This window comes from Nicotiana tabacum, chromosome 11 (assembly GCF_000715075.1).
Source record: "Nicotiana tabacum cultivar K326 chromosome 11, ASM71507v2, whole genome shotgun sequence".
NCBI lineage: Eukaryota > Viridiplantae > Streptophyta > Magnoliopsida > Solanales > Solanaceae > Nicotiana > Nicotiana tabacum.
Genome location: NC_134090.1, coordinates 66,890,349 through 66,962,437, shown reverse-complemented (window position 1 = coordinate 66,962,437; position 72,089 = coordinate 66,890,349). Strand labels below are relative to the sequence as shown.

At 39.4% G+C, this 72,089-nt stretch overlaps 2 protein-coding genes across 2 annotated transcripts; both read right to left on the bottom strand.

Moving 5' to 3' along the window:
* Positions 1–38,595: 38,595 nt before the first annotated feature.
* On the bottom strand, positions 38,596–41,267 carry LOC107785953 (uncharacterized). The gene is made up of 3 exons (XM_016607379.2): positions 40,854–41,267; positions 39,879–40,221; positions 38,596–38,929 (listed from the first exon to the last, which is right to left on the bottom strand). Exons 1-3 carry the CDS (start codon positions 41,231–41,233, stop codon positions 38,864–38,866), a joined length of 789 nt encoding a protein of 262 aa, XP_016462865.1. The 5' UTR covers positions 41,234–41,267; the 3' UTR covers positions 38,596–38,863.
* A 3,091-nt stretch (positions 41,268–44,358) lies between these two features.
* LOC142165880 (uncharacterized) lies at positions 44,359–45,643 on the bottom strand. The gene is made up of 3 exons (XM_075224265.1): positions 45,152–45,643; positions 45,037–45,092; positions 44,359–44,764 (listed from the first exon to the last, which is right to left on the bottom strand). The coding sequence occupies exons 1-3, from the start codon at positions 45,641–45,643 to the stop codon at positions 44,359–44,361; spliced, it is 954 nt and encodes a 317-aa protein (XP_075080366.1).
* Positions 45,644–72,089: the final 26,446 nt, after the last annotated feature.

Here is a 72,089-nt window from a genome sequence, read left to right as displayed (position 1 = left end):
TTTTCATTACTTTTCCTGCTTGGACCAGAGTGTTATCCTGATATGAATCACCTCTATTTGCTCAACTTGGCATCTCTCGAAGACTGATCGGAAGGTCTTTCTTTGGACCGTAATGTGGGCTTTTGGATGGGGTTAGAAAGAAAGGGTATCAAAGGCTCAAAACAATTTGACATGGGTTTAAAATTACAACTCTTGGAATCACATTTCTTATTACAAGTACAACTTCTGCCCCAGTTTCTTGCTTGGGGATCTTTTGATATTTTATTTTACTATGACCGAGCCGTGAGACTTCCTACGTATCCTTAACAGGAATCAAGTCAAACATAGTTCACACTTGAATTTCCTTGTTGTTATACTTTCTCTTTTCACTTCTTTTCTTTTCTCTTTTCTCTTTTCTTCTCTCTCTTTTTCATTATTGATTCCAAAAGAGGGGTATGAAATAAATAAATAAAGATCAAAAGGGGGAACAAAGGGTTAAGTGTTTAGATAGCAGAACGAATTGCCTTCGTCATTTCAATCTTCGAAACAATGCCCGGTACAAACAATCAACAATTATAACAAAGAAATCATACATAATATCTCTTGACTGCATCAGAATTGATGGCCATGTCTATGCATTTTCCTTCGATATCTGTTAAACATAGAGCACCATTGGACAATACTCTAGTTACAATAAATGGCTCTTGCCAATTCAGGGCGAACTTGCCTTTTGCTTCAACCTGATGTGGAAGGATACGTTTCAACACTTGCTGACCCACTTCAAACTTTCGAGGACGCACCCTTTTGTTGTACGCTCTTGCCATTCTCTTTTGATATAACTGGCCATGACATACTGCTGCCAATCTTTTTTCATCAATCAAGTTCAACTGCTCCAAACGGGTTTTGACCCACTAATCATCATCAATCTTAGCCTCAGCGACAATCCGAAGGGAAGGGATTTCAACTTCTGCAGGTATTACTGCTTCAGTGCCATATACTAACAAATAAGGAGTTGCACCTACCGAAGTACTAACAGTAGTGCGATATCCCAACAACGCAAATGGTAATTTTTCGTGCCATTGCCTCGAACCTTCTACCATTTTCCGAAGTATCTTCTTTATGTTTTTGTTGGCTGCCTCGACTGCTCCATTCGCCTTGGGACGATATGGGGTAGAATTGCGATGTGTATTCTTAAACTGTTGACATACCTCTTCCATCAAGTTACTATTAAGATTAGTACCATTATCTGTGATGATCACCTTTGGGATTCCGAATCGACAGATGATATTTAAGTGAACAAAATCGACCACTGCTTTCTTGGTCACCGATTTGAAAGTTTTGGCCTCAACCCACTTAGTGAAATAATCAATGGCTACAGAATGAACTTGTGCCCGTTGGATGCTGCTGGCTCAATTGGTCTAATGACATCCTGCCCCAAGCAACGAAGGGCCATGGTGCTGACATTGTGTGCAATTCCGATGGTGGAGAATGAATCAAATCTCCGTGTATCTGGCACTGATGACATTTGCACACAAAATTGATACAATCTCGCTCCATGGTAAGCCAATAATAGCCTGCTCGGGGAATTTTCTTTGCCAACACATATCCGCTCATATGTGGTCCGCAAAATCCCGAATGTACTTCGGATATGACAGCCGTAGCTTGTCTAGCATCTATGCATCTTAATAATCCAAGGTCTGTTGTTCTCTTATACAAAACTCCTCCACTTAAGAAGAATCCATTTGCCAACCATCGAATTGTTCTTTTTTGATCCCCGTGGCTTACACTGGATATATCCCCATTCTAATGTACTCCTTGATATCGTGGAACCATGGTTCGCCATCAAGTTCTTCTTCAATCATGTTACAATAAACATGCCGATCTCGAACTTGAATATGCAGAGGATCGACATAAGCTTTGTCTAGATAGTGCAACATTGATGCCAGGGTAGCCAAAACATCGGCGACCTCATTATGGACCCTTGGAATATTCCTGAACTCCACTGATCGAAACTGTTGACAAAGATCATGCAAACATTGTCGATACGGTATGAGCTTCAAATCTCGCATTTCCCATTCTCCTTGAATTTGATGTACCAGAAGATCCGAGTCTCCCAAGACCAAGACTTCCTGGATATTCATGTCTGCAGCTAGCCTTAGGTCCAAAATACAGGCTTCATACTCAGCCATATTGTTGGTGCAATAAAACCGAAGCTAAGTCGTAACAGGATAGTGATGCCCTGTTTCAGAAATAAGCACAGCTCCTATTCCAACTCCTTTCATGTTGGCAGCCCCATCAAAGAAAAGTTTCCAGCCTGGTTTTTCAATTTGCTCCAGTTTATCGATATGCATCACTTCTTCATCGGGAAAATAAGTTCTCAATGGCTCGTAATCTTCATCGACCGGGTTTTCGGCTAAATGATCGGCCAATGCTTGGGCTTTCATCGCAGTCCGAGTCACACAAATGATGTCAAACTCTATGAGCAATATCTTCCACTTCGCAAGTCTCCCTGTCGGCTTAGGCTTTTAAAAGATATACTTCAACGGATCCAAGCGCGAAATGAGGTAAGTAGTGTAGGATGACAAATAATGTTTCAATTTCTGAGCCACCCAAGTTAGGGCGCAACATGTCCTTTCCAGATGAGTGTACTTAACCTCATAAGACGTGAACTTCTTGCCAAGATAGTAGATAGCCTGTTCCTTTCTGCCAGTAATGTCATGCTGCCCCAGTACACAGCCAAATGAATTTTCCAAGACTGTCAAGTAAAGAATCAAAGGTCTCTCTGGTTCTGGCGGAACCAACACAGGTGGGTTTGACAAGTATCCTTTTATCTTATCAAATGCTTCTTGACACTCATTAGTCCATTTGACCGCAACATCCTTCTTCAGCAATTTGAAAATAGACTCACAAGTTGTTGTGAGCTGAGCAATAAACCTGCTGATGTAGTTCAACCTCCCTAACATACTCATCACTTTAGTCTGATTCCTCGGAGGTGGCAATTCTTGGATGGCTAACAGCTTTCCGGATGGAACACCAAATGCGCACTTGGCAGGGTTAAGCTTGAGGTTGTACCTGCGAAGTCTCAGGAAGAATTTCCTCAAATCCTCAACGTGGTCGGCTTGACGCTTTGACTTTATGATCACATAATCCACGTATACCTCAATCTCCTTATGTATCATATCATGAAACACCGTAGTCATTGCTCTCATGTAAGTTGCCCCGGCGTTCTTCAAACCAAATGGCATTACTCGGTAGCAATAAGTTCCCCATGGCGTGATGAATGCCGTCTTTTCTGCATCTTCTTCATCCATTAGAATCTGATGATACCCAGCATAGCAATCCACAAAAGATCCTATCTCATGCTTGGCACAATTATCGATCAAAATATGGATATTGGGTAGTGGGAAGTTGTCCTTCGGACTTGCTTTGTTGAGATTGCGGTAATCGACGCATACTTTGATCTTGCCGTCTTTCTTTGGCACATGCATAACATTAGCCAACCAAACAGGATATCGAGTGACACGAATGACCTTTGCATCCAACTGTTTGTTGATTTCTCCTTTAATTTTCACACTCATATCAGTTTTGAATTTCCTCAACTTTTGCTTGACGGGAGGAAATACTGGATCAGTGGGCAATTTGTGGACCACTAAATCAGTGCTCAAACCCGGCATGTCGGCATACGACCATACAAAAACATCTTTGTATTCGATGAGTGCTTTGATTAACTCTTCCCGGATCTTTGGCTCGAGATGGACACTTATTTTAGTCTCTCTGACATTATCTGTGTCCCCTAAATTGACGATTTCTGTTTCATTCAGGTTGGGTTTGGGTTTTTCTTCGAAGTGAATTAACTTCTTACTGATCTCTTCGAAGGCTTCATCTTCATTGTATTCTGATTCGTAGTCACACTCTACTTCTTGAACTATTATTTCTGAATCAGATTGATTTTTAAGACTGGGCCGAGGATTCCTCATGCATGTCATGTCATTAGAACTAGAGTAAAAAGAATTGTACAGAAAGAAAAGAAAAACAAATGAAAAACTGTTAGGAATGATAAAGAAAGGGAAACCACATTTCATTAAATGATGAAAAATAACAAGGTTTGCACACTTTAAACAGACTGAAAGATAAAAAAATTGGATTACAACCCTGGAATAACCCAGACAAACTGAAGGAAACTCAAAATAAACTACCAAGACTCCTTCCGAGTGGGGAGAGGAGTAGCCTTTCAATTGTTAAGATTTGTTTTTGGCCCGACAAATTGCACTTCCACGTTGCTAGAACCCTCTCCAATTTCCACCATGTTCACACTGTCGAACAACTTCTCAAATCTTTCAATTAACTCCTTATCAGGATCAATCACAGAAATGGGAATTGCTGTTATTGGGCGACTTCTGGTACCCAACTTGACAAATGATTTGGAAAGACGTGGGACTGGCTTTGAAAGGACCCATGCCTTCTGTTTTTGCTTTCTGGCCTTTCTTATGTCTGCAGCAGTGGGCTTAAATCCCAAACCAAATGTTCCCAAGTTTTCAGGAAGAGACACCAACTGTATGATGCCTTGCAAAGATGAGCCCAAACCTTTACCGAGTACAAAACCATTCTTTAACATCTCATAGGCTACCATGATTGATGCGGCGGTTATCTTTGGATTTGGAATGTATTTCCCCTCCAGAACTTTCTCTACCAACATCATTCAGAAACCTGGTAGACCCATGGTCCCTGGTCATCTTCCACTTCAATGACTGGTACAATGGCATTGCTGTGAGCACATAAACTGTCTTCCCCATGCACAACTATTTCTTGTCTATCCCATTCAAATTTGACTACCTGGTGTAGTATTGATGGGACTGCTTTAGCGGCGTGGATCCATGGTCGACCCAACAGTAAATTATAGGAAACAGCTATATCTAGCACCTGAAACTCCATTGTAAACTCAACTTGCCCAATCGTCAGTTCCAACACTATGTCCCTAACTGAATCTTTACCTCCGTCGTCAAATCCCCGCATGCAAATACTGTTCTTATGGATCCTCTCATCTTCTATTTTCAACTTGCTTAGAGTGGAGAGAGGACAGTTGTTTGCGCTTGACCCGCTGTCAACTAATGCCCAGGTCACCACAGAGTTCTCACATTTTAATGTGAGGTAAAGAGCTCTGTTGTGCTCAGTACCTTCTATAGGCAATTCATCATCGAAAAATGTGACTCTGTTTACTTCGAAGATTTTGTTGGCTATTTTTTCTAAGTGATTCACGGAGATCTTATCGGGAACGTGTGACTCATTCAAGATCTTCATTAAAGCTTGACGGTGCTCATCCGAATGGATCAATAATGACAATAGGGAAATTTGAGCAGGCGTATTTCTTAATTGTTCCATGATAGAGTAGTCCTGTAACTTCACCTTCCTCAAGAATTCTTCTGCTTCTTCTTCAGTTACGGCTTTCTTTACTAGCGCTGGATTATCTTTAGCTCTTCTTAACTCCTCGGGAGTAAAACACCTTCTCGAGCGAGTCAAACCCTGTACTTCATAGATTTCTTCTTTGACTTCCTTCCCTTTGTACATCACCGTTACCCGTTCGTAATTCCATGGAATAACCTTGCTGTTGATTATTGGTAACTGGGTTACTGACTTGATAATAACCCGATCTGCGCGGGCTCCTTCCACGATTATGATGGGTTTGCTGGCTGCTCCCGGTACAATCACCTTCACCCCTTCCTATTTCGTTGCAACTTTGCTTAAAGATCCCTTCTCAACTGCCACAGATGGCTCAACACTCTTTTTGCTCTGCTTGAGCACCAACTTCTTATCTACTGATTTTTCAAGTGCCAACACTTTTCTGTATCATGACCCGGAGTACCAGAACAATACTCACAGCTGATAGTATAGTCAAGATTCTTTGGAGGAGGATTTGGCAGTTTGGACTGTATCGGCCTTAGCATATCTAGTTGTTTTAGCCTGTGGAACAGACTAGTGTATGATTCTTCCAACGGAGTAAAGGTTTTCTTTTTCTGCAACCTTTCACCCTTGAATGCTTGACTAGGCCTGAAACTTGGTCCGGGAGTGTTTTGGTAGGCTCGTGGATGCGGATAAGTTTGGTAGGACAGGAGCACGCCATTGAGTGTGGGCAGGAGGTTGGTTGTATGCTTGTGCATGGTGGACGGAAAAATGAGGTTCTGGTGGGGGATAGTAGTGTTGGGGTGGATTGTGGTGATAAGTTTGTTGGTGGGGTCGAGGTTGATTGTAGTGGTAAGGTGAACCTTTGGATCCGGACCAAGTTCCTGAATCAACCATTGCTGCTTCCTCTCTTTTCTTCTTCCCAATCCCTCCTATGCCGCCCTGAATAGCCTGAGTAGTCGTTTTGATAGCCGACTCATGATTTTATTCAACTTGAGGCCTTCTTCTACCATGCCCCCCATCTTTACTACTTCGTTGAATGACTTTCCCACAGCTGAGACCAAATGGCCATAGTAAGTAGGTTCCAAAGCATGTAGAAAGTAATCTACCATCTCACTTTCCTTCATTGGGGGATCTACTCTTGCTGCTTGCTCCCTCCATCTGAAACCATATTCTCTGAAGCTTTCACTATGATTCTTCTCAAGTTTAGTCAAGGACAGTCGATCTGGAATGATCTCAAGATTGTATTGGAAGTGACAAGCAAATGCTTGCGCCAGATCATCCCATATGTACCATCTCCCATGGTCTTGGCGGGTATACCATTCCAATGCTGATCCACTCAAACTTTGACTAAAGTAAGCCATTAACAATTCATCTTTTCCACTAGCTCCTCTCATCTTGTTGCAAAAACCCCTCAAGTGGGCTACTGGATCGCCGTGCCCGTTGTATAGATTGAACTTGGGCATCTTGAAACCTACCGGTAATTACACATTCATGAACAGACATAGGTCCTTGTAGGCCACGCTGACTTGCCCTCCCAACCCTCGTATGTCTCTGAATGATTGTTCTAAGCTTTTAACTTTCCTGAACATCTCCTCCTGTTCGGTATTTTGACTGGTTTATCAGCTTCTATCGGTCAAAGTGAGGAGTATAGGAAAGGGTTTCTGGAGCTTTGAAAGTGGGCTCCAAGGGGTAGTATTGGTTGTCCTGGGCCTGGAACATAGGCTCGCTAGGAGATTTGTGGAGTGTAGCTGGTGGAGATGCTACGAAGACAGGAGTTACTGGTAGAGGGGGGTATGGAATCAGTTTAGGGGGTGGAGATTGTGGTGTATAAGAAGTGGTGCCCCGGTAGTGTTGGTAAATGGGAAAGCTCGGGGATAGATCGGTGGCAAGATGATCCTGAGTTTGAGCTGGTGGTGGAGTGAAGGTAGGGTTAGCCGGGTAGGCGGACGACAGTTGTCCTTTAGCCCAGGCCTGATACATTTCGGCCATTTGTTGTTTTAATTTGTACATCTCTTCTTTTATGGCGTTAACGTCCAACTCTTCTCCTTCAATGACACTGGTGTCTACATCTGGGATAGACATGATTATTTATCCTTTGGATCTAGTTTGGTAGGGGTGGGTTGCCAGTATGCTTAGGTGTACTAATTGCTTGAATTCTGATAACAACTACCAAACTTGTTAGTGATTAGAGTTTTAACAAATAAACAACCATACATAGGGATGCAATGCACCTAGGCAATTAGTCATTTCTACCATGTATTTGCTCGGTTACTTGTGTCATCCCAGCTTTTCCTGCCCTTTCCCTTTTATTGTCACTCACGCCTATCTTTTATTCCTCTCCCCCTTTATTCATTTTATTCTTTTCTTTTGGTTGTGGTCGAATCCTATGGAGATTGCCTACGTATCATGACCCCGCATGAATCAGACCGAGCGTAGTTCTGGCGGAAACAATTATTATTACTTTTATTTATTTTAACAAACGAAACAGTACAAAGATAGAAATGACATTACATTTGGACAATACTTTAAAAAAATGGTTTAAAAGACTCAACATGGACTTAAACTGAAACATAACTATTATACGAAAAGTTCCAACAACTATGACCACGCTTCACTCCACAATCTTTTGCTTTTAATCACTGGAACATCTGCTCACGGTGGGGCTTGACCCGGCTGACCTCCTAGTGTACGGTACATCCTCTCTAACTCCATTGCAAGATGACGGGCAAAAGTAGGTGCATGCTCTAGAAACCTCTCATAATCCATCCCTTGGCAGTTCACATAACTTTGAGAGGTGTAAACAGCCAAATCATGGATTTGTGCTCTGAAGTCCTGGAGATTCTGGTCTTGGTTTTGTAACTGCTGTTGGCGAGTGGTGGCTATATCTCTTATGTGGCCTTCGCGATCTAAAGCCGACTCCAATTGACCCGAAGTCTGGCCTGATCGAGTCTTGCCTGTGCTCTCTCCCTATCAATATCTGCGTGCTGATGTTCTTTATTGTACCTTCTCATTTCTTCCAATTGTGCATGGAGTTGAGCTTCTGAATGTATCCAATGGACCTTCTCTCTCTTGAATTGAGCCATTTCTTCTTCACATCTCATTACTTGGCGTTCCTTACTAGATTTGGCCTCCTCATTTAACTGTATGATTTTTTCCTTAGCTTTGTCTAACGCTTTTTCAGTCTTTGTCAAAATGGAGTCATAATCTTGCATTTTTTCCATCAGATTGGCAATGATTTTCTGATCTTTCCAACTTCTCACGGCGCTTCAGAGGCTTTCTTCATCTGTTGAAAATGAGCGTGGAGAGTCTTATTCTCGCTAATCAAACTCTTCTTTTCACCTTCTGCTTCTTGTGCTTGTAAGTCTTTCTCCAAATTGAGGTTCCTCAGGCTTTCTTCTAAGGCATGAATAGTTGCTTTGTACCCCTTTTCCTTTTCACCCCAAGACAACCGTTCTTGGATTTTGTCATCAAAGGCTTGAACATGCGGTCTTTTTATGGGCCTTCTAGGATCAGGTTCTGGTGCATCATCCACACGGGATCTTTTCTCAAACCACCTAGCATAACCCTGATTTATCTCACCTTTCGCAGGATCTGGAACTTGGGTATCATCTTTCAAGTATCGACAACCATTCCAAATCCGCTGGATTAAAGCCTCAGGGAGAGTGGCTTCGGGGTGTAGCTCAATCACTTGCACACTCAAATCTTCATCATCAGGCACCGCTTGGTATCTCCCTAGCTGTCTTAGAACTCTCTGTGGCGCATACGGCTGGACACTTCTTAAACCCAACAACAGCAAATAACTCTTTAAGGTTGATATGTGTATCACCTCTCTTACCGGGAGTCATCCCAAAGTCCACTCAATTTGACTTGCCATTAAAGATCTTAAATGGGATACCAGGCTTCCACCCCTTCTGGAGATTTAAAATCTTTTATTCTTTCTTCATAACTCTCAATAAAATTGTCCTTGCTCGGACCATACTGCATGAACTTGGGGTGATGTCGGAGATGTTCAGTCAACCACATTTGCAACAAAATATTGCACCCTTCGAAGAATTTTGCCCCGGATTTACACATAGTCAACGCCCGATAAATGTCTGAGAGAATGATTGGGATAAGAGTGTGATGTTCTTTGGTAGTGAGGACTTGTACGACTCTGGCTATGCGAATATCAATCGTCCGCTCCTTGTTTGGGAAGACCATGATTCCCAGAAAAGCCACCATGAAAGCGAAACGACGGTGAATCTGCCAGGTGTCCTTGTTTTGTTTGTTAGTAAGGCCCTTTTCATGAATTTCAAATCCATCCGGCTTTTCAAACCTTGAATATAGGAAGTTGAAAGAACAACACCTTTTGACAACGTTGCTTTTTCTGATTTGATTACTGATATTCAGAAGACCAAAGAATCGGTGTACTGAGGGAGCCTTTGGGAATATAAGATTCTGGTTTCCCAAATCTCCGTCAAAACCGGAATATCCAGCTATTTCTTCTAATGTGGGAGTAAGCTCGAAATCAGAGAAGCAAAAGACATTGTGAATAGGGTCCCAAAAAGTCACTAGTGTTGTAGTCAAATCATCGCGTGGTTTAACTTTCATAATATCTGTGAGAGCTTCCAAATACTCAATGACCCATTTCTGACCATCTCCTCCTAATTCATACCACCACATCTGAAGCCGAAATAGAAACTCATCTACATCTGTGAACGGTGGGTTTTGGATGGTGCTCATTTTGTACCTACGAGTGATTTTAATTTTAAAAACAAAAATCAAGACTCGTTTTGAAAAAAAAAATTCATAAAAGAAAAACACTTCGATGAATAAGATTTAAAGGCTGTGTTTGCTAACCGACAATTTTTTATTTATTTATATTTTTTTAAGAAAAAACGACCAAAGACGGCTGTTCTTGCAAAAACAGCCTTCCGGCGCCCTTTTGGGGACATTCGGCATATTTTGGACAAGAATGACATCGCCTTACTTATGACAACACAACGACATTTATGTACCCATATTTTATTTATTTATTATCTATTTCTCTTTTTTTTTTAAAAAAAAAGCTGGGCCCGATGTGGGTTGCCTACGTATCTCACATCCGGCGAGAATCAAACTTACGTAGTTCGTAATAATAAAACTATTTTTAAAAGAAACACAAAATTTCCTTCTTTTGTTTTTTCAAAATTTCGAAAGAATTTCAAAATATTTTGGAAATTGTTTTTTTTTTCTTTGAAAAACAACCAATTTTCTTTCTCGGTCCTCACCTTGATTTTCCTTTTCTAACTTTTCCTATAAGCTGGTCAACATGCAAATCCGAAACAAATGAATGCACAAGTAAGATGCATTGGGATGGTCTTTTCATTTCAGGGTACACCTGCCCTAGACAGACCCAACCCCTGTGTTGAGTCTCCGAAGTCAAATGCACATGATGCAAACAAACGTTCCTACTAGGGATCCGACATGAAGCTGAGTTATTTTAAGTGTAAAACCTGGGGTATACTGTTCTAGACTTGGCTTTCCCAAGCGGACAGATCGAGTCGAAGTGGGGGTAACGTACCGGGAGCACGAAAGTCTACCCGGCCTAGTTACTTGGACCAACTTCGTTCTATTTGGTTGACCTCTAACAGAAAGGTGGGCCACGCGCACGTGTGCACCATAAATTCAGAAGACTCAGAAAGAAGAAGGGTTTCGTAACAGTTTATATATACAGTTCAGATAATATCAAAGCGGTAAAAAGCAATATTTCGCACATTAAGCACAAACATGAAAAAATAATAAAGCCAAATATAACAGTTACTGTAAGCTCGAATTCTTGAACCCTGAACCAGAAATTCTGGGTTCTTGTCCCCAGCAGAGTCGCCAGAGCTGTCACACCTCCTTTTTACACACCTGAGGGGTGTAAGGGAGTTTTTCCAATTTAAGTGACATTATTCGAAATGAGATTATTTATTTAATTCTAGGGTCGCCACTTGGAATATTTTAAATGGTGTCCCAAGTCACCGGTTTATTTTAAATCCCAAATCGAGGAAATTTCGACTTTCCTTTTTGAAGTCTGCGAACCAGAAATTCTAAGTAAGGAATTCTGTTAATCTGGGAGAAGGTGTTAGGCATTCCCGGGTTCCGTGGTTCAAGCACGGTCGCTTACCAATTTATACTCGACTTAAATTGTCTAATTACTTATTTTATAACCTATGTGCAATTATCTTTTTACCGCATTTAAATCACTTGATTTATTCGTAATTAAAGAATTGAGTTACGTGTACGTATACTCTTTTCCTTTGGCACGTCAAAAATCATGTCACGCGAACGTGTCCACAATTAATAACGCTTCGTTGATTCATTAGGAAAATTGGTTGAAGGTGCGCGAACGCATCCCTCAAGTCTTTTAAGAGTTAAATTTGCAATCATATTACGCGAAAGTATATATAATCGCAATACTAATCTAAATCGGGCCTAAAGCAAATTACGATTGTTCAAATTTGTAAAAGCAATATTTGTGAGGGCCATGGATGATTTAATTTATTTATGGCACACCTCAAACATTTTCTATAAGTGTTAGTTCTTAATCTAATCTTACGAGTGCCATGAATTATAAATTTTGTTTGGCATGACACACCTCACTTATTTTAATAAAAGGAAGTTGCGTTTTTATTGTAACAATTAATCACGCTATATTAATTATTAAGAAAGTTTTGCCGAAGTTGCGCGAACACATACCTCAATTTATTTTAGAATCATAATTATATCACGCGAACGTGTACACAATCACGATGGTTTATTTATTAATCATGCCTAAAGCATGCTACAAACATTTGTCATTTTATATCTAAGTCGTGAAGTAATACGGGGGCCACAAATGATAAAATTGTGAATGACACACCTTAAGCTATATAAACTAAAATTAATTAATAGCCCATGGAAACCCATTTTTATTATTAACAAAAGTTTGATCGAAGTTGCGCGAAGGCATACTCCGAATTGATTATTAGAATCATGATCATGTCACGCTAACGTGTACACAATCACGATAATTGCTAATTCAACTGCAATGACTAACTAAATTACAGAAACTACATATCCTCCAGTCCAAGTAATTATCAAAACATAACTCGTGGAAGATTATTATAGAATTCCTTTTGTGAAGATGAAACAGTGTAAAAATTACATATTGCACTTCTTAAAGCACTTGAAGGATGGAAAGATGCTAAACATTATAGAAAAGAAAGAGCTTTCTGTTGGGAAAAGTTTTTGTCTCCTGCGTATATCATTAATCAAAAAGGTCACAAATAAGTGTCATTACAATATGTATACGTCTTCCAAATGACACTTATTACAATATTACAAAATGTATATATTAACAATTACTTTATATGAATTAATGAATATAATCCTTAACTGAAAATTGGATGGTTTTCTATTATCAAAATGACGGGCAGTACCGTTTTCTTCTCCTTATAACCAAATTAATCATGTTTCCTTACTTTGTTGTAAATCAAACAGAAAATAATACTTGCAAAATAAACTCAAAATGAATCCACACCATTACCATTAGAGAAACATAAGAAGAAGTAAGAATTGCACCTGAAAAATGAAGTTTCAATTCCTCAAAGCATTCAACAATTACACAGACAAAATCGACACCGCAGCCATGACAGGAACTCAAACGGACGGGAGCTCGGACCTCGACGGAACCTCGTCGGATTTTTTTTTTATAAAAAAACAGCCGGATCTGATTTTGTAGAACAAAGTCACTAAAATAACTGAAAAATGAGAGGAGAACAGTGGATAGAGACAAAAATGCAATTTCGTCGGCGTTAATGGAGGTCGCCGGAATTTCTCGAACTAACTGAAGTCCCACGAATTCCTGTTCTTTCTTTTGTTGTGTGTGTGTGTGTGTGTATCTATTTTCAACAGTGAGGACGAAGAAGACGAAATAGTGGTCGTCTAGGGTGTGTTCATGACCTTGTCTTTTTCAGTGGCTGCCCGTGTATATCCAATGTATATTGAGAGTATCTCTAGTGTATATAGAATGTATAGTGACTGTATATCGAGTGTATACCCCCTGTCTCCTTTAAGAAGAAGCCATCCCTTTTTTTTCGTCTGTGTTTTGAACTTCTCCTCTCGTTTCTTCTTACTTGAATTATTTTTTTTCCTCCTTTTTTCTTCTTTTTATTTGTGAAGTGTATTATATAGATGTGTATGTGTGTTTTTGTGTAAGATCGTGTGTGTGTGCCAGTGATTGTGTGTGTGCGCATGATGTGAGACGTGAGGGAGTGAGCACTAACATGAGAAAATGGGGATTGGGACATGACCACTAACATGAGGAAGTGGGGAAGTCACTAATATGAGAAAGTGGAAAAGTCACTAATATGAGGAAGTGGGAAAATCACTAACATGAGGAAGTGGAAAAATGAGAGTTAGGAGGAGAAATCGGGGGGCGGTTGAGGAGATCATGGGTAAAAGGGATATTATTTTGTATCTTTCTTAATTTACTGATTCTTGTTCGTCCGTTAGTTTATTATTTATTTTATTTTAACTTTTCTTGCCACCCCTTTTTTTCTAAAGTAAAACATATTAAAAGTAAGATAATTTTTTTTAAAAATATTAAGATTAGACCTAAAAGAAATATTTACACTAAACTAGTATAAAATTTGAGTGCGGTAAAAAATTAGGAGTTCACAACGACAAAACGGGCAAAGGCTTATAACATGGTTATCAAATGAGAAAGGCTAGAGGCTCAAAGGGGTTGATTAGGGATAACGACATTGGTTGGCAATAGAAAACTCAAACGGACAAAGGAGAGCCTACAATCACTTCTCAAACCAAGCAAAACTTAGGATTTCGCCTTGAAACACATTCGGGGCAAGTTCTAGACCCTTCGCACAGAATACTTGGACTAGCAACAATTCATCTCAGCCCTCACACAATTAGATTGTAAAAAAGTATAGAGTCGAGAACCTGCAACGACCACATTGAAGTTTAAAGATCACTATTGTCCAATTAAACCATTCAATGATTACCAAAGTCAACTCAAGTCAAAAAGTCACTAACTAACGCTATTTCTTTCAAAAACCTTGTCTCTAACCATAAGCATATAGTTAAGTGTGTTGGTACCAATTGAAGCATGGTCGACTCTTCGAGCATGACTTGATTAGGTCTTTTTATTCATCACTACTACTATTATTATCTAAATACAAAAACGGACTCATTCCCTTAAGAAGGTTGTTACGTCATCCATTGTTGGGACGAGTCACCCGGTTCACACAACAACTACCTTTGGAAAGAACCGCGGCATTAAGAAAACCAAAGGCTTATCATCTATACATAAAAAGAAGCTACTTAACATAACAAAAACTAATATGTAAAAGATAAAGAAGCTAATAAGCAAAAACAAAGATAAAGAAGCTAATGAGCAAAACTACTAAAGATAGAATGAATATACATAGTACGAGAGAGAGAATATAGATAAATGAAAATAAGAAAAAGAAAAAGTATCATCAAGTTATTACAGGCCAAATGTATGAAAGTGTACCAAATGTGTCAAATAAACTCCACCCCCAAATAAAAGTAAGCATTGTCCCCAATGCTTAGCAAAATAAGAGTAAAGGAGGAGAGGGTGAAGAAAACTCCCTACGGATCCTTAGACATCTCAGTGTCCCCAGCAATGTCATCGCCCTCAGGATCAACCAACTAAATCTCATCATCGTCCAGTCTAGGTGTGGCTGGGTTGGCAAACATCTCACGCACTGCATCAACAGTGTTGGCAGCAAGGCCTGGCTCGTTAGACTAGCTAGCTGGTGCCAACGGTGCAGATGGTACTGAAGGATCTGGGGCGGAATGGTGTGGGTCAAGCAGCATATCAAATGGGAGATCTCCAACCATAGCAATCCTGGTCACCTCCCTCCGGAGCTTGTCTACTGATTTCTTGCTCACATGGGACTTATTTATCTTCTTCACTTCCTTTCCCAGCTCTTCGATCAGCGACCCATGTTTTACCAAGGTGTCCATGATAATCTTCTGATTCTCCAGAATCTTCTTCAATGTCTCCTCAATGTCAGAAGGAACCTGTGATGTCTGTGAGGTGGACTGCACTGCAATAGTACTGGACAAGTCAGACAACTTTTGAGACTTGCTAATGTTTGAGAGACTCACAGCGAAGATAGTGGGGCAGTGGGCATGGACTTTTGAGTAACACTAAGGTAGTGGTAGTAACTGTGGATAATAGCGGCGTCACTCGAGGAAGGCTCAGCCGAAGTGGATGGAACATCAACTGTCTTAGGAGCTACCACTGCTGGCTCATCAGACTAGCATGTGGTGGTAGGAGGCTGAACTTTCTTCTTCGGGTTTCTCGTATCCATCAATGAGTACCAATCAAAAGGCTTTTTCGGCTTCACCTTTGTGTCATAATCCCTCGGCTCTACCTTTGCATAGGTGAGATATTCTATAATAGTGTTGGGATACGGGGAAGACGAGCCATCCTATAGGGCGATCACTGAGATGTTGGCTGACATCACAGCACCCACATTAATTGGGTACCCAACCATAATAGAAGCCACAAGAACTGCTCGAGGAATGGGAAGGCGAGTTTCATTCTAGCACAGATCCAACCTACTGCACACAAATGTCTGCCACCACTTTGGATAAAAACTCAAGGTGTTTTGCTGAATAGGAACCCTGGCAGCAACCATGGTGGTGGTAGCCCTGGTGGTGCTAGAATCTTAGCTAACTAAGGTCGGACTTCATCCCCCAGTGCGCATTTCTCTAGATACTCCTTCGGCTCAACATCCACGAAGCCCAAGTATGTGTTGAGTGTATGCTGATCAAACCTCACCTTGAGGTTACATACTTTGGTCACCTTCATCCCTTTTTTTATATGAGCCACATTGGCATAGAATTCACAGACAAGGTATTCTTTGGCATCCACTATACTCTGGATGAACCACATACACCCCTTGCGTGCCCTGAACGGTCTTAATATAGCTAGGTTGTACCTCTCCAAATCCTTCAATAGAAACTATCGCTCAAGAGTTAGAGACCTTACTGTCCACCACATACAAAAGTTCGTGAAGGCGGCCAGGTTGACCAAACGGTCCTCCCAAACCTCTTTTTTGTTTGATCTTTCAAGGTCGGCAGCTATAACATCTCCCCCTCTACCATCATCGAGGATATCATGAACTGGTGCAGAAACTTGTGCCTTAGGAAATGGTGTAGCCGATGGCTCAGAAGCCTGACTAGTACTCTCCGATCCCTAGAAAGTCTTGTGACATGAAAACAGTTCGTCCCTGAGTTGGTATCTCCCCTGCGGCCTCGACTGTATGGCTGGCTTCTCCTAAACAGAGGTTGAGTTGCCCTCTGACACTTCTTAAGATGGGACATATAAGCTGGTCTCGGAGAGGTTTTCACCTCTCCCTCTGCCAGTTGTTGCTTTCTTTCTTATTGTCTTTTGCTGGCCAAGGGGCAAGGTACTTTTGCCTTGGCCCCGAGAAGATTCACCTCTCCCTTTCGAGGTGTTGCCTCATCCTCTAGATCGAACCATTGTCTGTATTAAGCAAAGGCGATTGTTAGTTGCAATTCGATATTCAAACACATATAGGAGACATGTGAGTAAAGGAGAAACTATAAAACACAGTAGGAGATAGATTTGCATCATGCTTGCAGGGGAAGATGGGGACTTGCGAACAACACATTTTTATTGTGCGGCCGTAGAAGTGAAGTGCGGTACGCACGATTTGACTTGCGGCCACACCTCTAAATCCCAAAAATGCCAACTCTCTGATGACATTGAATTGGCTAATGTGCAGTCGCAAAAGGATTTTCGCGGTCCACACAATTAAACTTGCGGCCGTACATTGGAGTCTCAAAGTAAGGACTCTCTTATGACAGTCAATGTGTTGTTCCACAGCCGTGATGGGAATTTTGCGGTCCGCACATTTTAACTTGCGGACGCAGATTCTTTCCTCACTAAGTTGCCCAAATTCATCATCTGCGGATTGCACAAATTCAAGTGTGGCCGCAGATTTCAAAAATTACGTACAAATCAAAAATTCCTACTTAGGTTTTTCAATTTCGTGCACAATTAGACATGGCAACATGGTAGAAACATGAAATTATACTAACCTAATCCCCATAGAATATGTATTAAGCTAACCTAGTTGAGATTTTATCCCATATGGATATACAATTGAACACTAGTGACAAATAGCCTTAAAAACTAAAACAAAAAGTAACGTAAAGTTGAAGCATACCAGACAAAGTGAGTGTAATAACTGAACGATCAAAGTGGTTGTGTGTGTGGACAGATGGAATTTCCAAGAAAATTCAATAGAGAACAATTTTAAGTTGAGAGAGTGAAATATGTAAATTTTGCCCTGATCCTCTATTTATACTAATGGTTTGCTAAGGGGAAGAAGGACGAGTGTGGCCGTACATTTTCATGTGCGGTTCGCACTCTGTTACTTGGGGACCTCATCTCAGCTTTTCTTTTGCGGTCCACACATTTTCATGTGCAGCTATAGATTCACGTGCGGTCGCAGATCGACCTCCACACTGACAAGCTTAAGCTTCAGAGAGTTGGTAGTTTTGACATCTTAATTTTGCGGTCCACAAGATAAATGTGCGACCACAATTCTTCTTCTGCTATAGCACCAACAATTGTGCGGTCCGCACAATTAAAATGCATTTTCGTCCACAATTCCTGTAAGTCACACTCACCCTTGTAGCACACTTCAAATCTAGTTAGAACAACAATAACACCAAACTACAAAAGAAAAAGGAAAAGAAACATGGGTTGTCTCCCAAGAAGCGCCCGATTTAACGTCGCGACACGACGCAAAATACATTCAAGTGAAATGAATGACCGCCACGACATGGCTATATCCAACTTTTCCCAAGTAGCGCTTCACCCGGTGACCATAGACTTAGAATAATTTATTATTTTTGTTCTTCAAGTCTAATGCACCAAAAGGTGTCACACCCACAATCTCAAAAGGACAACTCCATTTGGATTTTAGCTTCCCGGAAAACATCCTTAACCTTGAGTTAAATAACAATACAAGATCGCCCACCTTGAACTCTTTGTTCCAAATGTATTTGTCATGAAGATATTTCATCTTTTCTTTGTACAAGGATGAACTTGCATAAGCATGGTACCGAAACTCATCCAATTCATTCAAGTGTGTAACCCTCAAATTAGCGGCTATATCCCAATCAAGATTCAACTTCTTTAGAGCCCACATGGCCTTGTGCTCTAGTTCCACTAAAGATGACAAGCTTTCCAGAACACTAACCGGTATGGCGACATTCCGATAGGTGTTTCGTAAGCCGTCTGATAAGCCCATAATGCATCATCAAGCTTCTTGGACCAATCCGTTCGATTAGCATTCACCATTTTGGACAAAATACTTTTTATCTGCCGGCTGGAGACTTCCACTTGCCCACTAGCTTGTGGGTGATAGGGAGTCATGACTTTGTGAGTGACACCATACTTGTTAAGTAAAGTGTCAAAAGCATTGTTGCAATAATGTGACGCCCCATCACTTATAATTGCACGCGGAGTACCAAACCTTGTGAAAATATTCTTCTTCAAAAACGCCACCACACTTCTCACCTCATTGTTGGGTAAAGCAACGGCCTTAACCCAATTGGACACATAATCCGCCGCGACCAAGATGTAGGTGTTTCCACAAGAACTCACAAAAGGGTCCATATCGATGCCCCACACATTAAAAATATCAATCTCCAAAATGGTTGTGAGAGGCATTTCATATATTCTTTGAGATTCCACCGGCCCGTTGACATTCATCACATCTTTTCACTTGCATCTTGGTAAAGAGTAGTCCAATAGAACCCGCAACTAAGCACTTTGGTCGCCGTTCTTGCTCCACCATAATGATCACTATATGGTGAAGAATGACAAGCCCCAAGAATTTCGCCTTGCTCTTCTTCCAATACACATTTTCTAATCACCCCATTCGTACAAATCCGGAAAATGTATGGTTCATCCCAATAATAATCTTGACAATCCCGTTTGAGCTTCTTCCTTGAAGAGAACTCATCTGGAATGATTCCATACAAAGAAAATTTGATAGATCCGCGAACCATGGCACCTCTTTCATTGAAATTTCCAAGAGTTTCTCATTGGGGAAGGAGTCATTGATTTCAAGGCCATCATGCGGCCTCCCCTCTTCCTCCAAACAAGACAAGTGGTCCCCCACTTGGTTTTCACAACGTTTCCTATCTTGGATGTCAATATCAAATTCTTTCAACAAGAGCATTAATCTCATCAACCGAGCTTTGAAGTCCTTTTTTCTCATAAGATAACTAAGTGCCGCATGATCCGTGTAGACAATGACTTTTGCACCCATCAAGTACGGGCGGGTCTTCTCATTTACAAACACAATAGCAAGGAGCTCTTTCTCTGTAACGGTATAGTTGAGTTGGGCACTATTCATGGTCTTACTAGCATAGTAGACCGGATGAAATTTTTTGTTGATGCGTTGCCCTAAAACAGCCCCAACCACTACATCACTTGTATCACACATGAGTTCAAAAGGGACACTCCAATTTGGAGCGGTGATGATGGGATTAGTTGTCAACTTGAGCTTCAATAATTCAAAAGCTTTAATGCAATCATTATTGAAGTTAAACTTAACATCTTTCTTAAGAAGCTTGCATAGCGAGTTCACTACCTTAGAGAAATCCTTGATGAAACACCGGTAAAAACCCACGTGGCCTAAGAAACTCCGCACACCCTTCACCAAGGTTGGAGGTATAAGTTTAGAAATAACCTCAATCTTTGCTTTGTCAACTTCAATTACGTTCTTTGAGATTTTGTGGCCAAGGACAATGTCTTCCTCGACCATGAAATGTCATTTTTCCCAATTAAGCACCAAATTTGTTTCTTCACATCTAGCCAACACTTTATCCAAATTTGTAAGACAATCATCAAAAGAATATCCAACCACCGAGAAGTCATCCATGAAAACTTCAAGGTAGTCCTCTACCATGTCTATAAAAACAGTCATCATATACCTTTGAAAAGTCACTGGTGCATTGCACAAACCAAATGACATCTGTTTGAACGCGAAGGTACATAGGGACATGTAAAGGTTGTTTTCTCTTGATCTTCCGGAGCAATAAGAATTTAGTTGTAGCCTGAATACCCATCAAGAAAGTAATAGAAAGCACGACCGGCCAATCTATCGAGCATTTGATCTAAGAAAGGAAGTGGAAAGTGATCCTTCCTTGTGACTTTGCTAAGATTGCGATAGTCCATACACATCCTCCAACCGGTCATTGTTCTTGTAGGAATCAACTCATTCTTGTAATTGGTGACCACCGTCATGTCCCCCTTATTTGGGACACATTCAACCGGAAAAGTCCACGAACTATCGGAGATGGGGTAGACAACCCCGACATCCAACCACTTGATATTCTCCTTCTTGACAACTTTTTACATAGCCTCATTGAGTCTCCTTTGATGTTCAATAGATGGTTTGGCGCCATCTTCCAACTTGATCTTATGCTTGCAAAAGGCGGGGCTTATCTCCCGAATATCCGCTAATGTCCACCCAATAACCTTCTTCCTCTTCTGTAGCACCGCCAATATAGAATCTACATGCACGTTAGTTAAACAAGAGGAAATAATAATTGGTAAAGTAGAATAAGGACCAAGAAATTCATACCGAAGATGTGGAGACAATGGCTTCAACTCCAAGGTAGGAGGCTCTTCAATATAAGGCTTTGTAGGAGGAGTTGTCCTATTTTCAAGATCCAAGGACAATTTCTAGGGTGCATAATTGTACGATCCCATTCCTTGCAAAGAGTTCACACATTCCATTAAGCCATCCATTTCGTCATCATCAAAGTTGAGCAAGACGACCTCCAACATATCACCAACATTAATTGTAGCACTTGTTTCATCAACAATAACATCGGTCACCAAGTCCATAAAAGAACACACCTCAGTGCTATTTGGTTGCTGCATGGACTTACACACATGGAATACCACTTTTTCATCACCAACCCGAAATGTAAGTTCTCTGGCTTCAACATCACAAAGAGCCTTCCCCGTAGCAAGGAAAGGTCTCCCAAGAAAAATCGGCACTTCATAATCAACCTCACAATCTAGGATGACAAAATCTGCCAGAAGAATGAATTTATCAACACGAACCAAGGCATCTTCAATTACACCCAAAGGCCTCTTCATAGTACGATTGCCCATTTGCAATCTCATAAAGGTGGGTCTTGGTTTCCCAATTCCCAAAGTCTTAAAAACCAAATAGGGCATCAAATTGATACTTGCCCCAATAATCGTGAAAGCACTGGGATCCTCCAACTTAGGAGCCATTGAATGCACAATTTCACTCACTTGATAAGTGACTTTGATGATTTCAAAATTCATTGACCGCTTCTTTGTTACAATATCCTTCATAAACTTTGCATAACCGGGCATTTATTCCAAAACTTCAACTAATGGCACATTGGTTGAGAGACTATTCATCATTTGAATGAACTTCTTGAATTGATTCTCACCATTTTGCTTGGCAAGTCTTTGAGGATATGGAGGTGGAGGATTAGCCAATGGCGCCTCAGCCTTTTACATTACCAGCTCCAGTATGTCAATAATGTGTTCCCTAGATGGGTTCACCTCTTCTTGAGTCTCTTCCACACTATCATCAATATCAATCCGAACTTCATCATTAGGTTGTAACACATTGTTCGGGAGCTCCTCTTCTTGCATCACTTGATCATCATCAACAAGTTGCCTTTGACTTGAGGTGGGTGCATTCCCACCTTTTCCACTTCTTGTGGTAACAACCATGGCATGCCTCGTATTTTTTCCACCCTTTGGGTTTACTACCGCGTCACTTGGTAGTGCCCCCTTAGGATGGGAATTTAGTGCTTGAGAGATTTGCCCCATTTGAACTTCTAGGTTGCGGATTGATGTGTTGTGTGAGGTAAGTTGGGCATCCGAATCGGCATTCTTTTCCATCATTTTCTTGAACATATTTCTAATATGCTTTGAAGAACTTGGACCATGGGAAGGATAAGGAGGTAAGTTGCTCGATTGCTGATACATCGGGGGCCTTTCAAAACCTGATCCCCGATTTCCTTGATTATTGTTCCATCCGCCTTGATTTTTAACCCCCCTCAATTTCCTTGATTGTTGTTGTTATGTCAATTCCCTTGATTGTGTTTTTCACTCTAACTGCCTTGATTGTTAGAATTCCAATTGCCTTGATTGTTTTGAGGTCACCATTATTGTTGGTTTGGGCCTTGGAAATTATTTCTTTGCCCTCATTGTTCACATATTGCACCTAATCTTCTTGTTCATTATAGGAATCATCTTTCTCAAAGCTACCATCTTCTTGCACATAGTTCTCCACTCGATTTTGCACTTGGAAACCCTTGGTCCTCCTCTTGTTCACCATTATGTTCACTTCCTCCATGGCATTGACTTGCTTGGGATTTTACAATTGATTTAGTTGGGCCTTTGCTAGTTGAGTCATGGTGGTTGTCAATTTGGCAATGGCTTGCTCGTGGTCTTGAAATTCTTTGTGAATGTGGATCATATTCGGATCACCTTGGAGAGCATTGGCCCGGGATATCTAAGTTGATGATGTTTCTGCCATCTCATCCAAAATCTCACACGTCTCTGCATAAGGCGTAGTCATGAAGTTTCCACCGGCAAGTTGATTTACTACACAATGGTTGGTTGTATTAATCCCGTGATAGACGGTTTGTTGAATCATGTTTTCCGTCATATCGTTCTGGGACATTCCTTGACTATTGTTCTATAGCGTTCCCATATCTCGTGTAGTGGTTCATTCGGTTCTTGCTTGAATGCCAAAATCTCATCTCGAAGTGTAGCCATGTGTCCTAGAGAGAAGAACATAGAGATGAACTTTTTTGCCAACTCATCCCAAGTGTGAATTGAATGGTTCGACAATCGTTCCAACCAATCTAAAGCTTTCCCCCGTAGAGAGAAGTGAAAAAGCCTTAGGCTCAATGCATCCTCGGAGACATTCGATTGTTTTCTCCCCCAACAAGTATCCACAAACCCCTTCAAATATTTGTACCCATTTTGAGTTGGAGCACCGGTGAAGAAACCCCGTTGATCAAGCAAAGTGAGCATCACATTGGTAATTTGGAAGTTGCCCGTCCTAATAAAAGGAGGGACTATTGCACTAGAATATCTTTTATTGGGTAATATCTGGCGTGGAGCCGCTCGTGGTGGAGGTAGGGGTGGAACGGGAACATTGTCATGAGGTATCCGACCTTTACGATTGGCTTGTAGCTCATGAGGTACATCCTCTACTTGCTCATCCTCTGCATCTAAATCCCAGCTAATTTTTGAGCTCATTGTTCACATGGTTGTACCTATGATTTCTCACACAAGTTAGTAACACGGAAGGAAAAGAAGATATTCCAAAAATAAACCCAAATATATAGCTAACACCATTTTAACTCCCCGGCAATGGCGCAAAAAATTAATGACGTCCACAATAACCTCGATAAGAGATATGATACGGTCGTATGCAATATAAATTACCCAACTATGAGTCGGGGTCGAATCCACAGGGAGTTATAAGGGGTGTTAGGAGTATACACTTGATGAGAGTGAATGGACTGACTAAATTTGCACTTCCACATCAAAGTTTTGATTTCTACTTCTACAATTACTCTAATAATTGCAAGCTAAGGAAAATAACTAGAAAGGAACGATTGTTTTTGGTGTTTTTCCAAATAATTTAAAAGCCTCGAGATGTGACCATAACCTAGGTGTTCGCCCAATGGGATAAAGACGTTAATACTTATTTTATTGATTGTGGTGTATTATAACTCTCAACTCTACATTACCTACTTAATATCTCTCAGTCAAAGAGTGATTTTGCCCAATTTGGCTTTCTCAAGTTCAAATGGTATCAAACAAAATAGTTGATATGAACTCAAGTCAGATTCTTACTATCTCTAGTTTGAACCCTTTAATTAGGCTAATCGAACTCTTAATTAGCCCTATTCCTTGTTAGCCAAGTTATCTAGACTATGTCACTCTTTCTCAAGTAGAGACTAAGTCAAAAATGCATGAATCAATGTTTGCAACCATTAATTCTAAAATTGAAGCATGAACTAAGATACATAATCAACACCCAATCATAAACAAGTATTAAATTAAATACTCATAAAGTTTACACACTAGGGTTGAGTCACGACCTAGTAAAAATCTAGCTACTCATAGTAGGTATTGAAGGAAATAAAGATGAAAAGCTAATTAAACTTATAATCAAATATAAAAATGATAAAATATAATGTTTAAACACTAAAATAATCACAAACTTCTTAAAATGGCAAAAGGTAACGGCTACATCAGCTTTGAACTTCCAAACTTGATCTAACATTGTGAAACTCGTCTATTTATACTGGGCCAAAATTCGCTGACAAAAATGCCCCTCGGGAGGTTCTGCGGCTGCAGGATTTCATGTGCGGTCCGCAAATTTCTTCAGTGGGCAGGAGATGAGATTCTGCAGTCGCATATTTCTGGATTGCGGCTGCAAAGTATCTTCTGCGGCCCCACAATTCTTGTGCGGTCCGCACCTTAGCAAGGCTTTAGGACTTGGTCTTCTGCACACTCTCTAAACTTGGAATTATTTGTCAATGCAAACCCTGTTTTGCGGCCGCACAAATCATATGCGGTCCGCACATTTGTCAAAATCCTTTTGGGTTCTTTAGCTTGGTTTGCGGCATCAGATGGAATTCTGTGGTCTGCACTTTCTTCTACAGCCACAAAAATTCTTCTGCAGACTGCACTTCTTTACATCTGTGCCCTTTATTGCCTTGTGATTCGGAACACTCCCTTTTGAAGTGGATTTAATCATGGGAGATCAAACTTCCAACATTCTTGAAATTTGCACAATTTCATTTGTTTTAGGAACATAAATCAACATTTTCGGACTAAAATAAAAGCAAAAAGGTGCTAATAAATAGTCAAAATCCCCACTTATCACCTGACTTGAGAGGTGACTCATGGTTGCTTTCTGCTGTTCTCTTAAGATTTTCATGTTTCCACGACATGTTCCTCCCCTGCATCATCGAGGGTTGGTTCCCGTGCATGCCGAGGGTACTGCCCTTCCCGAACCGGGGTTGTTTCGTCCTCTTCGTTACAGGTATCACTGATTGAGTCTTCATTGTAACGACCCGACCAGTCGTTTTGAGCTCTAGCGTGTCGTTCAGCAGTTGGAAGTCATGAACAACTTCATTTCAGGTATATTGACTTGTGCGTATGGTCAGAGTTGAATTTCGGGAAATTCAGAGTCAAATTGGAAAGAAACTTTTCATTGCGGCAACCTTAAGTTGAAGAAAATGGCTAAGATTGGAATTTTGAGTAAACGACCTCGGAATTGGGATCTGAAAGTTCCAGCATGTTCGTATGATGATTTCGGACTTGGGCGTATGTCCGGATTTGGTTTTGGATAACCTGTGAGCATTTCGGCGTATATTGTGGAAGTTAGTATTTTAGAAGAATTTCATAAATTTGGGTTGGAAGGCATTTCAGAGTTATAGATGTCCGTTTGGGATTCCGATTCTGGGAATAGCTCCGTATGATGATTCTGGGGTTGGGAGCGCGATCGGAAATGAATTTGGATGTCCGGAGGTCATTTTGAAGTCATTTGGCTAAATATAGAAATTTGAAGGTTTTTGAGAAAATTCGACCGGAAGTGGAAATTTTGATATCGGGGTCAAAATGCGATTCCGAAAGTTGGTGCAAGTCCGTAATGTCGAATGTGACTTGTGTGCAAAATTTGAAGTCATTTGGACTAGTTTTGGTAAGGTTTGAGACACTTAGTCTATTTTAAGGAAGCTTAAGTTGGAAAAGTCAACCGAATATTGACTTATGTGTTAGAGGGCTCAAAATGCAAATTTTATGGTTCGGATAGCTTCGTTAGGTGATTTGGGACTTAGGAGTATGTCCGGAATATTTTTGTGATGACCGGTGTAGAATTAAGCTTGAATTGGCAAAGTTAGTATTTTGGCGAATTCCGGTTGATAGGTGAGATTTTGATCCGAGGGTCGGAATGGAATTCCGAGAGTTGTTGTAGCTTCGTTATGTCATTTTGGACTTGTCTGCGAAATTTGAGGTCATTCGGACGTGGTTTGGTTGAGTTTTTGATCAAAAAAGGAATTTGGAAGTTCTTGAGATTCATAGGCTTGAATCCGATGATGATTTGATGTTTTGATGTTATTTTGGGTGTTCTGAAGGTTGGGACAAGTTTGAATAATATTGTGGGACATGTTGATATAATTGGTTAAGGTCCCGAGGGCCTCGGGTGGATTTCGGAAGGTTAACGGAATGGAATTCGGACCCAAAAAAAAAAGAAAAAACTGCTGCAATTTCTGCTGCTAAGCTGTCTTTGGACAGCAAATGTGCAGTCGTTGAGCATACTTTGGAGGCCTATATCTTTTGATCTACAAGGAATTTTGACATGATTCACAAACGAAAGTTGTAGCCCTTCGTGTCTAGTTTCAAGAAAGCTAAGGAAATTGTAATTTGGACTCATGTAGAGAAAGTTATGATCGATTGAAGATGACTGGTGGAGCAGTTTCTCCAGAATTTTCGGATTTCATGGAGCCGACTTTAGAAGCTCATATCTCGGGATATATAAAGAGTTATATGGTTTACAACCTATCAAATTAGAGATCTTCGAGTCTAGTTTCTAAATCTTCAAACCGTTTGTAATTTGGATATTTATACAAGACGTTATGGGTGTTTAAACAGAAGGTGTCCGACAAGGGAAAATTTTAATATGATGTACAACTTGTATAGCACAAGTGCAAGGTACAACTCGACGAAGCACGGGCAAATTCTTTAAACACGGATTTGGCTTATTTCTTTCATTTCTTTCATTTGGCTTGGATGATTTTGGAGAGAATTTCAAGGGGGATTTTATCAAGCATCAAAGGTGAGTTGTTTCTACTTATTTCCAAGTTAAATACAAGATTATATGTGAATTAGAATATGAAAATCAGTAGAAAAGTGGGGTTTTAGGGCTTGTGCTTTTGAGATTTTCTAGGGTCGATTTGGAGGGTCAAACGAGCTCCGATTTTTGTGTTCTTTATATTTACGGGCTCGTGAGAGGATGAAGAACATTTTGGTATAAAAATTTTTGAGTTTTGAGACGTGGGCCCGGGGCTCGGGTTTTGTCAAATTCGTGAATTTTGATATTTTTCGATTGCTTTCGATTGGGTATTGTCCCTTTAGCATAATGCGACATATTCGTTGTGATTTTGGGTAGATTCGACGCACGTAGAGGCCAATTCGAGGGGCAAAGGCATCGCGAGCTAAAGAAGTAGCCGGTTTGAGGTGAGTAATTGATGTAAATGATGTCTTGAGGGTTTGAAACCCCGGAATTTCACATCGTAATGCTATATTGAGGTGACTTGCACGCCGGATAACGGGCGTGGGGTAGAGCACCATTGGGTATTGTGACTTAATCCATCCCGAGAGATATTTTTACCGTGTTTTCTACTTGAACTAAATTGAAAATCATCCTTACTTGGATTTAATTGTTACATTTGGGCTTCTTGCCAATTATTTGAATCCTTCAGCAATTGACATCACTGTTTTCGCATACATGCATATCATTTGATCTCAGTCCAAGGTTTTAAATACTGTTTGCAAACTCAACCATCTTTCTAAGATTTGAAAACTTAAATGATATTTCTAAATGATATTTCGGACTGAGAACTACTATTTTACAAATGCCCAAGGGGATTATTATGATTTCTGGACTGAGCATGGATCGGGCTGCGCGCCGCAACAGTGATTTGAAACAGTGGTAACAATGACACTGTATGATGTGACTTGAAACAGTGGTAACAATGGCACTGTGTGATATAAATTGGTCAGGTAACAATGACTGACCAGGACTTGATTGATGCCACGAGATGGCTTGTTATTGCGCTTGGGCTGTAGGAGCCCCTCCGGAGTCTGTACACCCCCCAGTGAGCACCGTCGACGATAAATAAATATGGATAGCTCGGGCTGCACGCTGCAGTGGGTACCAGAGGGTACCGTCATATGCATTGCATTGCACTCATGCATTTATTCCTCATCTGCATTATCCGCCATAATAATTATGTGCTCTTATTTCATTGACTGGTTGCTTCATACTGTTCTGAGCCTGAGGGGCTGATACTGTTCTGAGATACTGAGCCCGAGGGGCTGATACTGTTCTGAGATACTGAGCCCGAGGGGCAGATTTCTACTTATTATTTTGATACTGAGCCCGACGGGCAGATTTCTACTTATAATTTTGATACTGAGCCCGAGGGGCAGATTTCTACTTGTTGTTTTGATATTGAGCCCGAGAGGCAGATTTCTACTCGTCATTTTATTGCCAAATTATCTTTTTTTTACTGGTTTAAAAGAAATTTCACATGATGTTTCACTGAATTGTTATTTTAAATGATTTCACTGCTTCTGTATAGAGTGTTGTGTGCCTTAACGTGTTTTCTTACCTTCAGTTATTATTTATATTTATTACTCACTAGGTCGGAGTACTCACATTACTCCCTGCACCATGTGTGCAGGTACAGGTATTCCTGAGGCATAGAGCGAGTTTTCTGCTGTTCAGTTTTCATCGGAGTTATCGAGGTAGCTGCATGGCGTTCGCAGACCCGTTTTCTCCCTTATCTTCTGTATTTATGATATCTTCAGATGTCGTTCCTAATTCCATACTTTGTAGAATTTTAGTAAACTCTGTAGTAGCTCATGACTTGTGACACCCCGGTTAGGGCTGAGTTGGGTTGGATTTCTGTATTTTATCTATATTTTCCGCTATTGGATATTATTAAACCATGTTTATACTATAATTGTGTTAATTAATTGTCTTAAAAGGATGAATTGGGTTGAATGGCTGGCCTTGTCTTCATGAGAGGCGCCATCACGACCAGGTTCGGGAATTGGGTCGTGACAAGTTGGTATCGGAGCCTATGTTACATAGGTCTCACGAGTCATGAGCAGGTTTAGTAGAGTCTCGCGGATCGGTACGGAGACGTCTGTATTTATCCTCGAGAGGCTGCAGAACCTTTAGGAAAACTTCACATTCTTGAATTCTTATCTTGCGTTCTTGATTCAGCTTGAAAAGTATCTCTTGAAATTCCTTCCACGCGTTCGCATGCGCACATGAGCGCTCAGTATCAGATGTGCCTTGATGGCTTGTGATTCTTTGATTGAGGGGCGAAACGTGATATCTATGAGTTGATGTTGGGCCAGTCTGAAGGACTTGAGGCCGGATCTTTTTCTACGGCTTAAGCACCGAGGTGCTGATTGTGTGAGCAACTGTTTTGAACTTATATGTCCGGTATTGCCCCTATTAGCGGGAATGACGACTGGGAAGCAATGTGATGGGTATGTTAGTCCTGCAGGATATTTCTATATGACTTGGAAGTGTCGAGGAAGATCTGCTGGATGATAGGTGAACTATTAAGTGTATGATTTCCATTGTGATTAGAGGTGTAGCTCCGAGTTATGGGCGTGAAGAATCTTTTCAAGTCTCCTATTTGGAGTGAAGTAAATTTCATGTTACAGTATGAGTTTAGACCCAGGAAGACTAAGTGATTGTGTAATGTGTATGACGGTGGAAGGTATACAAAAATGTTAATTGGAGGCAAAGTAGGTGGGTTATCTCATGCGGAATAATCTACGTAGGTGTGTTCCTTATAATGTTGAGTAGAGAGTTTCTTTTCTACTAACAGGGTGTATGTGTTGAGATTTGAATTTGACTCTAATTGAGAATTTTGAGTTGATTGTCACGAGAATTAAGGTGATCTTAGTAGTGGAATTGAGGTATTTTACGGTCTGTGTTACCTAAGCTTGTGAAGAATTTTTGTTGAACTAGCTGTAGTAATATGGCAATATTTCTGAGTTTGATGACCTGCGTGGCCTGGTTGAATTAGAGGAATTTAGTTCTGATAGCTTGATTAGGAGAAAATGGATTTCCAAGTGTTCTTGATGGTTTCTACCATGGTTTAAAATAGATACTTTCTACAGGTATGGGGAACGTGTTGTGTATTGTGAGTTCCTGTATATTTCTTCATTATTGATGGGGTACGAAGGTTTTGGAGCGAGGTTCTGTTTAATGTGGGGTTTCCTACTGGTACTTGGTTGGTTTGAGTGGTTATGGTGATCGAGAATGGTGTTGCGAGTATACGAGTTGTGTAGTATGTTATGCGATTATATCTAAGGTTATTGTTATGGCTTGACACAGTTTGTTTGGACTAATACAGTGTGTGTAAGTGAGATTCGGGTCTTGAAAAGAATTCTGGATGTTAGAAATTGGGCTCCAAGGATTTGGGGTAAGGTTAAAGTAATGTTTATTATTCACTACAATGAGTTTAATGTGTTTCGGAATAATTGGTTCCAACTTTTTTTATGAATTATATGCCCTACCGGTATGAGGGTTCGTTATGTGCTATGAAAAAAAATGTTTACAAAATTTATTGAGAAGAAGAAAGAAAGGAAATTGAAAACTACAGTTGGCACAATATGAAATATTTAAACCGGGCTACAAGCCGCGGTGGAGGTTATGTAAGGACAAGGTCCTTGTGGTAAATAATTATGAGTTTAAAGTTTTCCTTTGTAAAGTTTAATTCGTACGATAATATTAAAGGGAGTCATGCCAGTTAGGTTGATTTGATAATTCTTGTATATTTTATGTTCATATTTAGCCATTTTCGTACTGTAAACATTGAGTTTTAGCTTATGAGATGAGTTCCCAGGTGGCGTTAAATGTGACTCATTAATCCGAGTAAGTAATAATGAGGTCTTCATGCCTCACATTCTGTTGTCAGTATTGTGAAAATTTGAAGAGGTGGTGGTTAATATGAGATTTATTGATAATGATGGAATTATTTATGAACAACTATTAAGACCATAAATGTGGTTATGATCATACAAATGATGCGTTTCATGTCAAAATATCATTGTGATAATGTCGGGTTTGTAATGCGGAGATTAATGTTATTGATATACTTGTGGTACTTGTTGGGTTATGGACATGCTGTTAGGAGTTGTTTTGGTGTTACTCTGACAGGTGGATAGGCCCAATTACAAGCGAGACTCTGCCGAAATATTTGAAAAATCTGGGAATTAGTCAAATTTTGGGGACCTAAGAAAGTTGAAATGTTGGAAGAATATCTAAGATCTATATGAAGTCGTTCGGTTCATTTGGTTGTGGATTGTGGGGTGTTGTCCCAGCTATGGGGGTAGTTCTTTCATGTTATGAGAAGAAATGACTTATTGCGGTCCAGGAAAGGCTATCAGCCTAGTTCAGTGCGAGCAGAATCGACCTGAAGTGGGTGAATGGATTTAAATAGGATTATGGGCTTCATGTGAGTCAGATGTGTTCATTTTAGTATAGCGCTCCTCAAGGAGGGGTGTTGGAATATCATATGTTGTTCCATGTTCGCCAACTCATGTAATATTGTGATTGTGTCATGTGTGCTGTGAAACGACTTGATAAATTCCTATTCTCTGGGGAAAAGTCCATATTAGTTGTGTGAGTTGAGCAGTCCATTCCTGAATCATTTCCTTATGTATCTTGTTCGCATTATGGCCTATTGGCGCATTTTTGCATCATGTGAGACCGTTGGTCATTGTCTGTGGTGATTGGTTGTCTGAGCAGCTCGTACTAGGTGAGGCGAGACTATTGGTATCGGGGACCATTGCAGTGGGATTATGTGAGGTATATTTCAGGGCAGTTACCAGTATTTGGGTAGTAATGAGGTGATGATTTTAGTCAAAAAAGAGAGAATTAATGTTTGGTTAACTCTGCAATTGGTTAGAAATTTCTGCACATCTCCTCCGTTGTGGTTGTATCGTCAGCATTATAACAGAATGTATAGGTATATCATCATATGCATTGGGAGCATCAGAGTCGTAGAATTTTGGTTATTAAGGTTCATGGAGTGTCATTGTGGTTAGATGGTGAATTATGCGATGCATGGTGCTAATTCAACAAAGGTACTCAGTCGTGTTCTGGTACCTCGTGTGGTAGTTGATACAATGTTTATTTACAGGGAACAGGTCTGGTAGAGAATTTCAAGTGTTGGAATTGGGTTCTGAGCTTATTGTATGGATAAAAGAGGATATCTGCATATTTGATCAAACTAATGTGTCCATATGAGTTGTGGTAGCACAGGCAGGTGCACGAGGTGTTAAACAGCGATTTCAGATAACTTAAGAGCAGTTCTTGGAACGTTCGAGGACGAACGTCTATTTAAGTGGGGGAGAATGTAACGACCCGACCAGTCGTTTTGAGCTCTAGCGCGTCGTTCAGCAGTTGGAAGTCATGAACAGCTTCATTTCAGGTATATTGACTTGTACGTATGGTCAGAGTTGAATTTCGCGAAATTCGGAGTCAAATTGGAAAGAAACTTTTCATTGCGGCAACCTTAAGTTGAAGAAAATGGCTAAGATTGGAATTTTGAGTAAACGACCTCGGAATTGGGATCTGAAAGTTCCAGCATGTTCGTATGATGATTTCGGACTTGGGCGTATGTCCGGATTTGGTTTTGGATAACCCGTGAGCATTTTCGGCGTATATTGTGGAAGTTAGTATTTTAGAAGAATTTCATAAATTTGGGTTGGAAGGCATTTCAGAGTTATAGATGTCCGTTTGGGATTCTAAGTCTAGGAATAGCTCCGTATGGTGATTCTAGAGTTGGGAGCGCGATCGGAAGTGAATTTGGATGTCCGGAGGTCATTTTGAAGTCATTTGGCTAAATATAGAAATTTGAAGGTTTTTGAGAAAATTCGATCGGAAGTGGAAATTTTGATAGCGGGGTCGGAATGCGATTCCGAAAGTTGGTGCAAGTCCGTAATGTCGAATGTGACTTGTGTGCAAACTTTGAAGTCATTTGGACTAGTTTTGGTAAGGTTTGAGACACTTAGTCTCTTTTAAGGAAGCTTAAGTTGAAAAATTCAACCGGATATTGACTTATGTGTTAGAGGGATCGAAATGCAAATTTTATGGCTCGGATAGCTTTGTTAGGTGATTTGGGACATAGGAGTATGTCCGGAATATTTTTGTGATGACCGGTGTAGAATTAAGCTTGAATTGGCAAAGTTAATATTTTGGCGAATTCCGGTTGATAGGTGAGATTTTGATCCGAGGGTCGGAATGGAATTCCGAGAGTTGTTGTAGCTTCGTTATGTCATTTTGGACTTGTATGCAAAATTTGAGGTCATTCAAACGTGGTTTGGTTGGGGTTTTGATCAAAAATGGAATTTGGAAGTTCTTGAGATTCATAGGCTTGAATCTGATGATGTTTTGATGTTTTGATGTTATTTTGGGTGTTCCGAAGGTTGGGACAAGTTTGAATGATATTGTGGGACATGCTGATATAATTGGTTAAGGTCCCGAGGGCCTCGGGTGGATTTCGGAAGGTTAACGGAATGGAATTCGGACCCAAAAAGAAAAGATAAAGCTGCTGCAATTTCTGCTGCTAAGCTGTCTTTGGACAGCAAATGTGCAGTCATGGAGCGTACTTCGGAGGCCTATATCTTTTTATCTACAAGGAATTTTGAGATGATTCAGAAACGAAAGTTGTATCCCTTCGTGTCTAGTTTCCAAAAAGCTAAGGAAATATTAATTTAGACATCTGTAGAAAAAGTTATGATTGATTGAAGATGATTGGTGGAGCAGTTTCTCCAGAATTTTCGGATTTCATGGAGCCGACTTTAGAAGCTCATATCTCGGGATATATAAAGAGTTATATGGTGTACAACCTATCAAATTAAATATCTTCGAGTCTAGTTTCTAAATCTTCAAACCGTTTGTAATTTGGATATTTATACAAGACGTTATGGGTGTTTAAACAGAAGGTGTCCGACAAGGGAAAATTTTAATAGGATGTACAACTTGTATAGCACAAGTGCAAGGTACAACTCGACGAAGCATGGGCAGATTCTTTAAACACGGATTTGGCTTATTTCTTTCATTTCTTTCATTTGGCTTGGATGATTTTGGAGAGAATTTCAAGGGGGATTTTATCAAGCATCAAAGGTGAGTTGTTTCTACTTATTTCCAAGTTAAATACAAGATTATATGTGAATTAGAACATGAAAATCAGTAGAAAAGTGGGGTTTTAGGGCTTGTGCTTTTGAGATTTTCTAGGGTCGATTTGGAGGGTTAAACGAGCTCCGATTTTTGTGTTCTTTATATTTACGGGCTCGTGAGAGGATGAAGAACATTTTGGTATAAAAATTTCTGAGTTTTGAGACGTGGGCCCGGGGCTCGGGTTTTGTCAAATTCGTGAATTTTGATATTTTTCGATTGCTTTCGATTGGGTATTGTCCCTTTAGCATAATGCGACATATTCGTTGTGATTTTGGGGAGATTCGACGCACGTGGAGGCCAATTCGAGGGGCAAAGACGTCGCGAGCTAAAGAAGTAGCCGGTTTGAGGTGAGTAATTGATGTAAATGATATCCTGAGGGTTTGAAACCCCGGAATTTCACATCATAACGCTATATTGAGGTGACTTGCACGCCGGATAATGGGCATGGGGTAGAGAACCATTGGGAATTGTGACTTAGTCCGTCCCGAGAGATGTTTTTACCGTGTTTTCTACTTGAACTAAATTGAAAATCATCCTTACTTGGATTTAATTGTTACATTTGGGCTTCTTGCCAATTATTTGAATCCTTCAGCGATTGACATCATTGTTTTCGCATACATGCATATCATTTGATCTCAGTCAAAGTTTTAAATACTGTTTTGCAAACTCAGCCATCTTTCTAAGATTTGAAATTTCTAAATTATATTTCGGGCTGAGAACTACTGTTTTACAAATGCCCAAGGGGCTTATTATGATTTCTGGACTGAGCATGGATCGGGCTGCGCGCCGCAGCAGTGATTTGAAACAGTGGTAACAATGACACTGTATGATGTGACTTGAAACAGTGGTAACAATGGCACTGTGTGATATAAATTGGTGAGGTAACAATGACTGACTAGGACTTGATTGATGCCACGAGATGGCTTGTTATTGCGCTTGGGCTGTAGGAGCCCCCCGGAGTCTGTACACCCCCCCAGTGAGCGCCGTCGACGATAAATAAATATGGATAGCTCGGGCTCCACGCTGCAGTGGGTACTAAAGGGTACCGTCATATGCATTGCATTGCACTCATGCATTTATTCCTCATCTGCATTATCCGCCATAATAATTATGTGCTCTTATTTCATTGACTGGTTGCTTCATACTGTTCTGAGCCTGAGGAGCTGATACTGTTCTGAGATACTGAGCCCGAGGGGCTGATACTGTTCTGAGATACTGAGCCCGAGGGGCAGATTTCTACTTATTATTTTGATACTGAGCCCGAGGGGCTGATTTCTACTTATAATTTTGATATTGAGCCCGAGGGGCAGATTTCTACTTGTTGTTTTGATATTGAGCCCGAGAGGCAGATTTCTACTCATCATTTTACTGCCAAATTATCTTTTTTTTACTGGTTTAAAAGAAATTTCACATGATGTTTCACTGAATTGTTATTTTAAATGATTTCACTGCTTCTGTATAAAGTGTTGTGTGCCTTAACGTGTTTTCTTACCTTCAGTTATTATTTATATTTATTACTCACTGGGTCGGAGTACTCACATTACTCCCTGCACCATGTGTGCAGGTACAAGTATTCCTGAGGCATAGAGTGAGTTTTCTGCTGTTCAGTTTTCATCGGAGTTATCGAGGTAGCTGCATGGCGTTCGCAGACCAGTTTTCTCCCTTATCTTCTGTATTTATGATATCTTCAGTTGTCGTTCCTAATTCCATACTTTGTAGAATTTTAGTAAACTCTGTAGTAGCTCATGACTTGTGACACCCCGGTTAGGGCTGAGTTGGGTTGGATTTCCGTATTTTATCTATACTTTCCGCTATTGGATATTATTAAACCATGTTTATACTATAATTGTGTTAATTAATTGTCTTAAAAGGATGAATTGGGTTGAATGAATGGCCTTGTCTTCATGAGAGGCGCCATCACGACCAGGTTCGGGAATTGGGTCGTGACATTCATGTTGAGGCAAATCTTCGCGTTCCTCAACGTTGTGTGTGATGTTGACATCATTAGCTGCCTTTACTGATTTCTTGCTTAGGAAAAAATCAAACAAGTTAGTAAGAAACGTAAGGATCAACGCAATTATGCAATTGTCTAAGCCCGACGGTAAGCGCCAAACTGTTTATCCATAAAATGCTATAGTTAAATTTGTTACGTGGTTTATAAACAAATGAACTAATTTGATCCAAAAATAATAAAAAAATAAGATTAAAGATGAGATTTAGCAATTGAAATTGAAGAAGACAACAAGCCTGACTCTGAGCGCAATGTCTCCGAGGACAAAAGTGAAAGCAATGATAAAAAATACGTAAACTTGTTTTATTGAGAGCAAAAGTAAAGTACTGCATATGTTTGCAAAGAATTTTCTCCCTTACAATGGCTGTTGAGCCTATTATTATAGCCTTACGTAGGAAACAAGATCTTAGGATCAAGCTCATCTTAAGTGATAAAAAGAGTTATTGATGAGCACGTAACGGCAGACCATGAATGCAAATATTCTCTGCAACGGTTGCTCATTTAATGTGAGAAAATATTCCCTCATTGAATATTATCCGATGGCAAATACCCGATCTTCTCTCGTTGACCATGGTCCCTTCGGTATTTGTCTGATGTCGGTTGAATTTGTTGTATCCGATATTGGTCGTTATTTGACTTGACTTTTACAATTTTACCTATCTTCAGTTCCACATGTTATACTACAATTCGACCATTTATTATAAATCAATTTTACCCCGTAAACTGTAGAATGGTGGAATGGATCTAAATTTTTTCTGTCCATCTTTCATGTTCCATTAATTCATCATCTTTTAAAAAGTAAAAATGTCTAGAAAATTTTACCAAAGCTATATGCAAGTACGCCTCTAATCGCGTTCTAACTTTTACTAGAAACTCTTACATGATGTTTTTTTTAGAAAAATATATCCAAAAACAATCAAACTGTATCGATACCAAAGAGAAACCAAGATGATTTGGACGATTTTAAAAAGTCTAATTTTTGTTACACAAAATAGATAACCGAAAAAATAATATGGTACAAATTTTATAAAATAACTGACTGAATCGATCCATTGACACCCCTAAGCCCCTGTTTCTTCCAATTTAGCCACATTATTTGTTTTGTCTATTTCAAAAAAATAATATTTGAAAATAATTTATTTATAAACTTTTCATTTTATCATTACTACCATGATTTTATAGCTATACTAATACTATAACGTGTTTAAGATCATAAATTCTAAAAGTATTTCTTTTTCTTATTGAATTTCTTGCTCAATCAAACATGTTCACGTAAAATGAAAGGAGTACACCATCGGTTTTTAAGGTACTGAGTTCTCACTGAGTCCTCAGTCGTATATGTGTTGTATCTGTATTAGTAAAGCATTCGCCTTCACCTATATACATATCCGGAGCTCTACTGTGGAGTATCTGTATTAGTAAAGCATTTACCTACAATATATAAATATCTGGAACCCTAGTAGACAAATAGGTTTCACTTTGAAAAATATATGGCGCTATATTCCTTGCCTTCCTTTCAATAGGTCTGACGTGGGATGAAATGTATAATGCAGTTGAACCGGCTGACAAGTGACGCCAACAATATCTGTTATTGGTGATTAGGAGTGGCAAATGAGCGGGTCGGGTCGGATATGGTTCGAGTCGAAAACGGATAATGAAAAAACGGATCAATTATGCGACCCGATCCATATTTAATACGGATAAAAAAAAACAAGAAAGCATGTTCAAATTGCTAGTGGTATCTATAACAAACACTTCTTAAATCGCTGTTTTCTAGTCAAACAAGTCCTTGGTTCCCATATACCAAAACCTAAGAACAGCAAAGAATGGAGATGATAATGACTAAAACACTAAAAAAATTATTTGACTGAAGAATGCTTACAACAACAACAACTAAAGCTCGATCCCAAGCAAGATGGTATGGACTATTTGAATACTCATTGTTCATATCTTTGTACTATGATGATTCATCCTAAATTGACTAGTGATAACGGTCAACCTTCCACAACCTCCACTTTTATCTGGACTTGGGACATGCATTGTAAGCAAGCTCACCAATGCAGAGTTGACGACTATTCTTATATAGTTCTTAGAGTAATGAAAGATAAATAGAGAAACTAAATTAAGATTTTGTCTTGAGCTGCATTTACAAATACAAAGCAATTACAAGAGCATAGTTTTGTTGCCAAGTGTAGAGTAAACGGTGCTGCTATCTACAGTTGTTAACAGCACAAGCAAAAGCCAGAAAGCAGTGCTAGTCAGGCCTTACTTATGTTACGTATGTAAGGGATACATTGGTAGTTCTCTAAACTGCATGACTATCCCCCCAGCCTATTGCTCATCGAAGCTTGAAATGCTAGCAATTTTCCTAATCATCCAGTAGGAAAACCACCCCATTTTTCTTGATGAAATCATGTGTTGTGTGATCAACCACCTGCACATGTACAATAGATCAATACATCCACAAAAGAACTGATGCATTCATTGCATATAGCTTATATAAAACAACTATTCACCAAATGAGGTTTTATAGGCCAGCACCACCTTGACGATGTTAGTCTGTCCTCAACTTGATGGTGCCCATTCACATATTGCACAGGTTATTTTAGTGTTAAATGGCTCTTTATGACTGTTAAACCCAGCACGAGATCTAAACACATTGCTGCAGCCATATAATACACAAATGAAAGTGCTCCCTTACTATATGTTTAAGAAGGTGATTCACACATTTCAACACTTTACATAACAAATGGAGAGTTCAAGTCTCGCAATCATCTGTCAACCAAATATTACGTGCTTAACCCAAGAAAAAGAATCTGGCCCCCATGGGAAGGGGAGGGGCATGTTGCATACCAAAAATATAAATAAGAAAATCATTCTCTAACAACTTACAGCTTATAAATAAGACAGCTACAACATTTCAACACATGATAATGGTAGTTAGAAGATATTGTAACGTATGAATCAGAATAATGACATGAATAAACACAAATTTAGTTTTCCATCACATCCCAATAGATGTGAAATGTTGCCCAGAGAAATGGGAGGAAAAAGATGCTGAGCTCCGGCCCTCCCAGATATCAATTTTGCTTATATAAGTTTCTCATAGAGGTCCTGTGTTAGAAGTTTTCATCTTCTGGAGCATTTTCTTTTCCAAAAGTTTGGTTCACTAAAGCTTCAAACTGGTGAATCATCACTCTTTTTATCAACAGAAGCAACTAGGCTTAAAAATTAAGAACCAAAACAACAATACTTAACGTTACCAAGAAAAGAAAGGGGGTGATTCCCTGGTTAGTCTAAAACAGTATTTCCATGATGCATGTAATCAACATGCATAAATGTGATCAATTCAACTGTAAAAGTAGAAAACAGAAGATCCTTACATTAGTATTGTTCAGCTCCAGATTGTAAAAGTTCATTTTATCATCTGTAAATAGTGGCCCAGCATGCCATGTACCATGATTCAGCTTTATAAACTTTGGACCTGAAATTCTGAAAGCCTGCACTTCATCAACAGCAGGAGGCACATAAAAGTGCCCACAACGTGACTGCACAATATCAGCACCCCTGGCGCCCTTGATATCAGCTGGATCCACAATAGATGGCTTAGCAACTCCAAGATACCAAACATTGCCTCCAATAGATCCAAGACATTGTGTCACGTTCGCATGATGTGTTATATTAGAAAACCCAAGCGACCTATCTTTAAGCTGCATAATGTAAAACCTGACAGAAAACACCAAGTACACAGCTCAATGCACTTAATTATCTCCGTTACTAATCCAACAAATGATATTTGGATAAATTAAAAAAGAAAAACTATTAGTTCGTGATATGTGGGTTAGGCACACATCAGGGGCAGAGGCGGAGCTAGGATTTGAAGATATGAGTTCAGAATTCTAGTCTTTTTAAGTTACTGGATTCTAACTTTATAATTTGTACATTTTAATAAATTTCTTCAGACAAATACAGGGCCTAGACCAAAGTTACTGGGTCAGCCGAACTCAGTAATCAGCATGCTAGAGCCGCCCCTGATCAGGGGTTTGAATATGCCATAGACAAAAGTGTGGTATTCAGTGGAGAAGGTTAAAGGTGCACGCCCATTATCTATAAAGTTTCAGATCATGCTCACTAACCCTCGGGAATTTTTTGGTTATCAATAAATACAAACAGCCAAGATTCATTTTTTTGCTATTCCTAGGCTACATAGTTCGGTTTTCTAATCTTATTTGTATGAAAATGAGTTCAATTGAAGCTGATCTTACACTAATTCGTCATAGCAACAGCAGTTTTTATTCAGAAGAGCATCAATTTATACAAGAAAATGTTATCTGAGCTAAATAAAGAAGAATCCTGACCTGGGAATGCCACGGCTCAAGTCAAGCTGAGCATCACGAGGTCCAAATTCTTCTCCATCAAGGGACGCCTCAATTACTTGACCAAACTCTTTAAAACTCTCTGGCGTTGCTTCTATAACTTTCAGCTTCACGACGGACGGCGACGTCGTCGTATTAACACCGGCAGATTCCATTGATACAGAACGAGAACGGTGGATTAAGCGACGGCAATTGGGAAATATTTTATGAGGAGATTCTTTGCGTGAATTCACCGGAAAGAACCCGGAATTTTTGTCGGCAACCGGAGATCCGGCGAGTTGGAGAGGAACAGTTGAAGCTTCTGTGACCACAGTATGTGGCCTAGCGGATGGGAAATATATCAATGGCTTCAATTTCAGCATCGTTGAACATCACCATACGTTCGCCTTTGACTGAAATTGCTCTAATAAATACTTACTCCGTTTCAATTTATCTAAACTATTTCCTTTTTGGTCCGTGCCAAAAAGAATGATTTTTTTCCCTATTTGAAAATAATTTACCTTTATGCAATGATTTATAGTCACATAAAATATATATGCTTCATTTTACACCACAAGTTCAGAAGTATTCTCTCTATTGATACCAACTTGTCACGACCCGGATTTTCCACCCTCGAAAGTCGTGATGGCGCCTACTAGTGAAAGCTAGGCAAGTCAACCAATTGAACTATCTACCTTATTTCCATTTTTAATCCGATAACGGTTAAGAGCCAACAATTAGATAACAACATAATTGAATAAGCGGAAGACTGCATTGTAAAGATTTAATAATACTGCTAATACCAATCCATAACAAATCTACCCAAGACTGGTGTCACAACTTCACAAACTGTCTAGGAGTACTACAAATAAAGGTCTGAAAGAAATAAATACAACACTGTCTCTGAAAATACATGAAAGAAACAAGAATAGTAGATAGAAGGAGACGCCAAGGCCTGCGGACGCCTGCAGGACTACCTCAGATCGCCTGATGAACAAGAAACAGCAATAACTTCGTGCACAGTCAAATGAGTTCACATAAATTGAAACGGAGGGAGTAAGAAAAAAATAATAAGACGGTTATTTCTTCTTTATTTTAAAAGGATGAAAATTATTATAAAAATAAAAATTGAGGACTACCAATCTTTTTTCTTTTAACGGAAAAGGCCTAAAAATACCATTCAACTTTCAGAAATGACTTATCGATGCCATCCGTTAAAAATTTGCTATTTCCATGCCATTACCGTTAAAGAAATGGCCTATCTATGCCATTATTTGACTAACAGATGGAATTTGTTTTTAAAAGTTTTTTATAAGACTTGAATTTTCACGTGTCCTGTTATTATTTGTCCGAATTAACCCATGCCCCAATTCTAACCTTGGTTAGATCCATCTACCCATACCCAAACCCAAACCGGTTAAAACAAAACAAATCCCTAACCCAAACCTAATCCTTCATACCAAATCCTCACTCTCCAGTCGTCTCTTTCATAAAAAAAAACCCCATTTCTCAAAATTCCCTCTTTAGTCTTACTAGGTTTTCGAACGGAAGCAAAGCTATTGTCAAAGGTGGCTTCAAAAATGTCGGATGGGTCAAGCAACTCAATTGACTCAAAGAGGAAGTGTCGTTGTGGATTTGTAGCGCATCATTTTACGGCGACAACTCCTATGAACTGTGGGAGACGTTTTTACAAGTGTCCATTGCCTGAAGTAAGTATAATTTACATAATGCAATTCGGCATTTTTTGTGTAATGTTTTATTTTTATCGGAACATAATCGGGGATTTTATTGTATAATTACTTGGCAGAAACAAGGTTGTGGGTATTGGGAATGAGACGATGTTTAATTTCCCCCGCGAGCTGTAATCGTCATTAGCAGTCAAAAGAGAAAATTGGAAGCTTTTGAAATTGAAAGAAATAGGTTGTTGAAGAAGATAGATGATTTAGAAGCTTCTGGTGTTATTGATGTTGCAACGATAACAGAGTTGAGGGAAAGATTGGATGCACTTGAAGCATCTGCTATTGAGGATAACTTGAAGATTATGGAGTTGAGGGGAAAAGTATTCCGACAGTTGATTTTCTTGATTAGGTTGTTCGTTTGCATTATTGTGTTCATGGCAGCATGAGCTACCAAATGATCTATGTAATGATCATTGCTTAGAATTTCAAAAGTTTGGTCTTTTGTTAGGTATATGTTTGTTCTATGTAATTTGGACATGTTTCCAATCTTCCCGAATCATGTAATAGTCTATATTGTGAACTTGTAATAGCTAGACTTGGTAAAGCTAATGCACAATCATTGTGCAGTTTTGAAGTTGATAGGCTTGCTGAACATTTTATGAATTAGGACTATTTGGATGGCATGAGATAAATAGGCTTGTGAATTTGCTCTTATCCTTTTCAAACATGGAAACAATAACTGGACATTAAAAGTACACATAATTGATGCCATATAACACTGCAAAACTGAACATAAAATTGCACAGAATTGAAGCTGAACACTGCAGTAACTGCACATAACTGAAACTAAACAACACTGCAAAACCTGGACATAAAAACTGCACATTCAGCAGTGTCAAACTGTATTCACACAATATTTTGCTTAGCTAAACATTACAAAAAATAGTAGGTTAGCTGCTAGTGCTAATTATAAAAAGCAGTACTTTAAACACTCTAGCTGCTAGTGCTAATTACAAAAAATAATACTTTAAACAGTCTAGCTGCTAGTGCTAATTACAAAAAATAGTAAACTAGCTTTCAATCAATCTGCTGGTTCTCATTGGCCCTTCATTGCCTTCATTTTGTACTTCTTTTTTCTAACTTCTGCTTGAAGTTGGCTTGAAGTAATTGCTGGTTTTCCATTCCAAGTAGCCTTTGTGGGTGAATAAGGCAGGTTTGTTGGTGTTGCTACACTTGTTTCATCTCCAGTAAACTGGATCCTTCTTGTACCAGTTGCAATCATCTGTACCTTCCTCATGGCTAGTCTTGTGTTAGTTTCAGATATAACCATTGGCCTAATTGTTGGGTCTTCATCATCTCCAACATCAGGTCCATAACTGTTGAACTCTTGTGTTCCAGCTTGAGTGTTAAATACTGACTGTTGTGACTGTTGTGTTCCCACTTCAGTTTCAAAGAATGCTTCATCAAACTCTTGTGTTTCATCTTCTGAAGATGTCACTGTGAGGGTTGTGTCCACAACTTTTCCTTTGTTTGAACCAAGTCTAGCCCCGCTACCCTGCCAACCAAAGACAATAGTTAGTAAATAATCAACAAAAACTGTAATTATTTCATAAACTACAATAAATATAAAGCTTTACCTTGTAACATCCTCTTGCATTATGATTTTCATCACCACATTGTCTGCATGTCATTATAATTCCCTTCCTTGAACTACTCCACTCACCTTTCCTCTTCAAAGCTTCATCTGCAACCCTATTCCTCTTTACTTTGGGTCTTCCAACCATCTTGACAATTTCAGGTGGCTCCATGGCCTGACTAGGCAGAACTTTCTAGAATTGCACCCCTCTAACAGGCTGAATTTTGTACTTGTATGTTAGCAAGTAAGCCTCCTTACTATACCACCAGTGTATTTGTGTCACTGGTTCAATCTTCTCATGCATCAATGCCTTAATAGCATGGGGACAAGGTATTCCAGATAAATTCCACAACCTACAGGTACATCTCTTCTTCTCAAGATTCACTGTATGTTTGTCTTTACCTTCTATTATTTCATAGCCATTGTCTCCATTAAAGTTCAAAGTGCAAACATGTGATATTTCCCTATAGTCATGGTATAGTTTCATATATAGTGGACTGAAATTGTCAGTCCAGCTCATAGCTTTGCCTTCATAGTCTGCAAGCCTTTCCATTACCTTGATCATTATGTTCTCCAACATCTTGATAATTGGCATATGTCTGGCATCTAGAATTCATGCATTGAAGGACTTAGTAAAATTGTTATCCACCATTAGATTTTTACATTGTGTATCAAAGTAGGCTCTACACCATGCTTTTGGTGGATAGTTGATCAAGTCCCTAGCAACATCCTCTGACATCCCCCAAGCCTCAACAACTGATCTTTAAACTCTTCTTCATAAGTACTTCAAGCACACCACCATATCAACTTCCTCATTTCCCCACTCCTCCATTTTTTTAACCAGTTGGCTTCAATGTGTCTAGCACAATACCTGTGATGAGCATCAAGTAGTACAGTGCTCACAGCATCTAATAACCCCTGTGATGGCTGATGAGAACATAAGAAAAAACAGAAGCAAAAACAGAATTGAAATAAGAGTATGGTACCTTTTGCATGTCTGATATAAATGTCACTCCAGCCCCATTATTTAGGTCCAAAGACCTCTTCAAAAGATCAACAAACCAACTCCAGGTCCTGCTTGTTTCCTTGTCAACCACTGCCCAAGCAAGTGGATAGAACTGATTCATAGAATCCTGTACCATTGCCACCAATAGCTGACCCTTGAATTTTCCCTTCAAGAAAGTACCATCCAAACCAATAAGTGGTCTCAGTCCACTTTTGAAGCCTAGCTTCAAAGCTTGGAAATATATGTACAATCTCAAGAACCTCTTTTTTCCTTCTTTCAAAGCATCCTTTGATATGTTGATTGCAACATCACTCCCAGGATTAGATAGTCTTAGTTCTTGACCATAGGCTTCAAGCTTGTTATATTCATCCTTGAAACTCCCATCTAACTTCTCAAGGATCATCACCTTAGCCCTTTTAAGCTTAGATCTTGTCACATTTAGCTTAAAATCATTCTCTAATTCCCCTCTCATATCTTTAATAGTATACTTGGGATTGCTTTGTAGTTTATTCTTAAAGTATTGTGCTAATATCTTTGCATCAACCCTTGGATTTTATAACAAGGATTACAATTATGTTATACTAAACTCATTAGTCTTTTTAGCCCTTGAGATAGAACATCTAAAAGGGCATCCAACATCACAAATATATCTAGCTCTAGTAGGATATGTTTTTTTCAATCTTCAAGCCATATCCATTAGCAATTGCATAATAGTTCACTACCCTTCTAGCTTCCACAATATCTTTAAATGTCATGCCCTTATCCAAATCCTTAAAGTTCTTCAACCTATCACTCACTACCCTCCTCCTTTGTTTGCTAATAACCTCAAGTCCTTCAGAATCATATTCAACATCAGATGGAGCATCAATATCAAAATCATAGTTCCCAATAACATGCTCATTTTCAGATACTGCTTCAACATCTACATGGAATGTTTCAGTATGGTGCAGAATACTTTGAGTATGGACAATCGACTCTAACTCATCTACAACAAACAAGTTTATGATTTTGAAGTTATATATAGAACCTGTAATAAAAGACTGTAATGCCCTGATACCATCATCTCCATCAATTATATAGAACCTACCCGACGGCCCAACAACTAAAAGTTGTTTCACTTCAATAAACCCTAACTCTTTTGTGAACTCTCACATAAATCTTTATAAGACAACAAATCTGGGTCAAACCTATTTCACATATGGACCAGCCTCTTATTATACAATACTTCTGGAGAAATTACCCATTCACCCCCATAGTTGAAATACACGTCAACTGTGTCAGTCATGCTTCAATGAAGTTCACATGCAAAAGGAAAACAAAATAGAAAATTGAGGGAATAAATCAGAATTACATATTTCGGCAATTAAAAATACAAGAATAGCAAAATCCTAGAAAGACAATTTTTTGGGGGGACCGGCATAGAAAGAACAAAAATATAAAATTAAACCCCACATGCACAACATTTGAAAGACATCCCCAAATAAAAGACAAAAACATGTAACCCCACATGCACAACAAACCCCACATGAACTGAATTTACACGCACCCTATTAAACCCCAGCCACCAAATTAAATAAGTTTTTGGATCTACTAACCTTGATAATTACATTAATCTTCCAACAAAATCAAATTTTGAAGCCACCTTCGACAATAGCTTTGCTTCCTTTCGAAACCTAGTAAGACTAAAGAGGGAATTTTGAGAAATGGGGTTTTTTTATGAAAGAGACGACTGGAGGGTGGGGATTTGGTATGAAGGGTTAGATTTGGGTTAGGAATTTGTTTTGTTTTAACCGGGTTAGGTTTGGGTATGGGTAGATGGATCTAACCAAGGTTAGAATTAAGTGGGGCAGGGGTTAATTCAGATAAATAATAACAAGACACGTGGAAATTCAAGTCTTATAAAAAAATTTAAAAATAAATTCCATCCGTTAGTCAAATAATGGCATAGATAGGCCATTTCTTTAACGACAATGGCATGGAAATAGCAAATTTTTAACGGATGGCATCGATAGGCCATTTCTGAAAGTTGAGTGGCATTTTTAGGCATTTTTCGTTCTTTTAATAAAGGCAAAATGGCCTCTGGGCCGCCTAAACTTATACTTGTTTGTCAATGCGGTAAACTTAGAACTTTCCTATTTAAACACCTCAACTCAATAAAATAAATATCAATAAACACCTTTGACCGTTGCCTATGCTTTATCTTTGTGGCAAAGGTACATGCAAATCAAGCTTAAAAGGCGCGTTGATAAAAAAATCTTTGATTAAAAAAATACTGAAAATAAAAATAATTATAAATAATAACTAAAAGAATAAAAAGAAAAAGCAAATATAAACAAATCAAACTCGTCCCTTCTCCCCCTTTCTCCACCCCGCCCACCCACCCAATTCCCTCTGTCCTTCATTCCCTATGCTATGTCATTCCTGCGCTCCTCCTCTTCTTCCCGTTCCCAATCTCTTATTTTTTTTTTCTCCCCTTCCTTCTTGTTAAAAGGTGTTTTTAGTTTTAAAAAAAAGAATTGAAGATAGAAGAGATATTGCGTGTGAGGATTGGCTTTATAGGGAGAAGATGGGACTGTTAGTGAGACATATATAATTGGTTTATTAATCGATAGGGAAATTGATAATAGGAGGAAATTATATGGAGGATATGGAGATGCATGATAACATCCATAGTTGGAAGCTTCAGTTGTGAGGATGAATGGGGAAGAAGACGAGAGAAGTTTAGAGAGAGAAATTCTGAGAGAACTGAAGAACTTCCATTGTCTTATTCTAAAAATGAAATGCATCTATACAAGAGCTATTTATACACTAACACCTACAGTAGAGTTAACCGCCTTTCTACAGTGTTAACAACCTAACTAACTGACTATACAAATAATACAACTTAATATAACAGTATTCTACTGCCACAACTTGCACTAGCTCACCACTCTTCTAAACTTCCCCTCAAGCTGATGTCTTGAACAAGTTCTTCAGCCCAAGGTTCTCCGATAGGTAATCATGTTGCACCTTACCCAAGTTTTTAGTTAATATATCAGCTAGTAACTCTTTGGTAGGTACATGCTCAGTTCTCATAACTCCTTGTAGGATTTTTCCCCTCACAAAATGACAGTCTATGTCTATATGTTTAGTCCTCTCGTGAAAGATTGGGTTGGAAACAATCTAAATAGTTGCCTTATTGTCACATAAGAGATCAACACGTAGTTCTAGCTTCGCACCAAGTTCTTCAAATAGCCCTATCAACCAGGTCACTTTAGCTGCACATGTGGCCATGCTTCTGAATTTAGCTTTTGCTGAGCTCCTAGAGACAGTGTCCTGTTTCTTAGACTTCCATGATACAATGGCATTCCCAAACATGACTAATTAGCCAGTGACTGATCTTCTTGTTTGTAGGCAAGCTCCCCAGTTTGAGTCACAAAATGCTGTAAGTTTATTTGTGTTGTCAGCAGCCATAAGCAGGCCAAGTCCAGGTTCAACTTTGATGTACCTCACCACTCTAAGGGCAACTTCCATGTGTGACACCTTTGGACAATGAATGAATTGACTAAGAACTTGCACTGCAAAGGATAGGTCAGGTCTGGTCACGGTGAGATATAGTAGTCTTCCAACTAACCTTTGAAAGCCACTAGGGTGTCTTAACATCTCATCTTCAGCATTGGTTTTCATCTCGTTGTCATACTCTGCTGAAGTTAGTTTCTGATTCATTTCAAGTGGTGTTCCAGCAGGTTTTGCTCCACCTAAGCCAGATTCAGAGATTAATTCCATGGCAACTTTATTCATCACTATGCCTTCCTTAGACCTGGAAAATTCAATCTCCAGGAAGAACTTCAACTCACCAAGATCTTTCATATTGAAGCTGGCCTGCAGATCACTTCTTGTCTCATTTAGTTGATTGGGATTGGTACCAATGATGAGTAAATCATCTACATACACTAGGGACAACCAAAATGTCATTATTTGTTCTTTTAGTGAACAGAGAATAGTCAAAGTGACTCTGCCTGAATCCCATCTTCACCAGGGCTTTAGTTAGTTTCATGTTCCACTGCCTTGGGGCTTGCTTAAGGCCATACAGTGATTTGAGCAATTTGCAGACCTTCTTTTTCTCCCCATGTCTGCAAAAACCTTCAGGAATATGCATGTACACCTCCTCAAGGGGATCACAATAGAGGAATGCATTGTGGACATCTATTTGGTAGATCAACCAGTATTTAGAGGTAGCCAAATCAATGATGGACCTAACAGTCACCATCTTAGCCACATGGGAGAAGGTCTTAGTGTAATCTAGACCCTCTCTCTGATTGTATCCTTTGGTCACTAGCCTGGCTTTGTATCTTTCAACCTCTCCTGAAGCTCTATATTTAACTTTGAATATCTATTTGCATCCAATGGGAGTCTTGCCACATGGCAAGTCTACAATCGTCCAAGTGTTATTGTCTTCAAGTGCTGCAACTTCCTGCTTCATTGCTTGCACCTATTTAGGATAAGAAACAGCCTCTTTGAAGGTCTTAGGTGTCACACCTCCTTTTTCTACCCTGAGGGGGTATATGAGAGTTTTTTCAATTAAAGTGACAATAATTGAAACGGGATTATTTATTCAAATTCAGAGTCGTCACTTGAGATAATTTATGGTATTCCAAGTCACCAGTTTAAAATCCCGAATCGAGGAAGTTTGACTCTTATTTATGGTCTGCGAACACAGAAATCCGGGTAAGGAATTCTGTTAACCCGGGAGAAGGTGTTAGGCATTCCCGGGTTCCGTGGTTTTAGGATGGTCGCTCAACTATTATATTTGGCCTAATTATTTGATTAATTACATATTTTATACCTATTGTGAATTTTTAACCTTTGACCACTTTTAATTATTTATGAAATTATTCTGGAACAAGTTACGATTATTGTACACTTGTTTGTTTGGTACACATTGCGAATCGTATCACGGGAACCGTACCCACAATTTACAACAGTTTAAATTATTAATATTATTAGTTGTTATGGCCGAGTCACACAAATGTACCTCCGGATTTGGAAATTATGTACCATAACTACGTCACGGGAACCGTACCCGTAGCTATGATAATTTTATTATAAACGCGCCTAAAGCAAACTATGAATGTTCAAAGTATTTTCTACACTAGTTATAAATATTCCAAGTCTTTTCCATACTAATTTTTGCATTAATATGAGGGGCATGGATTGGGATTCATTTTTGAATGGCACGCCTCAATTTATATAAAAAGATTTGTACTCGACTAAAGTGAATTATGGATGCTTAGGTTTAATCTAAATTAAAGTTCAATCTGAAACTACTAATTATAAGTATGCATTGGATAATATACTGGGTATTTAATTATTTAAAAGAATTCTGGGTCAACAGTAAGCCTAATATCATATAAAGATCTTTCAAAAGAAAAACAAGAAAAACAGGGCTCGAAATCGAGCCCAGGGATGAGGACAAAGGCAGGAGGCCACAATAGTTTCGAATGGCCAAGTAACAGGTCCAACCTTCTATGGTCAAACCTCCAGTATTAGAAAAACCATTTCTATTATACCAAACATAAGAACTTAACGAATTAAAATTGTTGAATATAACTTGGCTCGGAATTAAGCCCAAAAAGCGAAAGGAAACAAGAACAACACACGTTGAACCTAGTTCTAGGCAGACTACCTCATATGCTTAGGCCCAATCGCCTCTAACGAAGAAGAGCCTTCAGTATTAAAGCCCTCTAAAGCTTAGACCCATATAGCAAACACTACACGAATTCTAAAAAAATCAAAATGTTTGAACAAGCACCTTATGAGTCTTAATTCATCACCACCATTAGCACTAACAATAAAGGATTGAATCCTAAACTTATTCATGAATTAACTTGAACTTAAATACACAAATGCTTCAATATTAAGGCCCTAATGAGGCTCGTCTCCCTCTAATTCACCTATGACAAAACAATACAGAAATTCTGAACATCAAGGTACATAAACGCCCAAATTATAAACTTTACTTTACTGACCTGCTATTAGTAATAACAGTATGGACATGGATTTTAAACTACTCATTAACCATACTAGTTTAAATACACAAACTACTCTAGCAATGATGAGATTAAACAATTAAGCTGAGTGTGTTCAGCAGCCAGACAGTGCCTTTCGAACATGCATGATACCCGAGTCAACATTCTTTAACACAAATGAGCTACAAGAGTTGTCTACTAACTTGAAACTATGAACAATTCATGAAAAGATGAACTAATTTAAACCTTCATATATGAAATTCTCCGACTAAACTATTGCCCATCAAACAGATCCCAAAACAATTAAAACAAAACTGAGGAAAAACTAAACTAACAAGAAGCTAGGTAACTCAGGAGAAACGCATGTAAAAGAACTAAAACTCAATATTTCAACCATTAAAATTCACATTACGAATACATATTTCAAAGGAAAAGGCATGCTTGCACTTCAGTGGACAACATAGTCCCAAGAAGTACCTGGATATCAAGAATAAAGTAAAGTGGAGTAAGGATTTCAACAAAGCAAACGAGTGAGGATGATAGAAAATAACAATAATACACAGCTTCGATTTAGTCCATATTCAACCCAGAAAACTAGAAATCCAGCAGAGGTTTTTCTAAATTCTTACTAAAGAAAAATCATAAGGAAATAAACTCACTCCCAATCCAACAGTGCAGAAAACTTTTGAGTCTTTTTTAGGGTCTGAAAAATCTCTTCCAATCAGTGAAGAAGGGTTCTATATATATATTTAAAGAGTGTCATGTGCTGAAAAGGATAAGGGAATTATTCCCTTCAGCCACATGGCATCCTTTTAATAGAATTTGGACAGCTGCCAGCCCCTCATTGGCTTCAGCATTTTGTGCTAACCAAATAAGGCCAGCTGCCCCTATTCTAGAACCTTTCCACCTGGTCTTATCCTATTTCATACTTACCCACCCTTCTAACAAACCCCTTAAGATTTCTTTATTGTTCAATTAACTCCTACAAGCTCTTAATGACTTACAAATTATGGCAAATACAAAGGAACATGTCAATGTAAATCAAAAAACCAAACTAGACAATGACTGAATTTTGAACATCTGAACATTTAAAAAAAATAAACCTAGAATGAACTAATTTCACGGTGAATCTCTGATGTGAAACACCAGAAATCTAATTCAAACGGCTAATGACAATCTACCCAAGTCACAACAAAATGTTATACAAATCAAATTGAGTCTAAGAGACAAACAATGAAGGATACACTGACATGGAGCATTCAAATCAAACGGATAACAATAACACAAAATATCTTAAACAACCTAAAATATGCAATTAAACACCAGAATGAAAAAGAACAAGAAAAAGAAAGAATAGACAGCATAAGGAATCTACCCTAAAAATTGTGATTTAGTTAATATTACTGCTTAATTAACAAAAACTAGAGAAGACATAGATGAATAAAACCTTAACAACACATTTTTTGTTTTCTTTTGTTTTCATGGGTGAGAATCAGCACAAACAAAAAATAACATAAGATAAAAAAACAAGATAACAAACAGAGGGAAGTACCTAATAAGACACGGAGAAGAACAAAATGGACCTCGCGTTTAGCTTCGATACCGCTTAAAATCGACCCCAAATGGTTATTCTTGTCAAGAACAACCATTTGGGGTGAATCTCAACCCTATCAATTAAGAAAAGAGCAACGAGGAAAGGATATGCATGACCTAGTGTTCTTAGATCCAAAATTCGCGGAGTTGTATGGGTTTTTGACGGGAGATATTTGATGATTAGTGGCGAGGGAAGAAAGGGGTTGTAGGTTGTGAGTTTGGCGATGTTTGGGTGAACTAGAGTTTGGGTCTGATTTTCAGATCTAAAATTGATGGATTTGGGTGGTAATTTTGGGGAAATGGATAGTGGGATAGTGTTTGGGAGGGCATCAAGATTACGGGGTGTGAACTTGGAGCGATTTGGTGAAGATCCACCATCGTAGGGCGATTTTCGGACGACGGAAAAGGCGGAGCCGGCGAGGGGATAATGGGCGGCTAGGGTTTCGTTGGGTTTAGAGATAGAGAGTGAAATGAGGGGGGTTCTGTGGGGGGTGGGGTATGAGTTCAGACAGTATTATACAAAACAAACGACCAGTTTCCAGCCGTTAGATTCATAGTGATCAATGGCTGAGATTACAACCCAAAAAAAGGGCATCGTTTGGAACTAAGGGGACTGGACCGGGGATATTAGGGGATTGGGCTGGGTTTGGACGGGTTGTATTTGGGTTAATTAATTGGGGCCAAATTAAGGATTGACCCAATTTTGAATAAACAAGGCCAAACATTTTTCTATTTTCTTTTATTTGTTTTCTTCTTCTTTTTAATTAATTAAAAACCTAAATTGAGTCCTAAATTAATCTAATTTATAAAATTAAGCTAATTATCTAATTATAGTATTTACAAAAACTAGTTAATCCTAAATTAATGAAGAGAAAGATACTATTCTAGCATTTAAAGGTAAAAAAATGTAAATGAATGATATTTTTGTGATTTTTATTTTAATAAAGTAATTAATTAACTAATTAACCTTAAAATATGAACACGAAATCTAAATGCAATGCATGATATTTTTGTCATTTTTTCATGATTTTAACAGAATTAGACGTGCACAAAAAAGTAAATAATTAACAAAATCCTATAAAATTGCAAACAATTTGGAAAAAATCCATTTCTTTAATTTGTACGAGTATTTCACATAGGGGAAAAATCACGTATTCACAGCTGCTCCTCTTTGCTCAGAAACATGAAGAGTTTTCGAGCAAAGATAAAGTGAGCGAATACGAGCGATTTTTACCCGCTTGGATACTCCGTGGGAAGCATTTTTGAAAGATCTGACTGAACATTGCTTCCGAGGTTGCCTACATATCCTTGGCTCAAAAGAATCATGTCAGTGTAGTTCTGGAAGTTTTGGTAGCTGGGACTACCGAAAAGTTGTGATTTCACTGCTGCTGCCGCTGCTACTGCTTGCTGAACTCCTTCTTATACCGAAACGAAAAATGAGAAGAAGCTAGGCTAATCTATTATCTATTAGTTACAAGATTCCTATCTATATATCTTCAAACTTGATCTTGAAACTTCTGGAGTTCTGACGTGCATCTTGAACTGTTGACTCACACTCTTCAGGCGAGCTTCTGTTAGTGCTAACTCGAATTGAATTCTGAAATGAATTCCCTTATTTTCTAGGTGGGCTCCTGATGCTTAAACTCGAAATGAATTCCCTTGTTTTCCAGGTGGGCACCTGATGCTTAAACTCGAAATAGATTCCCCTATTTTCCAGGTGGGCGCTGATGCTTAAACTCGGAATGGATTTCCTTGTTTTCCAGGTGGGCACCTAATGCCAAAACTTGAAATGTATTCCCTTATTTTCTAGGTGAACGCTTGATGCTTAAACTCGAAATGTATTCCCTTGTTTTCCAGGTGGGCGCCTGAAGCTAAACTTAAAATGTATTCCCTTGTTTTCTAGGTGGGCGCCTGATGCCAAAATTTGAAATGTATTCCCTTGTTTTCCAGGTGGGTGCCTGATGCCAAAACTTGAACTGAATTCCCTTGTTCTCCAGGTAGGCGCCTGATTCCAAAACTTGAAATGTATTCCCTTGTTATCCAAGTGGACGCCTGATGCCAAAACTTGAACTGAATTCCTTTGTTTTCCAAGTGGGCACCTGATGCTTAAACCTTGAGATGAATTCCCTTGCTTTCTAGGTGGGCGCCTGATGCCGAAACTTGAAATGTATTCCCTTATTTTCCAGGTGGGCGCCTGATATCGAAACTTGAAATGAATTCCCTTATTTTCCATGTAGGCGCCTGATGCCAAAACTTGAAATGTATTCCCTTGTTTTTCAGGTGGGTGCCTAATGCCAAAACTTGAAATGTATTCCCTCATTTTCCAGGTGGGTGCCTAATGCCTAAACTTGAAACGTATTCCCTTGTTTTCCAGGTGGACGCCTGTCATTACAACAAAACAAATAAAATAAAAGAAACTTTTCTGCTCCAGTTTGGTACTGGGAACATCTGTGAGTTTTAATCGAATCATGTTACCCAAAAGAGCTCTAAAAATTTAAAAGCTAAATCCCATTATCTAGGAGGGCCCTGAAAATTTAAAATTAAATCTCATCTTAAGAGTGAAAACTTCAAAGCTAAATTCTATTAGGTAAAACTTACGCTAAAACTTATTATCTATGAAGGTCTTAAAAACTTAACTAAATCCCATTATCCAGGAGGGTCCGAGAACTTTAAATTAAATCCCATTATCCAGGAGGGTCCTGAAAAGTTTAAATTAAATCCCATTATCCAGGAGGGTCCTGAGAATTTACGGCCGAACCTGTTTGGCACATGCTTTCCTCACGGAGGGTTCCCCGGAACAAACAAAATTTCCTGCCCTTATTTCAATCAAAGAAAATCTTATCAGTTTGAAAATGTGGTGGTTAGTTTGCGGCTTGCTGAAGGTGGCCTTTTCACTGCCATGCTTTATTCTGATTAGCTGCCTTGGACTGGCAAAGAATTGTTTGACCTTCTGATTGAACCTCAACCGCAGGACCCTAAATGACCCGAGTGCCCCGCACTCATCCTGCTGTTTTACATTTCTGTCCTTCTAATTTGAACCTCTGTATTTACTCAAAGTTCACAAAACCACTTGACCACTTGAACTTCCACTAACACTTTATTTTCCATTTTGCATCTATTTCTGGTATACTTTGGCCGCACTTTGCTTTGTGCAATTTGAAAGTAGGTAATAAGCTTTGAAATCCTTTCTTGCTTGCTTAACAAGGCTAACATTGGAAAAGACTTTAAGAAGTAGACCCAAAAGAAAATGAAATGAAGTGACTTCGAGAGTTAGGAATAAAGAAGAAAATTTGAAACAGGATGACTGTTTGAGGAAGAAAGGGAAAAAGACTTATCTGAGCGAAGCAGCTGACACCAATGATCATGACATGCATTTCGGATTAATCAACCCAGACCATTCACCTAATCATATTTCATTTTGTGCCCCTTCTTCATACTTCGAAACCGGGATTTTTCCATAATCCCATCTCTCTGCAAAGTCACGAGCCTCATTCGACTTGTAGTGCCTTGACGGGTTTTCACCAACAAACCTCTCTTATTTGTTCATTTCTTAACTCACTGTTGCCTTATGGTACCCGCGAGGGTTTTCACCAATAAGACTCTCTCATTTTAGTTTTCTCTCAGCTTTCCATTGCCTTACGGTGCCCGTGAGGGTTTTCACCAATAAGACTCTCTCATTTATTAATTTTTACTCGTGTAGAACGGAGTGTTGCCCATGATGTGAATCATACCTCTATCTCGCTTGACTTGGTATTCCTCAAAGATTGATCGGAAGGTCTTTCTTTGGACCGTAATGTAGGCTTTTGGATAGGGTTAGAAAGAAAGAATATCATAAAGACTCAAAACAGCTTAAAATGAAAGGGTTCAAAATTACAACTTTTGGAATCAGATCTTTTACAAAACCACTACTTCTGCCCCAATTTCTTTGCCTGGGGAATTTGAATTTATTTTGATGGGACCGAATCGTGAGGCTGCCTACGTATCCTTAAAAGGAATCAGGTCGAACGTAGTTCGGGACATAGGAATTGCTTTGTTTTTGTTACTTTTCTCTTTTTCTTTTCTTTTTATTTTCTTTCTTTTGCTTTACTTTTTTTGTTCCATTTTTCTCTTTTTCCTCTTTTCTCTTTTTTTTAATTATATTTTCTATATCTGTATTTCTAAACTCTGCTTCTGATTCCAAAAGAGGGGTATGAAAGAAAATAGATAAGGCTTAAAAGGGGTAACAAAGGATAATGTGTTTAGATAGCAGAATAAAATGTCTTCGTCATTCCAATCTTCAAAACATGCCAATTACAAATAACACAATTAGACAAACCAAAGAAATCATACATAATATCTTTTGACTGCATCAGAATTGATAGCCATATCTACACATTTGCCTTCTATATCCGTTAAATACAAAGAACCATAGGACAACACTTTTGTTACAACGAACGACCCCTGCTAATTTGGGGCAAACTTGCCTTTAGCTTCAGCCTGATGTGGAAGGATGCGTTTCAATACTTGTTGACCCACTTCAAATTTCCGGAGATGCACCTTTTTATTATGTGCTCTTGCTATTCTCTTTTGATACAATTGACCATGACATTCTGCCGCCAATGTTTTCTCATCGATCAGACTTAACTGCTCCAAATGGGTTTTGACCCACTCATCGTCATCAATTTCAGCTTCAGCAACAATCCGAAGGGATGGAATTTCAACTTCCGCAGGTAAAACTGCTTCAATACCATATACCAACAAATAAGGAGTTGCACCTACTGAAGTGCGAACAGTAGTGTGGTAACCCAGCAAAGCAAAAGGCAACTTTTCATGCTATTGCCTAGAACATTGCACCATCTTTCAAAGTATCTTCTTTATGTTCTTGTTAGCCGCCTCAACAGCTCCATTTGCCTTGGGGCGATATGGAGTGGAATTTCGATGCATAATCTTGAACTGTTGGCATACTTCTTTCATCAAATGGTTGTTAAGATTAACAACATTGTCCGTGATGATTACCTTCGGGATTCCGAACCGGCAAATGAGGTTTGAATGAACAAAATCAACCACTGTCTTCTTGGTCACAAATTTGAAAGTCATAGCTTCAACCCACTTAGTGAAATAGTCGATATCCATCAGGATAAACCTGTGCCCATTTGATGGCGCTGGTTCAATTGGTCCAATGACATCCACGCCCCAAGCAACAAAGGGGCAAGGTGCAGACATTGTATGCAACTTGGATGGCGGAGAATGAATCAAATCACCGTGTACCTGGCATTGATGACACTTGCGCACAAAGCTAATGCAATCTCATTCCATGGTGAGCCAATAATACCCTGCTAGAAGAATTTTCTTTGCCAAAACATACCCACTCATATGCGGCCCGCAAACTCCGGAATGCACTTCGGTCATGATAGTCGTGGCTTGTTTAGCATTTATGCACCTCAGCAGTCCAAGATCTGGAGTTCTCTTGTACAAAATTCCCCCGCTCAAGAAAAATCCACTAGCCAAACGTCGAATTGTTCTCTTTTGATCGCATGTGGCCTGTACCGGATACACCCCCATCTTGATGTATTCCTGGATATCATGGAACCACGATTAACCATCAAGTTCCTCCTCAACCATATTATAGTAGGCATGCTGATCACGAACTTGAATATGCAAAGGGTCAACATAAGCCTTATTCGGATGGTGTAACATCGACGCCAAGGTAGCCAAAGCATCGACAACCTCATTATGGATCCTAGGTATATGCCTGAACTCTACTAATCTGAACCGTACAAAAATCATGCAAAAATTATCGATACGATATAAGCTTTAAATCCCGAGTCTCCCATTCTCCCTGAATCTAGTGCACCAAAAGATCCGAATCTTCCAAGACCAAGACTTCCTGGACTCCTATATCTACAGCTAAACTCAAACCCAGAATGCATGCCTCGTACTCAGCCATGTTGTTGGTACAATAAAAACGCAGTTGGGCTGTAACAGGGTAGTGGTGCCCTATTTCAGAAATGAGCACAACCCTTATTCCGACACCTTTCATATTAGCGGCTCCATCGAAGAAAAGTTTCCAACCTAGCTTTTCCTCCTGCTCCACCTTATCAATATGCATCACCTCTTCATTAGGAAAATAAGTCCTCAATGGCTCATACTCTTTATCCACCGAGTTCTCGGCCAAATGATCGGCCAATGCTTGGGCTTTCATCGCGGTTCGAGTCACGTAGATGATGTCAAACTCTGTGAGCAAAATCTGCCACTTTGCAAGTCTTCCTGTGGGCATAGGCTTCTGAAAGATATACTTTAAAGGATCTATGCGAGAAATGAGGTAAGTAGTGTAGGACGACAGATAATGTTTCAACTTTTGTGCCACCCAAGTCAGGGCACAACATGTCATTTCAAGGGGAGTATACTTAACCTCATAGGATGTAAACTTCTTGCTGAGATAATAGATGGCTTGCTCCTTCCTACTAGTGATGTCATATTGACCTAACACATAACCGAATGAATTGTCCAAGACTGTCAACTAGAAAATTAAAGGTCTCCCGTGTTCCGACGGGATCAACACATGTGGGTTTGACAAGTACCCCTTGATCTTATCAAATGCCTCATGGCACTCATCAGTCCATTTGACCGCAGCATCCATTTTCAGCAACTTAAAGATGGGCTCACAGGTTGTCGTGATTTGAGCAATAAATCTGCTGATGTAGTTTAAACGCCTGAGTAAACTCATCACCTCAGTCTTATTCATTGGCGGTGGTAATTCTTGGATAGCTTTGATCTTTGACGGATCCAACTTGATGCCTCGCCAACTGACTATAAACCCCAACAGTTTTCCAGACGGAACACCAAATGCACAAACTTCCTCAAGTCTCCGACATGGTCAGACTGCTGCTTTGACTTTATGATCATATTGTCTACATAAACCTTAATTTCCTTGTGTATCTGTCATGAAATACTGTAGTCATTTCCCTCATGTAAGTTGCCCCACTGTTTTTCAAACCAAATGGCATTACCCGGTAGCAATATGTTCCCCATGGCGTGATGAACACTATCTTTTCTGCATCTTCATCATCCATCAAGATCTGGTGGTACCCCGCATAGCAATCCACAAAAGACCCGATCTCATGCTTGGCACAATTGTCAATCAAAATGTGGATATTTGGTAATGGAAAATTATCATTTGGACTTGCTTTGTTGAGATCGCAGTAATCAATACACACCCTAGTCTTACCATCCTTCTTTGGTACTGACACAACATTAGCTAACCAAGTGGGTTATTGCGTGACTCAAATGACCTTTGCATCCAACTGTTTTGTGATTTCTTCTTTGATCTTCACACTCATGTAAGTTTTGAACTTCCTTAACTTCTGCTTGACGGGAGGGAATGCCAGATCAGTTGGCAATTTGTGAACTACCAAGTCAGTACTCAAACCTGGCATGTCGTCATATGACCATGCAAAAATATCTTTATATTCAAACAATGCTTTGATTATTTCTTCCTTGATTTGTGTTTCCAAATGTACACTTATCTTGGTTTCCCTGATATTATCTGGATCTCCTAAATTGATTGCTTTAGTTTCATTCAAATTAGGCCTGGGTTTCTCTTCAATATGATTTAGTTCTTTACTAATTTCCTCAAATGCCTCCTCTTCATCATATTCTGTTACATCATCACACTTTATTTCGTGGATTATTATTTCAGAGTTAGATTGGCTTTTAAGACTTGGCCAAAGATTTCTCATGCATGTCATGTCATTGAAACCAGCATAAAAAACTGTACAAAGAAAGACAAAAAATGACAGTATCAGGAGTAATGGAAAAAGGGAAATTGCATTTCATTAAAAATAAAGTATAGAAGGGTTTGTACATCAAAACAAGCGAAAAATGAATATCTGGATTGCAACCCTAGAATAATCCAGATAACAGAAAGGAAAACAAAGCAAACTACCAAAACTCCTTCCGAGTGGGGAGATGAGTAGCATTCCAATTGTTAAGCTTCACTTTTGGCCCAATAAACTGCACGTCTGCTTTGCTGGAACCTTCCCCAATTTCTACCATGTTCACTTCAAATAGACTTTGGAACCTTTCAATAAACTCTTCATCAAAGTCAACCATAGGCTTTAGAACTGTTGACACCGGACGCTTCACTACCCCTGACTTGACGAAAGACCTGGAGAGGCGTAGGATAGGCTTAGGGAGTGACCATGCCTTCTTTTTTAACTTTTTATCCTTCTTCACATCATCCCCTATAGGCTTGAACCCCAGACCAAATGTAACCAGATTATCACATAAAGACACTAGCTACACGATACCTTGCAAAGATGCGCCCAAACCCTTGCCCGGCACAAAACCATTCTTCAATATTTCATTTGCTACCATGACAGTCGCAGAAGCTAGATTTGGACCTGGAATATATTCCTCTTCCGGAACCTTCTCAACTAACACTGTTTCAGAAACTTGGTACACTCAAGGCCCCCTATCATCTTCAGCCTCAATAAACGGGATGGATGTATCATTGTAAGCACATAAGTTCTCATCACCAAGCACAATGATTTCCTATATATGTCCCACTCAAACTTTACCATCTGGTGCAAAGAAGATGGGAGTGCTTTGGAAACATGTATGTAGGGCCTACCCAATAGCAAATTGTAAGAGATGGCCACATCCAGTACCTGGAACTCCATGGTAAATTCAACTGGTCCTATTGTCAGTTCGAGCATGATGTCGCCAACAGAATCGTTTCCCCCTCCGTCAAAAACTCAGACACATATACTGTTCTTGTGGATCCTCTCAGCATCAATTTTCAACTTGTGTAGGGTGGAGAGAGGGCAAATGCTTGCATTGGAACCATTGTCAGCTAACACCCTTGTAACCACAGAATCTTTGCATATCATTGTGAGATAAATGGCCTGATTGTGTTCCGTACCCTCTAGAGGCAGCTCATCATCCGAGAAGGTGATCCTGTTTGCCTCAAATATCTTGTTGGCAATCTTCTCCAAATGGTCCACCGTGATCTTGTCAGAGACATTAGCTTCATTCAGAATCTTCATAAGGGCCCAGCTGTGCTCGTCTGAATGTATCTAAAATGATAGAAGAGAAATCTGAGCGGGAGTTTTTCTCAATTATTCTACTATGGAGTAATCCTGCACCTTCATTTTTTTCAAAAATTCTTCCACCTCCTCTTCGGTGACTGGTTTCTTCACTAGAATTAGACTATCTTTCAGCGGCTTAGCTTTTCTTAATTCCTCTGGGGCAAAGCATCTACCGGAACGAGTCAAACCCTAGGTTTCATTAACTTCTTCTTCCACTTCTTTCCGTTTATAAGTTACTATCGCTCGCTTGTAATTCCATGGAACAACCTTGGTGTTATCTATCGGCAGCTGGGTCATAGGTTTAATAATAATAGGGGCAATGCGAGCCCTTTCCACAATAATGACCGGCTTACTTGCTACCCCCCGCACGACCACTTTCAGCTTTCCTTGCTTCGTTTCAACATCATCTGGGAACCCCTTCGTGACTGATACAGGCGGCTTATCATTGGGCGTGCTTAGCTTATCTGTCAGCCCTTCGGTTATCAAAGATATTGCCTTTGTAACAATTGGAGTTTTGACTAGCTTACTTTCACCGGCACGGATCATCATAACAGTCTTTGAAGGCTTCTTGGGCTCCCCATCCTTATGCACTTTATCTATCATGTGCGTTTCGGCATGGGCTAGCAATGGATTTTGATTGATATTGGGTGCTTCTGGGCTCTGGACCACAATTTGGTTTGTATCAATAAGCTCCTGGATGGCACTCTTCAAATGCCAATACTTTTCTGTGTCGTGCCCCGGAGCATCAGAACAATATGCACATCTGAGAGAATAATCTAGGTTTTTAGGAGGGGGATTTGGTAATTTCGACTCAATCGTCCTTAGAACGTCCAATTACCTTAACCTCTGGAACATATTGGCGTAAGACTCTCCAAGCAGAGTGAAAGTTTGTTTCCACTGCTGCCTTTCCTTTTTGTACTCCAGCCTGGGTCAAAAGCTGGGACCAGTAGGGTTTTGGTATGTTTGTGGAGGTGGGTAAGGTTTTTGTGGAGTTGGGGCACGCTATTGCGGGTAAGGAGGGGGTTGAGCATATGACTGTGCGTGATGAACATGGTATTGGGGTGGCCTGATTGAATATTGAGGCTCTGGTGGTGGGAAGTAGTATTGGGGTAGATTATATGGAGTTTGGGTGTAGGTTTGAGGCTGGGGTCGAGGCTGGGTGTAATGATGAGGGGAGCCCCTTGGGCCATGCCACGATCCCGAGATGACCATAGCAACATCTTCTTTCTTCTTTTTCCCTAACACACCCCCGGTGCCATTTTGGATTGCTTGTGTAGTTGCTTTGATGTCAGAGTAACTCATGATCTTGATTGATTTGAGTCCTTCCTCTACCATTCCTCCCATTTTTACCACTTCATTGAAAGACTTACCTATGGCCGAGATCAAATGACCAAAGTAAGTAGGCTCCAAGTCCTGGAGAAAGTATTCTACCATTTCATCTTCCTCCATTGGAGGGTTGACTCGTGCCACCTATTCTCTCCATCGGAAACCATACTCCCTGAAACTCTCACTGGGTTTTTTCTCTATCTTAGTCAAAGACAAGCGATCTGGAAAAATCTCTACGTTGTACTAGAAATGCCGAGCGAAATCATGGGCCAGATCATCCTAAGTGTACCACCAACTATTGTCCTGGCGGGTGTACCACTCCAATGCTGCACCACTCAGACTTTGGCTAAAATATGATATCAACAGTTTATATTTCCCACTGACTCCGCTCATTTTGCTGCAAAATCCTCTCAAGTGGGCCACGGGGTCTTCGTGCCCATCATACAAGTCAAACTCAGACATTTTGAATCCGACAAGTAGCTCGACATCAGAAAACAAGCACAGATCCTTATAAACCGCACTCACTTCGCCTCCTAACCCTTGCATATTTCTCAGCGACTGCTCCAAGCTCTTTACCTTCCTAAATATCTCCTCTTGCTCTATGTTTTTGGGTGGCTTCTCAGTATCGACAGGAAGTTCGAAGCGGGGAGTGTAGGAGTAGTGATCTGGGACCTTAAAGGTGGTCTCTGGGGCATAGTACTGGTTCTCTTGGGCTTGGAATATCGGCTCACTGGAAGATCGATGGAGTGTAGCTGGTGGAGGTGCTACAAAGACAGGGGTAGCTGGCGGAGGGTGGTATGTGGTTGCTTTGGCTGGTGGAACTTGGATGGTTTGGGAAGTGGTGCCATGATAGTGGTGGTAAGGGGTGAATCTTGGTGCGTGATGTGGAGATAGATCAACAATGGGGGGGCTCTTGAGATTGAGCCAGTGGTGGGACGAAAGCAGGGTTAGCGGGGTATGATGATGGGGGATGCCCTTTCATCCATACCTGGTACATTTCGGCCATTTGGTGTTTCAGCTTATGTTACTCCTCTTTCAGACCAGGTTCAGATTCCTCCTCCTCTCTTGGCGGGTCAATAATACTCGCGTCCAATTCTTTGCCAGCTATGATTACCTTGTGTTTAGACCTGGTATTGTATGGGTGGGTTGCTAGAATACCGAACAAACTAACCACCTTCTTGTGCTCAATGACAATAGCAAACTTGTTAGTGTTCAAGATTTTAACAGATAGGCAACCACACGTTTGGGATGCAATGCACCTGAGCAATTAAAAGTTTCTACTATGTATTTGAACGGTTGCATGTTTCATCCCGACTTTTAACTAACTCTTTCACTTTGCACTTTCTCTTCTCTCTTTTTCTTTTCTTTTCACTCTTGCCCTTCTTTAGACACTATTGACCTTTCCCACTTGGTTCTTATCGCTCCCCTTTTATTTTTTGCACTCGCTTTTGTTCTCTCGTTTTGCCATTCTTTATTTTCACTCAATTTCTTTTTCTTTTTATTTTCTATTTTTCTTTTTTCATTTTATGGTTATGATCGAATCCTATGGGGATTGTCTACGTATCGTGATGCCGCATGAATCAAATCATTACGTAGTTCAGGGGATAAATGCAAAATAAAAGAAAGAAATATTTTTGGGTTTTCAAATTTTCATAAAATAAAAACATTCTGATTTTCCTATATTACAACGACTCCATCAGACATACTTAAACACAAACAAAAACCAAACAAGACTCATAGTGGAAAAACAGACTCTAAAAGAAACTGAAAATACAGACTCGAAAAATAAAATCAGAAATACATAAGTGCCTCAACTACTGCTCCAGGGGCCCGCGAAACATCAGTCGGTCTCGCCGCGGGCCTACGTGCCATATCTTCTTGGAGGCGATATAGGTCGTCCATTATCTGACGGACAAAAATCATAACTGCAGTGAAGAACATGGACCTGGTCATGTCCTCGCATTCATTTCACTTCATCACAATATAGTCAGCAATTCTTCTAATTCTCTCACTGATGATGCCCTTCTTTTGTAGCAAACGACCAATTTGTTGAGATCTGGCCTCCAAAACTTGTGTGGCCGTATGATTTTGCTCTTGCAACTGTTGCAGGTCCTCTTCTAGTTGCAACATCAAGGCATAACAATGTTCTCTTTCTGCTTTGAAGTTCTTTGCTTGCTTGGTCATTTCGCTCTCAAAGGTATTGATCTTTTTCTCTAAACCCATGATTCCTTTGTCGTATTTTTCCTTCAACTGTTGAACTAAACTTGCCCGTTCCTCCGCATTCTTAGCCAACTTCGCCCAGGCCTTTGCTAGTTCCCCCTTAGTCTTTTCCAAATCAGCCCTATAGTCACATACTTTCAGCCTAAGGCTGTTTATAAGTTTCTCATCTTTTCCACTTCTGGCAGGGTTCTCAGCTGCTATTTTCATCTTCTGGATTTGGGCTCGGAGGGCTTCATTTTCTTGGGCTAACCTTTTCTTTTCACCCTCATCCACAGCAGCTTGCAACCCATTTTCAAATTTAAGATCTCTAACTTGCTTATGGTAGCCCTGTATTCATTTTCTTTGGTCAGCCAATCCCATTGTTCCTGTGATACTTCAACAAATTCTTGGAGATGGGGTCTTTTAGCTGGTCTTCCAAACTCAACACTCCTTCTATACCAAGCAAGGTAATCGGGCAAGACTTCACCCTTGGATAAATCACGTACTCAGGTGATCGCCGTCAAGTATTGGCACTCACTCCAGATCTGGCGAACCACTGCTTCATGAAATTGGCCATCAGAGCGGATCTCAACTGCATGAATGCTAAGGTCTTCGTCCTTAGGAATTATTTGACATCTTCCTAGCTGTCTCAAAACCCGGTATGGGGCATAAGGTTGGATACTTCTGAGACCCATTAGGAGGAAGTGCAGACCGGTGGCAGGCATGTATATAATCTCATTAACAGGAAGCCAACCTAACGTCCATTTTATTTGGTCCGCAGTTACAGAATAAAGACGGGATATCCAATCCTTGACCCCTTCTAGCATCTCGAACCCACTGACCCTTGTACCGAGTTCCTCTATGCAACTTTTCCCTGTAGATTCGTAATTCATGTATCGAGGACGGTGACACAAATGCTCAATCATACACATTTGTAGCAATAAATTGCATCCTTCCAAAAAATCTACTCCGGCTTTGCAAGCTGTGAGAGCTCGGAATATTTCAGACACTATCATAAGTGCAAGGGTGCTCTTGGCATAGACAATCAAAGTATTGACGATTCCGGCTACCCGTAGATCAATATTCCCATCCTTCCTGGGAAACACTAGAAGACCCAAGAATGCTACCATGAAAGCGAAACATCTATACTCTTCCCATTTTGGTCGGTTCCCTTTACTACAGATTCTGCTTTCCAGGTTATTAAATCCCCTTATATGCCCGTACTGCTGGCATATGAAGTATAGAGTGGAAAACCCATCCGCCAAATCTGCATACTGGACCTGTCTGCTTATTTTTATCAAATCTAGAAACTTGTGTGGGATGACAGCCCTTGAAGCGACCAGGTATTTATGTCTCATACCCTCGGTACTCCCAGCATAACCTGTTATCTCCTCCAATGTAGGCGTGAGTTCGAAGTACGAAAAATGCAGAACGTTGTGAGCTGGATCCCAAAATGTCACCAGTACTTTTATTATATATCCCCTAGGCCTGATCTTTAATAATCCGGTGAGCGCCCCCAAGTAATAGCTGACCATGTCTCATCCTTGCTTACCCAAATCTTCCCACCACATGTGTAGCTCCAATGGAATCTTGGTCATAACCTTCACTGGTAAATTTTGACTCGTGTTCATTCTGCACATTTAGATTAAGGTGATTGGTTTAAAGATAAAGTGAACCTTATTTGAAAACAGATAAAAGGTTTATTTTGCAAAAATCAAATAAATCAAGGCTATTTTGCGAATATGGCCCTTCAGCACTTCGAAATGGAAGTTTTTAGGGTTGTGTTTGCTAAATGGCCAAAATTGACAAAGAAACTGTCGGTGGCTATTTTTGCAAAAATAGCCTTCCGACGTCTCGTTGGGACATTCAGCTATTTAGACAAAAACGGCATCACTCACTTATTTACGACAAGAATGAGGACACTTCATATTTTTAAAAAAATTTCAAAAGCGGGGCTGGACCCGATAAGGGTTGCCTACGTATCTCACATCCGGTGAGAATCAAACCCGTGTAGTTCGCTCATTTTTGACGGTAAAAATACAAACACTTTGAAATAGCTTTTCTCCTTTTTGTTTTTTTTTTCAAAAAATTCGGCAGAGTTTCGGGATATTTTGGATACCAGATTTTGGGAAATGGATGAAATTTTCCTCATACTCTGAACTTGGTTTTTCTTTGTATCTTTTCTTATCTAATCTAGAAACCGGTCAACATGCAAGCCGAAACAAATAAATGCACAGGTAGCATATAAAGATGCATCAGGTTGGTCTTTTATTTTCGGGTATACCTGTCCTAGACGGACCCAACCCCTGTGTTGAGTCCCCAAAGTCAAATGCACATAATGCAAATAAGCGCTTCTACTAGGGATCCGGCATGAGGCTGTGTTCTTCTAGGTTTAAAACCTGAGTGTATTGTTCTAGACCTGGTTTACCCGATTGGACAACTCGAGCCGAGGGGGGATACGTACCGGGAACCAAAAGGCTATCCGACTTTGTAAATTATCCGAACCTCATTCTAAATTAAGGTATGACACTAACAGAAAAGAAGTCACGACAGCGTGCACTTCCCAGAAGATTAGAAGAGAAGGGTTTCACAACAGTTTATATACAATTTAAATAATATCAAAGCGGTAAAAACAGCATTTAGCACATTAGGCCCAAGCAAGTAATAAAAATCAGATAATAAATAAAAGCCAAATATAACAATTATTCTAAGTTCGAATTCTTGAACCCTGAACCAAAGATTCTGGGTTCTATCCCTAGCAAAGGCGCCAGAGTTGTCACACCTCTTGTTTCTACCCCGAGAAGGGTACAAGGGAGTTTTTCTAATTAAAGTGAAAATAATCGAAATAGGATTATTTATTCAAATTCAGAGTCGCCACTTGGAATAATTTATGGTGTCTTAAGTCACTGGTTTAAAATCCCGAATCGAGGAAGTTTGACTCTTATTTATGGTCTGCGAACACAGAAATTCGGGTAAGGAATTCTATTAACCCGGGCGAAGGTGTTAGGGATTCCCGAGTTCCGTGGTTTTAGCACGGTCACTCAACAATTATATTTGGCCTAATTATCTGATTAATTACATATTTTATACCTATTGTGCATTTTAAACCTTTGACCGCTTTTAATTATTTATGGAATTATTCTGGAACTAGTTACAGTTGTCGTACACTTGTTTGTTTGGTAAACATTGCAAATCGTGTCATGGGAACTGTACCCACGATTTACAACATGTTTAAATTATTAAAATTATTAGTTGTTATGGCCGGGTCACATAAATGTACCCTCGAATTTGGAAATTATGTACCATAACTACGTCACGGGAACCGTACCCGTAGCTATGATAATTTTATTATAAATGCACTTAAAGCAAACTACGAATGTTCAAAGTGTTTTCTACACTAGTTATGAATGTTCCAAGTCTTTTCCCTACTAGTTTTTGCATTAATATGAGGGCCATAGATTGAGATTCATTTATTAATGGCACACCTCTATTTATTAAAAAAGATTTGTACTCGACTAAAGTGAATTATGGATGCTCAGGTTTAATCTAAATTAAAGTTCAATCTAAAACTACTAATTATAAGTATGTGTTGTATAATATACTGGACATTTAATTATTTAAAAGAATTCTGGGCCAGCAGTAGGCCCAATATCATTAAAATATCTTTCGAAAGGAAAACAAGAAAAACTGGGCTCGAAATCGAGCCCAGGGATGAGGACAAAGATATGAGGCCACAATAGTTTTGAATGGCCAAGTACCAGGCCCAACCTTCCATGGTCAAACCTCCAGTATTAGAAAAACCATTTCTATTATATCAAACATAAGAACTTAACGAATTAAAATTGCTGAATATAACAGGGCTCGGAATTGAGCCTAAAAAGTGAAAGGAAACAAGAACAACACACGTTGAACCCAGTTCCAAGCAGACTGCCTCATATGCTTAGGCCCAATCGCCTCTATTGAAGAAGAGCCTTCAGTATTAAAGTCCTCTGAGGCTTAGTCCCATATAGTAAACACCACATGAATTCTAAAAAATCAAATGCATCAACCTTATGAGTCTTAATTCATTACCACCATTAACACTAACAATAAAGGATTGAATCCTAAACTTATTCATGAATTAACTTGAACTTAAATACACAAATGCTTCAACATTAAGGCCCTAATGAGGCCCGTCTCCCTCTAATTCACCCATGGCAAAACAATACAGAAATTATGAACATCAAGGTACATAAACGCCCAAATTATAAACTTTACTTTACTAACATGCTATTAGTAATAATAGTATGGACATGGATTTTAAACTACTCATTAACCATTCTAGTTTACATATACAAAGTACTCTAGCAATGTTGAGATTAAACAATTAAGCTGAGTGTGTTCAGCAGTCAGACAGTGCCTTTCGAACATGCATGATACCCGAGTCAACATTCTTTAACACAAATGAGCTACAAGAGTTGTCTACTAACTTGAAACTCTGAACAGTTCATGAAAAGATGAACTAATTTAAACCTTCATACATGAACTTCCCCCAATAAACTATTGCCTATCAAACAGATCCCAAAATAATTAAAACAAAACTAAGGAAAACTAAATTAACAAGAAGCTAGGTAACTCAGGAGAAACACATGTAAAAGAACTGAAACTCAATATTTCAACCATTAAAATTCACATTACGAATACATATTTCAAAGGAAAAGGCATGCTTGCACTTCAGTGGTCAACGTAGTCCCAAGAAGTACCTGGATATCAAGAACAAAGCAAAGTGGAGTAAGGATTTCAGCAAAGCAAACGTGTGAGGATGGCAGCAAATAACATCAATACACAACTTCGATTTAGTCCATATTCAACCCAGAAAACTAGAAATCCAGCAGAGGTTTTCTAAATTCTTACTAAAGAAAAATCAGAAGGAAATAAACTCACTCCCAATCCAACAGTGCAAAAAACTTTTGAGTCTTTTTTAGGGTCTGAAAAATCTCTTCCAATCAGTGAAGAAGGGTTCTATATATAGTTAAAGAGTTCCATGTGCTGAAAAGGATAAGGGAATTATTCCCTTCAGCCACAAGACATCCTTTTAACAGAATTTGGACAGCTGGCAGCCCCTCATTCGCTTCAGCATTTTGTGCTAACCAAATAAGGCCAGCTGCCCCTATTCTAGAACCTTCCCACATGGTCTTATCCTATTTCATACTTACCCACCCTTCTAACAAGCCCCTTAAGATTTCTTTATTGTTCAATTAACTCCTACAAGTTCTTAATGACTTACAAATTATGGCAAACACAAACGGACATGTCAATGTAAATCAAACAACAAAACTAGATAATGACTGAATTTTGAACATCTAAACATTTAATAAAAATAAACCTAGAATGAACTAATTTCATGGTGAATCTCTGATGTGAAACACCAGAAATCTAATTCAAACGGCTAATGACAATCTACCCAAGTCACAATAAAATGTTATACAAATCAAATTGAGTCTAAGAGACAAACAATGAAGGATGAACTGACATGGAGCATTCAAATCAAACTGATAACAATAACACAAAATATCTTAAACAACCTAAAAAATGCAATTAAACACCAGAATGAAAAAGAACAAGAAAAAGCAAGAATAGACAGCATAAGGAATCTACCCTAAAAATTGAAATTTAATTAATGTTACTGCTTAATTAACAAAAACAAGAGAATACATAGATGAATAAAACCCTAACAACACATTTTTTGTTTTCTTTTGTTTTCATGGGTGTGAATTAGCACAAACAGAAAATAACATAAGATAAAACAAACAAGAAAACAAAGAGAGGGCAGTACCTAATAGGACACGGAGAAGAACAAAACGAACCTCGCGTTTGGCTTCGATACCGCTTAAAATCGACCCTAAATGGTTGTTCTTGTCAAGAACAACCATTTGGGGTGAATCTCAACACTATCGAATAAAAAAAGAACGACTAGGAAATGACATGCATGACCCAATGTTCTTAGGGTTCTTAGATCCAAAATTCGCGGAGTTATAGGGGTGTTTGACAGGAGATATTTGGTGACTAGTGGTGAGGGGAAGAAAGGGGTTGTAGGGTGTGAGTTTGGCGATGTTTGGGTGAACTAGGGTTTGGGTCTGATTTTCAGATCTAAAATTAATGGATTTGGGTGGAGATTTTGGGGAAATGGATAGTGGGATAGTGTTTGGGAAGGCATTAGGATTACGGGGTATGAATTTGGAGCGATTTGGTGAAGCTCCGCCGTTGTAGGGCGATTTTCGGACGGCGTAAAAGGCGGAGCCGGCGAGGGGATAAGGGGCGGCTAGGGTTTCGTTGGGTTTAGAGATGGAGAGCGAAATAAGTGGGGTTCTATGGGGGGGGGGGGGTCTGAGTTCAGACAGTATTATATAAAACAAACGATCAGTTCCCAGCCGTTAGATTCATGGTGATCAACGACTGAGATTAAAACCTAAGAAAATGGCATCGTTTTGAACTAAGGGGACTGGACCGAGTATATTAGGGGATTGGGCTGGTTGTATTTTAGTTAATTAAGTGGGGCCAAATTAAGGATTGACCCAATTTTGAATAAACAAGACCAAACATTTTCCTATTTTCTTTTATTTGTTATTTTTTTCTTTAATTAATTAAAAACCTAAATTGAGTCCTAAATTAATTTAATTTGCAAAATTAAGCTAATTATATAATTATATTATTTACAAAAACTAGTTAATCCTAAATTAATGAA

Bases quoted from the DNA above. Each gene is read 5' to 3' on its own strand.
- LOC107785953 (XM_016607379.2), bottom strand. From the start codon at position 41,233: ATGCTGAAATTGAAGCCATTGATATATTTCCCATCCGCTAGGCCACAT. The intron at 40,222-40,853 runs GTCAGGATTCTT...GTTTTCTGTCAG, and splicing joins TTGAGCCGTGGCATTCCCAG to GTTTTACATTATGCAGCTTA. The intron at 38,930-39,878 runs GTAAGGATCTTC...GTACATGTGCAG, and splicing joins TGGAGCTGAACAATACTAAT to GTGGTTGATCACACAACACA.
- LOC142165880 (XM_075224265.1), bottom strand. From the start codon at position 45,643: ATGAGAGGGGAATTAGAGAATGATTTTAAGCTAAATGTGACAAGATCT. The intron at 45,093-45,151 runs GTACCATACTCT...TGTTCTCATCAG, and splicing joins TTATATCAGACATGCAAAAG to CCATCACAGGGGTTATTAGA. The intron at 44,765-45,036 runs GTATTGTGCTAG...TCTAGATGCCAG, and splicing joins CTACTTGATGCTCATCACAG to ACATATGCCAATTATCAAGA.